A 72,089-nucleotide genomic window follows, 5' to 3' on the forward strand; every position below is an offset into this window, starting at 1 on the left:
CTTACATTTTCTATGTGGGCTTATTTATATGTTAGAATCAAATTGTAGATTTACAATTAACATTTTTTATTGAACTTTGTATGTAGGTATGAAACAATAATAAGTATATTTTTGAAGGAACATTGTTCAAAATAATTTACATAATCTAAATACATGTTAATTTAGTTCATTTCCTACACTTTCCTGTAACATCGGATTTTTTTTGTCATGTTACATTCAAAAGATGGGTTATTAGAACAGACACCTTAGGTGTTTGACGAAATGTGTCAAAGAATCTGAAACAAGTTCTCTACACCCACCTCACAACCTGGTATAAATTTTGGGTTTTTTTTGCTAGATTTTTAGCATCATGTGTTTTTGTTGTTTGCAACTTTGTAGTGTTACATGTTTTTTTTTGTCTTGTCCTCAGGTTTTTCTATCTCTAATAGGGCTTCATTTTTTATATTTATTGTAAACTATTGATTCAATCTATTGCACTTTGTTATGACTTTTATCAACCTCATAAGATTCTAATAAATTGTCTATTTCTTGATCTTTTAGAAAAAGATATTCTAAATGTATTACCATCTACGACTGTGGTATTCTATTTTGTTGATTAAGCGATCTATGATTTGGCTAGGATGGTTTTTACGGATTATGTTTGGTCTAATAATTGTTTCTATCATCAAAAAAATACATCCAACAAAAAGTGAAAGACGATTTTTTTTAAATTAATACCATCATCAAACTATAAATGATATTTTTTTCAACTTTGATGACGTGTAACAGAGTTTTGGTTGAAATTTTCAATTTTTCGGCATATAACAGGTTATGACTTAAATAATGATATTAGATATTTGGGCAATCAGGTTTTATTTGGTTCTTAAATTATTTTGCAGAAAGTAGTCCAATTTGGTATTATTGATCTCACAAAAGGCAAGTCTCATGTCTCTCTTAGCGTATCCGTTGAGTTTAGAAGTTTCTTGTCTATATTTGTTTTTAAAAAATGTTAAATCTTGATTTAATGAATGTAAGTCAGTAGATAGTAAAGGTGCAAGAAGAGCAAAGTATTAAATATGGGATGATCATGGCTATGTCAAGCCAAAATAAAATTCTAAAGTAAGAAATGCTAAATTCAAAAGGTAAGCACTTGTAACGCAGAATACATATTATGCTTCCCAAATAAATAACCAAAAACTAACCTCTTTGTATCATAATAACAAGTAAGTTGTGTGCCAATTATGTATTTTGACATTTTCAGTGAGTCACAGACAATATCTAAATCGAGCAAACATAACTGTTTTTGTATTTATTGGTTAGAGTTTCTTTATATTTAATATTGTTGGGGTTTTATGTGGCTCATTTCAAATGAACATAAATAAGTTGCTATTTTTTGAAATAAACAATTATATTTTGCAATATAACCATAAAATAACAATGTATTTTGAAAGTACATTGTCAAATGTTGGATTATACTTGTGTAGACGCGTTTTTGCGCACGGTCAGCTATATGTAGTTGTTTCCCGTGTCACAAGTAAAAAAGGTTTGAAGTTACTTTGTGACGAGGAAGGTCATTCAACTAATAAAAAAAATATTGTCTACAAAGAGGTCCTTCAACGACTATATATATTTGCCGATTTCAGTGTATTTTCTATACATTTCAATAATACCAATAACCCTGATTTTTTTTAATTATTTTGCAATATCTATATACATTTATATTTTATTTATGCATTTCCCCGCGTTTAACGCGGGTCATAATCTAGTTAATTCACAAAACCTTAAAAATAATATAGTTTTCGTGGATCTTATTTTGGCCACAGAAATTTTAAAATTTGGCAGTTTACCTCACATTGGCTTTGGGTAATATGATTTTGGCCCCAAAACTTTGGGAAAATGACTTATCAAGGTAATTAACTTTTCGGTATGTTCACATCTGGGTAACTATCTTTTTTTGTACATATCTAGGTAACAAACTTGTTGGAAATGTTCACATATGACCATTATGACCTGTTGTAGCAGGTTACATCCTAGATGTGAACACTTTTGACAAGTTCGTTACCTAGATGTATACAAAAAAAATAGTTACTCAAATATGAACCAAACGAAAAGTAAGAATAAATTACACGAATGGTCCCTGTGGTTTTGAGATACAGATATGTGGGGTCTATTAATTTTTTTAAATATATAAAAAATAAATACATAAATAAGAAAATTAATTAAAAAAATAAATTAATAAGGGCACAATAGTCTTTTTAGGTAAGACAGTGACCAAACGTGCAACAAAAATAAACAGTAGGGACCATCCGAGTTAAAAAAAATAAGTTAGGGACCAAAAACACACATTCACCCAAACCACAGGGACCATTCGTGTAATTTACTCTTACTTTTCGTTTTGTTCATATTTGGGTAACTACTTTTTTTGTACAAATCTAGGTAACGAACTTGTTGAAAGTGTTTACATCTAGGATTTAACCTGCTACAGCAGGTCATAATGGTCATATGTGAACACTTCCAACAAATTTGTTACCTAGATGTGTATAAAAAAAAGATAGTTACCCAGATGTGAACATACCGAAAAGTTAATTACTTTGATAAGTCATTTTCCCCCAAAACTTTTTACGTCCCTTCATTTTACTGTTTCTATTTCCTTTTTTATTTGTATTTAATGTTAAACGTTAATGAATTGGTAATATATATTAATATACTAGTTTATAACCCGTGGGAACCACGGTTATAAAATTAATTAAACTTTTATAATAAAAATTTATAATTATTAATCAATTATTTTAAATAAGTCATTTTAAATAAATTATTAATTAAGAGATATATAAAATTTTTAAAGTTATTATAACTTCAAATTTAACATATAATTATCAAATGTAAATTTGAATTTTGAAATGAGTTGCCTAATATATCTATATGACATATGGCATAATATTAATGAGGAGTTGTATTAGAGTGACACTTGTCAAAAGGAGATTAAAACTATTCATTTATTAGAATAGGGATGTCGTTAGATGTGCTTAGTAATCACCTTTTGGTCTCCTCGTTGGTCAATGCTTGCCTACGTGTTCTCTTCCTCTGCAATGGATCTTGCTCTTTTGGACACGATGTGCTCCTCCCATCGGTTCACCACCTCATCTTCCAATCAAACGCACTCACCTCCTCTAAACCGACCTCTAGACTCCACAAAGCAAGATTGATCCAGACACCACAAATGCTAATTACTTTCAACTATCATCTCTTTCCCCCTTTAATCTCCTTCTTCGGTGTGTTCTTCCTAATCTCACTCACTGCTGATTGCGACAAAACACCACAAATGGTTCGATTCCTTATACCCCTTTTCTTAATTTCACACCCTGACTCTTCTTTTGTAATGGTCTGTAGTCAATCGAGTGAGAAACAGTAATTGGCTTCCCTCTCCTTCTACCACTTTTTTGTTTCACTGTCATCGACCACGGTGTTTTCGAATCCACTATCCAACTGTCTCTCCAGGAAAATAACACAGATGAAGCTTTGAAGTGTTTCAAATCTCTTTCATCGTCATCTTCATTACTACCAAGTAAGCCTCTCATTAACTCATTGATTACTCATTTGTGTTCGGTCAGGAACGACACTTACAATCTCAAAAGGGCGTTTACTACTTTGATGTTCATGTTAGAGACAAAACCATATGTATTAGAGCATAAATCGGTCGAGTCATTCTTAATTTCAATCAAGGGTACAAATGGTGGATTTTCGGACCACTCACCACCACCATTGAATCGAGAGAGTTGACGTTCAACTTTGACGGTAATTTCTCTCCTATTTTCTATCGTATCAAATTCCTTGCAAAACTCGAAATTAATAAGGTTCTTGCTTTCAAGGTTTGTTAATAGCCCTAATTTACAATATATAAATTATTTTTCACGTGATTCTTTATGTGTGACAAAAGAAATCAATTCTTTGGAGGTTTGGCAATAACGCTATTTTCAAGGTATCAGTTCTCTTATTGTTAAAATTTTCGTATAAAAAAAACATTTGTTGATTTCTAGATGAATTTTATGTTGCAAAAAGGGAACTTTTCTGGTGGAATAATGAACATGCCACAGACGGATAAATGAGTAATATCAAAAGTTGGACTTCCTGTTATATAGTTTACAACGCTTACATTTGAGACAAATTGAACAAGATTTTTCTGTTTCATGAAGGTTCCATTGGAATTCACAAAATCCATTCACACATAGATTTCAAAATCAACCAAAAAATTGTACGTCTGCTTTCTCTCTTCCACTCATGAGCGCTTACAAATTCTAGTTTATTTCCACAACCAAATGTGTGATAAAATTCTATTTCTTTAGATAACGTACCAACTTCAATTTGTTTATTTATTTTTTATTTTTTTTCAAATCATGTAAATTTTGAGTATACATGATCTAATATGTGTTGTTTCTGTAAGAAAAGTATCACACATTAAGTGGATGTTTTTGGAACTATTTTAGTATGGATTAGCATTTTAAAATTTTCTGTTTTCACCCTAATAGCTCTTTCTTTTAAAAAATTCTGATAAACTTTTATATACATTAGATGTTTGGTCCATGAGTGGCATGTTTGTATTTATTTATCACTACATTACAGCTTTGCAGTTATGTTGGAGACACTAGGCTACTGCTACGAGTTATACCATCCATGTAAACTTGGTCTCTGAACATGACTCTCCATATGATATGTTACTCTAACATCCTTTCTTGAAAATTCGTTATACTTTTTGGGAGACTACAGGTAATCATGCTCGGAGTGTTGGGTTTTCTATCTGATGGATTTGCCACCACAAGCTTTGGATTGAAGGTGATGGAAGAATGAGGAGTAGACGTGAATGGATTCTGGCAGACGTTAGACGGGCTACAAGGTGTGTGTCTTAAACCATTTTTCTTCTCCACCTCCTTTTTTTGTTCTTTTAGCTAAATGACTAATTATGTAGCAAATGGGTTTTAGATCTCATAAACCTTTACTGTGTTTAGTAGTTATTTTTGTTTTTCAATTATTCTTGATGCTTTAATCTTCAATTTTATACAGGATACCGAGGATAATGATGTATACCTCAATGTTTACAAGGGAAAGGTTTTACTTATTATTAATGTTGCCTCCAAATGGTAAGAATTCTTCAATATTCTTTCTTCAAATGTTCTTTGAAACCTTTTATCATATGATCATAAGATACTTTGTCATGCTATATCAAAAACTCCCAATTTAAGTTGAATCTACAATTGTTTTCTGCTTTTATGAGTTTTGGGTAATAATTTCAGTTTATATATGTTTTTATCAACTTTATATACTAAAAAATGACAAAGAATTGGACGGTTTATACAGATGGAAAAACGACATTACTTCACTTTGTACTCCAAGAAATCATAAGATTTGAAGGCAACGAACCGAAGGGCATTTTAAGAAACTTATGGGTTTTACATGTAATAATACAGAAAAATCCTTATACTCTTAAGGGTACATGCAACCTAATAGATTTGTGTCATAACACTATTGAATAATTATACTATTGAACAACAGAACTTATAAACCCCATATGAAATCGAAATTCACATTAAATAGAGGGTTACATACCTTTTGTAGACCCCAATAAAGCTGATCAAACTCTTCATGTCTCTTGGAAAACCTAGCTCCAGTAGTATGCGAGCCTCTAATGGTTCACACTCAAAACGCAAGAAACCCTAGGATTGAAGGAGAGAGGGAAGAGATGAGGAGAATTTCTTTCTCCCCCTTAAGGTATGAGAGAGCCACGAATTTTGGATGCCTAAGGGCTCTATGTATAATCCAAGGTAACTTAGGAACAAAGAAAGATCTAAATGATTAAATAATATATTAATCCCAATCTAAATCATTTCCTTATTTACCATTAAGAGGCTTTTGAAACCCTAAGAATGGATCCAAAACCATCCATGCTATGGACCATTCTAGAATTGTCTCTTTTGTTCAACTATTGAATAATTACAATTCACCCCTTGCACCTTTAATTAATTCCAATTAATCCCGAATTAATTCCAGATTAATTCTGATTAATAATTAATCAATTATTACCTATTTCTAATTAATTTATTATTCATATAATAAATTAACAAATCATCAACTAACAATTTCTAATTAATATATTAATCACAAACTTATTAACAAAACATTTTATCTTTCTCTCTCATTTGATTAATCCGAGCCATTTCTTAGTTATGAGAGCGACCCAAAAAGGACTTTACTTTTATTCATCAAAATTATACCAATTTAGTTAGGACCTTAGACACTTCATCCAACACTCTCCCAATTGCATAAGTTGCTAACTATAATTACAAGTACAACTCCGAATAACCAGTAAAGAGTGTTTTCCAAAGATACTTCCAAACTCTGATTAGACATTCGTCCTAAGATAAATGATCATCTATTCATTCATTCTACAAGATATCGTATAGACACGAGACATGGATTATAATCAATCTCATTGTCCAAGATTCTGTTTCCCGATTTCCTGATTTATGACAACTGATTTCAAACTACTAATTGAACACATCAATTTAGTTCGGGCTCGGCCAAGAACTTCAGATGTCAGCAAAAAATCATCGAGGGCCCCGAAGATATCGCTTTTCCTGTTATGGAAAAAGGAACGGATAAAATTCAACTATATAATCATCAATTTCACTCACCAAATCATGCATGGAATTACACTTTATAACACCCAATTACGAGATGTTTTAGTGTAAACCAATCCACCTCGAGGGCAGCCATGTCGGGTGTGTTTCTGTGATTCTACTTGTGTTAGTGAGTTGCTGCTACAAGTCTCATGCATTTGTGGGTGTGCTCATCGGCCGGAAACCATGGAAAACCACCATGGCTGCCAACCATGGTGGCTGCCACCGCTTCGCCACCACCAGCCGTCGTATGGTGGTGGTTGTGCGTGTATGTTATGGTGTGTGAGTGTTTTTAGTAGAAAAATGGGACTTGTTTAAGCATTTTGGCGGAGGGATTGAGGGAAAAACCACCACCACCACCGTCGTGAGGTGGTGGCTGCCGCCGTCGACCACCACCGCCCGAGGTGGCAGTGGGTGGTGCTCGACACAGTGAAACCCTAACGGCCCAATAGCTTAATCTTGGACTTATTTGGTTTGTGATTGGGTTGAAAATCCTAATTAGGGTTTAGAAAACCCTAATTTTGGAAATGTTGGTTTGGGATTTGTCGGGGCCCGTGTTTGGACTGTTAGACTGGAATTTTTGAATTATGTCCGACTACATTGTATGAATGGCCTAGTGGAGTGATGGACTTAATGGATTAAGTCCTTAATGGGTTAAGTCTTTGATGGGTTAAGTAAGAACACTTAACCCTAATCATCATTTTATGTGAAAACCCTAATTATGATTGGGCTTCAAGTTGGGCCTTTCTTTTGGGCTTAGGTATTTGGATTCATGTTGGGCCATTTGAGAACAAGTATATGGACCATTATATTTGGATGGGCCTTGGGGTAAGGCCCATGTAAGGGGTTTGGGCCCAATTTGGAAAATTTGGGTCATAATTGGACCTTAGTTGATTATTTGATTTTTGGGCCTTCAGAGTATGAGTTTGTGCCTTGGTCTTGGACCAAGCTAGGTTTGGGGTAAAATGGTCTTTTTACCCCAAGTACGGACTTATGGTTATGCATTGGAACCTGATTGTTAATTGGGTTTATTTTGATGTTGACAGTTCAGGAATCTGTCAGCCAGCAGCCAGGGATCGTTTGCAGTGCAAGGTGAGTTTCCTTCAGTAGGAACGGGTCGAAGGCACCAATGTCAGCCTGTGTAGAGTAGTTAAGTGTGGGATGGGCCTGTATCTTAGAATTGATTATGATTAGTGGCTAAGTGTGGGTTGGGCCCGTATCTTAGAATTGTATATGATTAGTAGCTAAGTGTGGGTTAGGCCCGTATCTTATACTCGTTTATGATTAGTAGCTAAGTGTGGGCAGGGCCCGTATCTTAGTAATTATCTGAGTATGTTTATGAATTGGTAGATTTGATTATACTTATTGTCTGTGTGATACTAGTATGTGTTTCTTAGTAGCTGAGTGTGGGCGAGGCCCGTATCTCATAATTAGTTGAGTGTGGGCGGGGCCCATATCTCATTATTACCTAAGTATAAATATCAATCATATTGTTGGATTGCTATACTTGTTGTCTGTGTGATACTTGTATGTGTTGTTTGGAAGGTGAGTGTGGGCGAGGCCCGTATCTCATCATTAGCTGAGTGTGGGCGATGCACGTATCTCTGAGTTAGCAGAGTGTGGGCGAGGACCGTATCTCTGAGTTAGCAGAGTATGGGCGAGGCCTGTATCTCTGAGTTAGCAGAGTGTGGGCGAGGCCCGTATCTCTGAGTTAGCAGAGTGTGGGCGAGGCTCGTATCTCTGAGTTAGCAGAGTGTGGACGAGGCCCGTATCTCTGAGACAGCTGAGTGTGGGCGAGGCCCGTATCTCATAGCTAGCCGAGTGCGGGCGGGGCCCCGTATCTCCTTGAGTATGGGTGAGGCCCGTATCTCCTAGCTGTATGTTATATGATATGTGTATGGTATGTGGTAGTTTGGGGAGACTCACTAAGCTTCATGCTTACAGTTTTCAGTTTTGGTTTCAGGTACTTCGGTTTTCAAAAGAGGAGCTTCGGATGATTGCAGTGCACACACCATTTGTTCAGCCTGGGATGTTTATACTCTGATATATTTGACAGATGTTTTGATATTTTTGAGATACATGACTTATGATTTTTATATGATGAATGATATTTATGGTTTTATTAATGACTTAAAAATGAAAATTTTAGATTGTATTTTTGGGATGTTTCAAGTTGGTATCAGAGCCTTGGTTTGAGGGATTCGGGCACACTCTCGGGTGTGGCTGAACTCAAATTGAGGACTTGGTATGAAAATTTTCAAAAGAAAATCATTTTTATCAAAAAAAACTTTAAAAAGAGAAAAGGGTGTGGTGCATGCAATCAGTCGAGCTCATGTAAGTACTCCTAAATTACCTATACAAGTTTATGTTATGATATGTTTATGAGAACTGCATCCTAGATTAGGACTAAGGATCTAGGAATGATGCCTTATGTGCATGTTATATGTGTATCAGCTTTATGAGAACTGCATGCTAGATTAGGACTAAGGATCTAGGAAGGATGCCTTATGTGCCTGTTATATGTGTATCAGCTTTATGAGAACTGCATGCTATATTAGGGCTAAGGATCTTGGAAGGATGTCTTGTGTCACACCCCCAAACCGGAACGGCGAAAACGTTCGGGGGCGGAGGACGTCATGCTCAGTATCATAACCATAGTGAAGAAAGCAAGCACCACCATCATAAATATAATTTAAAAAAAAGTTACATCGTTTTCAAAAATACATGTTTCCAAATAAATTACATATGATGCCAAAATAGTTCAAAAGAAATCTGCGCCTTAGCGTCTTGCCTTCAAAATCTTGTGGTTACCTGTATTACTGAATACCTGAGAATACAAGTTGTTTTTGAAAGAGTATCAGCATTAAAGCTGGTGAGTTCATAAGCAATTTATGAATGAAGAATGGATGTTATTCCTTAAAGTTTGTTACAAGTTTGTTTCCAGAAAATCCAATATTTTCTAAAAGGTTTGTTGTAGTCTTAATTGAACTGAGACTTAGTATATGTAAGTAAATCGTCATACTTATGTGTGGTTTTATATTTAAATAAAACTCATTTTTGTGAAACCTTAAATTCCCGTGAACGGTGTGTTTTGTTAATTCCCCATGTGAGTTGTTATAACCATGCTAAGACTCGAAGACCTCGTACTCGACGTTCTTCAAGCGTCGGAATGTTATGACACTTGTCACCCCAGACCTGTCGGTCTAGCTGTTGCAAGCAGCTTAGGTGCGGGTTTGTCAGACCCAATATAGATCTATACACAACTATCATGCTCTCCCTACAAGAGATTCTGGCTATAACAGGACTTTTCTGTTGTACTTAAGAGTACCCTGAAGGTGAATGTCTCACAAATTTATTCATTAACATGTTCACGTAGTTTATAATGAAGTACCCATTTTGTAAATCGATTATATTACCGTTTCTTTGTTAAACGAGGTGTTTAACTATACCTATTATAGTTTATCAAGAGTGTTTTATGATTTAATGAAACCTTGATATGCATGACTTTGTGTTTTAATAAAAATAAAATTGGAAATACTAAGTGTAAATCTTATACATCTTGTTCAACATGTTACAAGATGTGAATAACTCTTAAACTTGTTTTGGCAGTTTTACCCTTAACTATCACTGTTTTAGAATATTTATAGAAAAATCATCGTAAGTCGAAAACTGAATTCGTAAACTCTGAGATTTTGGAAGAAGAGTCTACTGTGTTCATAAATTTTTCTATAATTTTTGGTGGTCTCAAACCAGTGTGAAAATGTTCATCTTCACAACCTGGTCCGATTTTGTTGCTGCAGTGATAGGCAGTTTTATAAAAATCACCATAAATTGTAGAAAAATCTTATGGAGATGTGCAAGTAGTCAATTTAAAGGTATAAACCTGAACTATTTTCATATTAAACAGTTTTGAAAAAATATTAAGTTTAAGTTGGGTGAAACAGTTCGTAAACAGGTCACAACTTTTCCGTTGTAAGCTGTCAAGTTAAGTTTTAAATATGTTTTGGTGTTTTAACTTGTATTCCCCCCTCCCCCATGAAAACTAAAGAAAACTGGAAAATATAGGGGTATGAACTCACATTGAGTGATTTCTTGAAGAGTGGAAGGTCGAAGACGAGGAGTATCAAGTCAAGAACACTTGATGAACACGTGAAAGCTTGGATGATCCTAAGAACGATTTTTGGTGTTAAGATGTGGGTAGATGATCCAAGAGTGTTAGGAAAATATGGAATAACACTTGAGTTTAGATGAAATACTTACCAAAAAGTGAAGTAGTAGCTCAAGAACACTTCCAAAAAGTGGCTGGAAGTAGAGAGAAAAGAAGCTTTCTTGGGGGGTAAGAGAAGTGTGTAAGTGAAGGAAATGATCAAGGAATTCAAGAAGTTACTCCAGGGGTTTCTTTATATAGATGTTGCTGGAGCAAGTTGCAAAGTTGAAATGATGTTTACCTTGTTTTGTGTGATGTGGATAAAATTGGGCAAATGAGGAGGTGACACATGGAGGCAAGTGGGCACACTTGACCCACTTGTGGTGTAAACATCCTTAGATATTTCTTTTAATGTAAAATAATGATTTATAATTGATAAATCCTTGAGAAATGAATAAAATATGAGTTTAGGGAGTTTAAAATGATAAAAATATGAATTTGGTGAAAAATCCCCGTCAAAAACGGGCTTAAGAAGCGAAAGTGGTCGAAAACCGGACAATAGAAGCGAACCTGCGAGGTTCGGTCCTTAGGAGGTGAGAACCGAGAGAAGGGAGAAGGAGGAACCGAAGGGGAAGGATCGGGCCCTAAGGTGGCAGGGAACCGAAATGTACCGAGGGCTCGGTTCATTTCAGGTGCAAGAGGGTTCGGTCCGAGATGACGACTTCGGTCCAGAAGGCATAATTCGGTTCTGTTAGTTCGGTCATGAGGGACCTTCGGTCCTAATAGGAGGGTTCGGCTCTAAGAGGTTCGATTCCTAAGAGGTTCGGTTCTTAAGAAGGGTTTCGGCCCTAATTAGCTGTTTTTCACGTAAACTCCCCGTTTCAAGCGGTTTTTGGCCAAGTTAAGGGTCGGGATGACCCGGATGACTATAAAAAGTTGAGAGAGATTTGGGAGAGATTAAATTTTAGCCATTATTATCGTATAACCTCGTAATGCAAGGTTCGTGAACCCCGTTATGCTTCGCTTATGATTGTTTTAAGTCCCCAAAAGGGTCCATAGTCGTGTTTTGATGCGTTTAACTCCCTTTTTAGGGTTTTACATTGATGAACACATAGATTCTCCGAGACACTTGAATTCTTGACATACGAATGCACATTTTTATACATAGAATAAGTTTTAATCATACAAATACTAGTTAAGTTCGACCGGTTTGACATTGTTGACTTTGACTTTGCCTTGTTGACTTTGACTTTGACTTGTTGACTTTGACTTTTAATTTGACGGTTGTCACACCTTGTATGCCTGTTATATGTATCTCAGCTTTATGAACTGCATGTTAGTACAGATTAGTCAGGGATGGCCTGAATGAGATATGATTGATTATGTTTACTCAAAGCTCGAATGTTGCTTGCTTTTTTATTTTAGGAGCTCTAGTTATCTTTTACTAACTATTAAATGAATATGTTAAGTTACATATTGCGAGGACTAAATAATTTCAGAAGGTTAGGTCTAGCTCTATTTCGCAGCTCTTGTTTGAGTCCAACAGTTGTAGGGTAGGACCTCTCATTCGAAGAATTATCTAGTCTTAGTGATATGTAATGGTATTCACGAGCTAGTTATGGGGAGATAGCAGGGAATTCTTATGCAGCTAATGACGGAGAGTGGGCTAGTGATTACCCTAGGGCAAGCCTAGGATGAGATTAGCATGAAATCAGCAGTAGTAGTAGAAGGGACTTGGTGGAGTTGAGGCAGTTCTTGAGGAAAGTACGGATAGATGTGGAAGGTAGTATGGGCCCGTACTACTGAAAGCAGAGGATCCGTACTCGAATCAAGGAAGGTTGAGATAAAACCAGGGAACTTGTAGTGTATGTGATCCCTCAATTTATGATGAGTATTCTGATATTGTTATAGTATACTTGAGTATGGTGATGCTACGTGGTAGACCAAATGTCAGATCTGGTGTCGGCAAGGGATCAGGCTCGGACTCTGGAGTCGGGCAGCTCGAAGATCAGATGAGGGAGTTCATTCCATCTGAGATTACACGCAGTATCATTGACCAGACTCCTGAGATCTTCAGTACTGTCAAGGAGGGGCATTGTGTAGATTTGTGATGAGAGGCTGGGTGCATTCCGCACTGAGATAGCAGCCATGATAGGGACCCCATTGCTAGCAGCCATTGTCTCGAAAGGGGACAAGGTCTTACTTGCTTCCTGCCTCCTGAAGGACATGACACGTGATTGGTAGGAAGAGGTTGGTAGTGAGTTGGGTGATGAAGCGGTTGATGCTATGTCATGGGATGACTTTTCGACCAGATTTCGGGTATAGTTTGCCCAGACGATTGAGGCATAGCAATTGGCGCGAGAGTTTCTGGATCTCCGCCAGACTATTGAGACTGTGGCAGAGATTACTGGAAAGTTTCGGGAGAGGGCTTATTTGGTACCGCGGTATGCAGCAGAAGAGGAAATGAAGACGTTAAGGTATCATGACATACTACGGAATGATATCAGGGAGATCGTGAGTATCTCGGGGTGCGAGACCCGGAATGATATGAATTCTAGAGCCCGAGAACGGGATATTGACTTGGAGCACATTTGGAAGGGGGAACCTGATCAGTTGAATATATTGGAGGCTCTCGGGAAGAGACCCAAGATCTCGTATCAGCTTTTGAGAGGCCAGCGGGGCCGGATTCAGTGCAGCACGTGCGGGAAACTGCACGATGGAGTCTTTCGTTCCAAGGGTTTGAGTAAGTGTAACTATGGGTTTATCCTCTGTCTGTGTTTGATTTATATTTTCAAGAGATGTCATATGCCAATTGCATACCGAGAATTATTAGTGGGTAGTGAAAGGTCATTTCCCTAACTGCAGGTTGGGAGGGTACAATGTCGTCTTGGTTTATGGTCAAGATCGGATCAAGGGTGTTATGTGGAAGGTCTGCGGTCAGGGTTCCGCAGGATGGTTATTCAACATTGTCAGGACTCGATGGTGTTAGTAACCGTTATTGACGGACTGATGGAAGCGCCAAGGGAAGTGGCTCGTTGCTGAGGTATGGGTGGGAGCAGCTGTCTTTTGGTCTTCAAGATTCAAGTGTGGTATCATTTCAAGCATCTAGAGTTATCGGTTTCGCTGGGATTTGGGAAGTGTTCGTATGGTTCTTATAAGTTGTGTGATCTTTTGGGATTGGCTAGTAATAGAGCACTGGTTGGTAAGAGTTGGTTGTCATCGGATCGATCGTTGGAAAGTGAGAAGGATTGGGAATTCTTCAATTTTCATGTATTGTGAAGACTTAGTCGAATCTAAGTGGGGGAGAATCATCCAGGGATTCAGTAGCAGGAATAGTTTTGAAACTGGGATAAATTCCGCATCCTTGTCAGGAAGGAAGACAGCCCAAGCTGTTGTATGGATTGAGGATAGTGTGAGTTGGAAGTTTGGAAAACTTGCCAATAATGAGATCGTGTTCTCGGAATGTTTGATAGCAGGCCTTAGGGAATCAGGTTGGGGATTTCAGTCAGGACATGAGTTCAGCTTGGGATGCTAGGTTGTGTGTATGCTCAACGTTGGATGTGTTCGGATTGGTAATCAGCAATTGAGACAGTGTGGAAAGTGTTGTAAGACTGCGGGATAGCCGTAGCATTCACTAGCAGGCAGATAGTGTGATAGAGTGTTGTAAGTCTGCGGGTGTAGCCGTAGCATTCACAAGGTTGGCAGATAGGGATAGAGTGTTGTAAGTCTGTGGGTGTAGCGGTAGCATTCACAAGGTTGGAAGATAGTGATAGAGTGTTGTAAGTCTGCGGGTGTAGCCGTAGCATTCACAAGGTTGGCAGACAGTGTTAGAGTGTTGTAAGTCTGCGAGTGTAGCTGTAGCATTCACTAGGTTGGTAGATAGCATGAGCGTGTTGCTAGATCGCGGAAGGAACAATAGTACCCATCAGATCGGGTGCAACAGTGAGGGCGTGGAAAATCCACACATTGGTTTACGGATTTCCCCATATGAATTAGACCTGTTTGAGCCAGTGATAAGACCGTAGGAACATCACTACAGTCATGGGATCAAGGAAGTGATGGACCGTTTAAGGTCGTTTGTGATATAAGGCTACCATTGGTCATGTAGCAATCACTTTTACCGTTGGATTTGGATGATGTCAGGATTCGACGTATGGACCCGATTGGTTGGATCAGGAGGTCGTTAGAGCCATAGTGGCAAGATAACTAATGCCAACTATTGAAAGAAAAGGATTTCGTTCGGAAATCATGTGGGGAGACTACGTGGGAGTCCTTTGGCTCTGCAACCGGGCTGGAACCCGGTATTTCAGATGACTAGTGAACGAATTGAGACCAGGGAGGTCTCGGTAGATTTTGGAAGGTAGCCAAGGTGCAGCATCCTGTTTCAGGCAGTTCAGTGCTTCAGACAGTTTCAGTGTCTCAAGCAGTAATGGTATTTTAGGATTTCATGTACGGACGGAGTAACTGATTGATTGGGAAGTGATAAGTCACTCACAGCGGGATTAAATAATCCCAGGATAGTTGATATGACTATGATACGCAGCTCTCGTCCGATTCTAACCGTTGCAGGGATGGACCTCCTACTCGAAGGATTATCTGAGCCTACTGTCAAGTATAAGGGTTCCACAGGGATTCAACAATAATGATTCTATATGGATACACACGAGTGTTTCCTCCAATTCACTCAAACCTTGGCTCTGATACCAACTTGTAACATCCATAAAAATCATGCCAAATTTAAACTTTTTAAAACATTTCCAAACCAATGATTAATACAAAACTTGTTTTCAAAATAGTTCAATGTCAGAGTTTCCCAGAATCACATCATAAAAACATAAGGAGGTATACGATCACGCCTTCGCCTTCCCGCGATCATCAGAAGTACCTAAAACAATAATCGATAAATGTAAGCTCGAAGGCTTAGTGAGTTACCCCAAAAATACCAACGCCATACGATCATAATCATAATCATATAAACAAATACAACATGAATAATAAGCCATCAGTCTGACTGGACCGCCCGCACTGGGCCGTCAGTCTATCTGGACCGCTCTCCGAGCCTTCGGCACGTCTGGACCGCCTCTCAGGGCCTTCAGCCTATTCGGACCACTCGTCGGGCCTAAGACCTAACTATATGCCCTTCCGGGTCTGCAGTCTATCCGATCCGCCCTGGGTATCTTGTCCTATAGCACAAAGCAGGACCTGCCTCAACCCAATCCCCCAAACCAACCAACATGTGCACATAAATATCATACGCTAGCATGCAAGTACAGATAGTTATACAGATATAACAGATCACTAACATGGCAACCATCCTATAACCAGGATACCGATCTAACCGATCAATAACATAGCAACCATCCTATAACCAGGATACTGATCTAACAGATCTCTAACATAGCAACATCCTATAATCAGGATACTGATCTAACAGATCTCTAACATAGCAACATCCTATAAATCAGGATGCTGACCTACCAGATCACTAAGCATATCACCATCCTAACTACCAGGATGTAATCAATAAGCATATCATGCAATAAACCAGGATACAAATCCGATAAGGGCCGACATTGGTGCCTTAGACCCTGTTAATATAGTGATGAGAACTCACCTGGCACTGCTGAAGTCCCACGGATAAAACTCCAGCTGCTGGTTGACAGATTCCCGAACTATCAACATCAAAATGACACCCAATTAGTAATTGGGTTCCAATACATAACCACGAGTCCATACTTGGGGTAAAAGACTACTTTACTCCCAACCTAGCTTGATTCAAGTCCAAGGCCCAACTCACACTCCAATGCCTAAAAGTCAAGTAATGGGCCAAAGCCCAACATATGGTCCAATTTTCCAAATTAGGCCCAGACCTCTACATGGTTTTACCTTAAGGCCCATTCATTTATTCTAGTCCAAACTCTTGGTATTCCAATGGCCCAATATCTCATAATCATCAAGGCCCAATTATGGCCTACCTATGGCCTAATTTTCCAAATTGGGCCCAAGCCTTTCCAATGGGCCTTATCCTAAAGCCCATCTAAATATTCTAATTCATATGCTTGTTCTTGGATGGCCCATCATTAACCCATTCACCAAACCCAAAAGAAAGGTCCAACTCAAGGCCCAAGTAAAATTAGGGTTTTCACATGAAATGACGATTAGGGTTAAATGTTTCTTACTTAACCCATTAAGGACTTAATCCATTAAGTCCAATATTGCCTTAGGTTAATTTGCAAATGATTATTAATTAATATTTTAAGTTAATTAAATAATTCCAGTGCGGGTGCCGATCAATCCCCAAAATTAGGGTTTCATGACATTAGGGTTTTCTAAACCCTAATTAGGGTTTCCAACCCAAATACTAGCCAATTAGTCACATGGTTGGGCTTTTAGGTCAATTAGGGCTTTATTGGGCCCATTAGGGTTAAACAAGTCGGGCACCACCCACTACCACCTCGGGTAGTGGTGGTCAACGGCGGTTCACGGCGGCGGCCACCACCTCGCGGTGGTGGTTATGATTTTTCTAGCTAAAAATATTCAAGCATCCAAAAATAAAAATCACACACATAAAAGCCCACAGCCACCCAAGGTGGCGGCTGGTGGCAGCAGAATGGCGGCGTGAGGTGGCAATCACCACCTCAGGGTGGTGACGGGTTGTTTCCTTTGATTATTCCGGTCGTACAATACAATTTTACAACAACATTCAAATACACACACACAACATAACACACACACACAACCACCCTTGTGGGGGCCGACGACGGTACATGGTGGCAGCCACCACCTCATTGTGGTGGTGGCCTCTCCTTGATTCACAAACACGCAACATACACACGCATCGCTCAATATCCGAAGCAGCCACCCACCTGGTGGTGTACGGCGGCGGCGACGTCTTGGAGTGGCGGGCAGCAGCGGCTATCGGTGGCAGCAACACTCCACGGCCCCATGGAGTGGCGGCGACGATGGCGCATCAACAAAAGGGATGGAGAATAGGAAGGTTCTCGGTCTCCAACCGGGATAACGACAATGACGTCCGCGACCACCCTTCTTGACGGAAACCACGACCGGAGATGATATGCAAAAGAAACGATCACGATGGGCGACGGTGACAGTGGGCATATATGAGTTAACGACTGCGAGACGGAGCGGAGGTAGGAGGAGAAGGCTGCTGCAGCGGGGAATGGAGGTTGCGCCTCCACCGGAACACGACAACAGTGATAGCGACATCCAAGTGGCGGTGATTCTTTGACGGTATTTTCTATCACTGGAAATAGGGACGTGTGAGGCTAATTTCGTCGGCAGCAACGGTCCGCCGGTGGCCTTTGGTTGATTGGAACAGGAAGGGAGTCGGGAGGTGGCGGCTGGACGATGAAAGAAGGAGGTGGCGGCTGGTGTTTAGAAGTAGGGTTAGGGTTAAGAGGGTGGCAAGTTTTTGGTTATATACCCGTCTCATATAAAGATCGCCCCATAATGACGCAAATGGTCCCTCATTCTCTTCTTTTCTTTTAACTTAAGTCAAAATGTTACCAAATGGCCCCTCCTCTAAAAAACCTTCTTCAACTTAGGTCCAAAATTTACTCCTTAACCCCTGCTTCCATAAATCCTTACATATTACGTCCAAATAATACCAAATACCCCCTGACTTTTGAAAATCTTTACAAAATAAATCCCGAAATTACACTTTAACCCCCAAAAACCCGATTTATATCATTTGGCTCCCCGAAATCAACACCCTGCTAATTATTATTTGATTTTAGGATATAATAATATAATATAATAATAAAAATTACCTCTCGGGGTTCCAGGTTTATTATTTAATTATTCTATTTTAAACGGGATGTTACAGTGAAATTTATGAAGAAGTTCACATGAAACAACCAGAAGGTTTTGTTATGCCCGGTAAAGAGCATATGATATGTAAACTGGTAAAATATTTGTATGGGTTGAAACAAGCACCCAAACAATGAAATAAAAAGTTTGATGGGGTTATTTTGTCTTATGGTTTTAAGTTAAACCAATGTGACAAATGTGTTTACAGTAGATTCAATGATGATACTGGTGCAAGAGTGATCATTTGCTTGTGTGAAGATGATAAGCTGATTTTTGGTACTAACCAAGAGCAAGTAGATGAAACAAAGCAATTGTTATCATCTAAGTTTTCCACGAAAGATTTGGGAGAGGCGGATGTAATTCTTGGCACAAGAATTAAAATGGTGAATAAAGGTTTAGTGATGACTCAAAGTCACCATGTTGAGAAAATTCTCAAACAGTTTAGTTTCAGTGATTGTTCTCATGTGAGTCCTCCCATGGATTCAAGAGTGAAGTTAATGCCTAACAATGGCATTCCTATTTCACAATTGGAATATTTAAGGCTATTGGTAGCTTGATGTATGCAATGACAAGTACCAGGCCTAATATTGCTTATGCAGTGGGAAAGTTGAGCAAGTACACTGGTAATCCTAATGCTCAACATCGGCAAGCGGTCAATAGAGTGTTTAAGTATCTCAAGGGAACCATGGATTATGGATTGAGTTACTTAGAAAGTCCTTCAGTCTTAGAATGTCATTCGGATGCAAGTTGGATAACCAACATGGAAGACCATTCCTCAACAACTGGTTGGGTGTTCTTGCTTGGGGGAGGTGCCATTTCATGGGCTTCCAAAAAGCAATCTTGTATTATAAACTCGATAATGGAATCTGAGTTTGTTGCGTTAGCTGCTGCTGGTAAAGAAGCAAAATGGATAAGGAATTTAGTCTATGAGATTCCTTTGTGGTGAAAGCCAATAACACCTATATATATCCTTTGTGATCATGCAACCGCTCTAGCTAAGGCTTACGACCAGGTTTATAATGGAAAGTCTAGACACTTAGGTGTTAGACATAGTATGATTAGAGAATTAATCATAAAATGGTGTGATTTCGGTAGAGTTTGTGAAATTGCAACAAAATTTGGCAGATCACTTGACTAAAGGTCTGACAAGAGCCTTAGTGCACAAGTCTGTTATAGGGATGAGATTCAAGTCCATTTAATTCTATAATGGTGAGACACCCAATTCCCTTCTAATATGACATTAGGAGTTGAATTCAATGTGGAAAGCTCACACTTATAGATTGGAACACATGAAGTATACATCCCTGGTGTGTGTTCGGTTCTGCAAGTTGGCCAGGCTGAAGTATAACTTCTTAATAATTCCTTTGATATAATGTATATGCATATACATGAAATACAGGAATTACCTATGTGATTGTGAAGTGTAGCCGCATTTCAAAAAGTTGGGAACTTGGCCTTGATACAATCATGAGAGGATTAGGACACACGACTTTATAATAGTGTCCAATTGTATTTCACTAGAATGTTCAATAAACTAGTATGTATTTTACTTTCATGTATTCAGTTGGGTTGAAGGGTTCAATTCTTAGAACACCTGATTCTCAAGTATTTAAATTGTTTGATACTAAAATGGGAATTTAATCGTTTCAATATTTTCATTTATGTATTGGTTTGGTTTGTTTAGATAATTTTATGTTAGTTAATGGGTTACACTAAAATAAGAGAGGATTGTTGGTAATTTTAGTGTCACCTGACATTTTGTGTAATTGGAACTACATGTGAGCAAAGAGGCTTATCGTTTGTACTCTATATTATATGTTTGGTGAATGCGAAGTGCATGCATATATAAGATCGAGTTATAAGCCGGTACGACATAATTAGTTACACTATGGAAAATCCGAATTCTAGTAGGTAATTATGGTAAAACTGACAAATCTTGTCAATTTTGATAACCGTTGATTATATCATTAATTTCGAGATTTGTAGTAATTATGGTAAAACTGACAAATCTCATCAATTTTGGTAACCATTGATTATTTCATTAATCCCAAGATATGTAATAATTATGGTAAAATTGACAAATCTCGTTAATTTTGGTAACCATTGATTATGTCATTAATTTCGAGATTTGTATAACTAATTTAGAGGATTTACCCTAATCAGTCAAGGATAAATACAGCTCATTTATTGAGCCGCAGATAGACCCTTCTCAACTCTTCTTCTTCTATACGAACTCAAAACTCTCTGACGATTTAGATTGTGTTTATGTGCCTAGATACACAAGTGTCCTCTTGAATTATCTTAGACTGGATATCCTATAAGCCAGACATAGGGTGAAAATAACGATCCAAGAGAAATTCGGTTCTCCACCATCATCCTATTCAAATATCCTCCAACAATCCTTCCTCTGGTTGCTCAAGTCCAACTAGGTTTATTCAAGAAGCCTTCTGATCGATTTCATTTGGTCTCTCTCCAGAGGTGTTATTGTTTTGTGTTCTTGATGTAAGAAGTCAATGGGTAAGACACTATTAGAGGGTTATGGTTTGAATGCATCTTCACTAGTTTTCATTACAAGGTAATTCTAAACTTTTCCTGTGGGTTAATAAAATTTGTTTTTAATACGTGAATAAAATCATCAGGCTTGATTATGGTGCTTGATCTATTTTTGTTTCCCCTATTTGTATTAATTATGTTATTGTAAATTAACATAACAACCCAACAAAAAAAATACGAAAAAAAAAAAACATTTATACCTTAAATAGGGGTCCACAACATGCCCAATTGCCCATTATATCATTTTCTCAACCCATGAACATATTTTCAATCAACGATATGATACGACATTTTTTATGTGGAAAAATAATATTTTGTTTGTCAAAAAACATAATTTTTTTACAGATAAATGAACATTTTTATAGGCATTTATTTATAAAATTTGGGGCTATTTTGGTTCATCACCTATTTTTTTTATTAAATATTGGATAATGATTAATGAAATTGGTGTGATTTGTTTTTTATAAAAGATAATTACAAATTATATTTATTTAACGAAAAATTAGTCTGTGTTGGATTTTTTATGGAGTGTGAAAATTTGTGGGATTGGATCCTGTAGTTAGTTGGGATAGAGAGAAATTAATTTTGTTTAATTGAAAAGTTGGGTTGGATCGGTTTCATATCCAATTAAGTACAGTGGCAAAATTGTAAATTGAAAATCCTCTGCTACTTTCCTGCAGAAGCTGAAGACGTTTTCTGATTTCCGGCCTCTTCCTCCGCTTCCCTCGTTTTCTATCGTCGGAGAACCTTTTCCACGCCGTAGAATCTTCACTCCAGATGAAGAAATAATCGATGCATGTACGATCGTCTAAACCCCTAATTTGACAATTCCAGGTTTGCATCTCATCGTCGAAGTTTGATATATATGCCCTAGCTTTCTGGATGTTATCAACCATCTTTCTATAATTTTAATGGAGCTTAAATTAGTTCTTCATTACATGTATTTACTGGATTTCGTGCCTCTTCGAAGGACTTATACTTCACATGTGTAAGTCACTTGGTTTTTTCGCTCATTTCAGTGGTACCTAGTTGGAGCAAGTTGTATCATGTATGTTAGGTTTTCGGTATTTATGTACTGCATTTTTGGGTTGTGCATTGTCTCTAACTCTGCATACAATATTGGGGATTTTAATCAATGAGTATCACACCATTCTGTTTACACATTCACCGGATTCTTAATAAACTAATAGTTAGAAGCGTAGAGAAAGGTTACCGATGATGCTTCTACTATGCTGTAACTTCCTGTTTGCTCGTGCAACTCATGTACTAGATTTTGCGCGTATTTGTTGTTTATAATCGTATTGATGGATCTTTGCATCTGCAGTTGCCACAATGGCAAAGGAAGATGGAAATACAAAGTCAAAGAGGAAAGATGCATCTTCTGCTTCACTCTCAGGATCAGCTGATGCCTCTGGTTTAAGAAAATCAGGCAGAGAAACACCATCAAAGAAACAAGCAACAGCAAGTCCTTTGTCTAATGCTCGTAGGTCTGAACGAATTGAGAACCACGCAACACCAAGCTCTTCTCCAATCAAGAAGAAACAAGATAAAATTGAAGAACAGATGGGGCCAAGTCCTTTGAGGAGGTCTGATAGAAGTAAGAAACAAGTTTCACCAGATTCTTCAGGATCAAAGAAGTTAACTGAGGTGACTGCTTCACAAAACATCAAGAAGAAAGAGATAATTGCAAGGAGTTCAAAAGAAGATCAAGATGCAGAGGATGTTAGTGTAGATAACAAAAATGAAAGACAGGATCCAGATGTGGGTGGTAGGAAAAGGAAGAGGATGACTGTTCGTGGTTATAAAGCTTTGTTCAAACCTCAGCGTTTAAGAATTGAAGCAGGTGCATAAGTTTATTCATCTTTTTTTTTTTGTTTTATCATGCTAACCTTGTTGTCATTAGTAGCTATCCACAGTTTCTTTCTTTAGATGACAATTTGATTACTTATATATCTCTTTATACAATCTCCCAAATTTCCAAAGACCCAAAACTTGTTTTGATCTATCTATTAATAGTAATTACACTCTAATGCCAAATGGACCACACCCTTAATTTACTATAGGGCTTATGAGATTCTGAATGAATTGGTCTGACACCTTTTTCTTCATTGGCATACAGAAGATGGCCAGGATTCAGATGTGCAACACACGCCAGCTGAAAGTGGTAGGACTACTGAAAGTGGGAATGGGGGAAAACAAGTTGGTGGCAAATGCTCACAAGATAATAATGGAAAAATGTCAACACAATATATTGATGTTGATGCTTGTGAAGATAGTGATAACCAAATCTCCCCCAAATCACCATCATCTGGGTGCAAGAAGCATGGTGATGATGAAACTTCCCTTGCATGCTCAAAAGAGCAAAGGTATGAGTACTTATCACATTCGCCCCTTTCCTTTTTGGGTTAGAATATGTGCTGAATTCATGTATTCTATTAGATTCTTTTTCACGTATAAAACCGAGTGTTTAACATCTGTGCATTAGTTATCTGGTCATTCCATTGAGGTCTTGGAAATTCATAGAGCTATCCTGTATACTGCTGATTAGCGCTATTATTTTTATTCCCTTTTTCAATATAGAGATAACGGAATACGAGTCTATTATGCCTACATTAGCTAGTGAAGGGTAATTTTGGTATTTTGATCTAACCAAGTCTATGTATAGAGGGAATGGGGATTGAGTTGGGCATGCTTATTATCATTGTGAAAGTGAAGGAGGGCAAAATAGGGTATTGGAGTGGTTTAGGACTTTAGGTCCTACTTTTCTTATTACTTTCAGCTTCTATTGCTTTATTTTGCAAGTATTTTCTCTGCTTTCTGCTTTATTTTGCAAGTATTTGCTTTCGCATGGGAAACCAAAAGCCATGTTCAATGCTTTTAGTAAAAGTTTAAGCTTTAGGGAATAACATTTATAGCTTTTAGGTTGTTTTAATTTTTTAGGAAGGTGAAGAGTCTAGTATTTATTGTACTTTAAGTGGCTTTACTATTTAGGAAGTTGAAAAGTCTAGTCTTTATGACTTTTAAAATGTTTTTACTTCAGGGAAGTTGAAGAGTCTAATCTTAATGGATTTCTTAATTGTTAAGTCATTTATCTTTTACTAACCTATTAAAGGAGAGAGAGACCATGTAATGACAAAAAACATGAATCTAGTCAGTTTCCTTATCACTCTTTAATCCTGATTCTAGACCAAAAGATTTTTACATCATTCATGGTGACTTTGTATTTATATAATCGGTTGGTGATCTTCAATTCTTTTCCTTCTCCAATCCTTTCTTTCCTTCAAATTCATTCCATAAATGATAAAACCAAATGCATTCAAGAAAGTGATGTTAGTTACTCTTATGATGCAGGATCAACAATGATTCAAAGAATCAACAGGAACTTGAGTCTCATGACAAGACATGTGACAAAGATTTACAAGGGACCTCTACTTCCAAGGTCAGTGAATAATACTACAATGTTGATTTCATGTATTGGCTGTAAACTTCTTATCTTAATGGTTGTACTAGGTTAGAAAGACATGCCAAGAAGCTGGTGTTATGGAGGATACAGAAAACAATAATGCAAAGTTTGTAGAATTTTGGGTTCCTGTTCAGATATCAAACTTGCAGCTTGAACAGTATTGTTCTACTCTACTTTCTGATGCAATGGCTCTTCGTTCAGGCTCAAAAAGTGATAGTGTTGAGGCTCTTCATAACATTCTTAAATCCAACCGCAAGGTATTCTTTCATTAATTCAATATTTTTATTTCTGTCACTTACATTATGCCTTTTATCTGATATGATATAATGTAAGACTTATGAACTTTATAGAAAACAATGTGGAATAATGATTTCACCATCTTCCTGCACATTTAAGATTGTGACACTTGTCGTATTTAATAGAATTAATAATTTTTTTATTACACTTATCATCATCTAAAAGTGGTAGGAGGATGAAGAAAAAGTAGGAGGATATTTTATTTCTCTATCTTTATAAGTATATAATTGATGTCATTTTACTTGAACCATATTCATTTAAAACTTATCTTTTAACTACTACATTAAACTCCTTTATTATTCTAAATTTATATGCCAACTCTTGAATTTTCACCCTAATATACATAGTTTATTTATTTAAATTGTGTGTACAACAGTATATTTTTAATGTTACCACTTTATAATATTTTAATTTGTTAGTTTAAATATGGTGTTAAATTCAAAACATAAGTCAAAATATTAAATAAAGTTGAAAATAATTGTCCAAAGACTATTTTTTTTTTTTTAAAATAGTTATTTTTTTTAATATAACATTTTAAATGTAAAACCTAAATCGAAATGCCAAATTCACAAAATGCTGACCAAAAACTATATATATATTTTTTAAAATAGTTATTTTTTTTAATATAACATTTTAAATGTAAAACCTAAATCGAAATGCCAAATTCACAAAATGCTGACCAAAAACTATATATTTTTTTTATAATGAAAATATACAGTGAATTAGTTTTTTTAATTAATTAAAAATTATAGTAACTATTTATACATGACATAAATTAAAAATTATATTAAGTTACCTACTAACCTTGAAAACAATAAGTGATACCAATTTTTTACTTTATTTTATTTATAATAACGAAAATTTACAAAGAATTAGTTTTTAATTAATCAAAAATCATAATAGTTGTAACTTGTAAGTAAAAAGAATTAAAAAACATAAGTTACCTTGAAAAAAATAAATGATATTTAAAATAATAATCATGATCAAGACAAAAAAAAAGACCAAATAAATTGTTTTTAAATTATATAACCATTACAATAGTTTAGCATCTATCTTTTAGTTAACCCGTATGAGAATTTTTCTATCTAGATATTGTGTGTGCCAATGAATAAAGTTTTAAAATTCTTTTGATTATCATATGAATGTATTTAATGAATCTTATTTTTCATGTTGAAGTGTTGTAATCACCCATACACAGCAGATAAAGATCTTCAAAAATCAATTACAAAGGATCAACCAACTATGATTTATGACATTGGTCTTAAAGCAAGTGGCAAACTTCACTTTCTTGACCTAATTCTCCCCGAGGTCAAAAAACGCCAACTAAGAGTTGTCATCCTTTTTCAGGTACAAATTAAATAATTTCACTTATTATTAATATAAAAAAAAATATTGACATTTATATTTTCTTCCAACAAACAGCCTATAGTTCCTGAAAGAGTTACCACTGAAAGCAATACTCCTCCCGTTACACTTGGCGACATTTTGGACGATTTTGTCCATCAAAGATTTGGTGAAGACTCTTACGAACGTGTGGACGGGGCCCGCATGGCTCAAAAATCAAAACAAGCAGCTTTTAACAGCTTCAACAATAATCCAAATAAATTCATCTTTTTACTAGAACGCTCCAATCAACCAAGCATCAAATTATCATCAGTTGACATTGTAATCATATTCGATAGTGATCTCAATCCAGCAAACGATATTCGAAAATTATCAATCGATTCAGATTCACAACAAAAACAGATAATGATTTTTCGTTTGTATTCCAAGAACACACTCGAAGAAAAGATTTTAAAACTCGCTCAACAGAATGTTGCTGTTGATAGTAAGCGGAGTAGGTTGACTTGTGATGCTTTGTTAATGTGGGGAGCCAAAGATTTGTTTAAAAACTTGGAGAAGTTTCATGGTGAATCTGGAAAGGATATTTCATCTCAAGGAAACTTGTTGAAGGATGTAATGGAGGAGTTTTTGTATATAATTTCCAACAAAGGTAAAAATAAGGATGGAGAAAAGTCAATGATCACCAAAGTTCAAACCTGTGGGTATTATGGGAATAGAAATATGCCCTATGGTGATATTAAAAATCAGCTGCCTGATGGAGAACAGCCACATATTTTTTGGAGAAATTTATTAGAGGGAAAATACCCTCAATGGAAATTTGTACATGTGTCAACTTCAAGACAAAGGAAAAGAACACAATATTATGGTGAAACATCGGACACAATTGCCCCTGTTGCTGATGCTGTAAAGAAGCGGAAGAAGTCTCCTGCTTCAAGGCCTGTAGAATGGGGGACTGGAGGGGCATATGAAGGTAAAATTAACAATTTTTTTTTTTTTAAATTTATGTGCATTGAGTTTTATAATAAATAATTCAGATCTTGTTTCAGGTGGCAATAACGAGTCTCAATCATCTCCTGAGCTTCTACATCCCACTGTGCATGAGCTTTGTAAAATCCTAAAGTTTCCGGTATGTTACTTTTTGACAATAATACAAATGTAACATTTTTAATTATTTTTTCTTGGCTTAAAAAATAAAAATACAGGAGGATGTCAAGAACAAAGTGGATGGATTTCTCGATTTTGTTCTCAAGAATTATAATGTCAGTAGGGAGGATACAACTACTCTACAGGCATTCATGATATCATTGGTATGAAATTTTTTTAAAGCCCTAATTTTTGACATTATTAATGTATTTAATTTTAATGATGTCATTCATCATTTCAGTGTTGGATTGGGGCTTCTCTTGCAAAACATAAAATTGATAGAAAAGAGTCTTTTGACCTTGCAAAAAAGCAATTGAATTTTGATTGTAAGGAAGAACAGGTGAATTCTGTTCACTTGAAGCTTGAAGAAGCTAAAGAGGATTTCTTAAACCAAACAGAAACACAAGAGAAACATGTTGAAATAAAAGATTTAAAATCGCCACCTCAAGCTATCTGCACAGAGTCAAAGTCAACCGACCAGAAAACGTCAACTGAAAGTCAACAGAATCAAAATGTTGAAGTATCAGTTGCAGAAAATTTAGAATCTACCGAAAAGCTAAGTGAAGAGATGGAGGAGTTTAATAGGGAATGGAATGACAGAAGGGCATGTTTGGAAAATGAGTACAAAGTGGAGAAAGCTATTATTCGTACTGTGCATAAGAACCCTTCCAAAAGAACAGAGAAGTTAAGATTATTAGACAAAGAATTTGCGAAAAAAATTGAAGAACATGAAAGAGATAAAGATATTCACCTCAAAGAGCTCAAGTCAACACTCCTTGCTGCTGACGTGGATGCTGATGTGGCAGCTAAACCTGAAACATCAGTTTCTGTTGGGAATCCGGGTGATAAAATGACTGAAGCGCCCTTGGAATTGGATGGCGGTAGGGTTCAGGATCAATCCAAAGAAAGGGGTAGTTTGGGCATAGGTGATGACATCGAGTCAACAGGTTCGCATACCTCGGAAAAACAAATGGTTGATGCAACGGTGTTGTCGTCAAGTGTAGTAGAAGCAGAAGTAGAAGTAGAAGTAGAAGTAGAAGTTCCGCCATGTCAGCATGAGACTGTTGATGATGTGGCGGGGGTAGTAAATGAAGAAATTCCAGCTCAGGAAGGTGATGGAATTGGCAATGATGTTGAATTAGTGGAAGCTGATTTGAACCAAGAGAAGAATAGTAACGGAGATGGTAATGGTGCTGAGGTGGCGGATCGTGTTGATGACACTGGTGAAACGGGAGTGCCAGGTGGCGATGAAATCCGAGAACATGAAGAAGATAGGACCCAAAAACATGATGAATCACATGCTGTTGAGGACCAAGAACAGAATGATTCGTGTGGTTCCAGTAGCAGCAATCAACTGTCTGCAGGTGTACCACATGACGATACACCCTCAGTTCAGTTGGTTGCTTCTCAACCTCCGGATCCTCCAATGCCAACAATTTTGGTAAGTTAATCACATCATCAAGTCTTTCAAATTCAACTTTAGACAGAAGGGTAAAATGGTCAATTTTTTTTTTTTTCTAAAAAACAAAAACTTTGTTTGGTTTTGTCAGGAAACTGAAAACGAGTCTCTTCTAGAACAACTGTTAGACCTTGGAATTCAAGAGAAAGAAGCGCAAGGTGATCCTAATTCATCTGCCCAGATCAATTCAGAAGAGCAGCCTCATGATGATCCAATGGCTGAGAATCAAACCGATACGCAGCCAGCCAATGAAACCACTTGTGAGAATGACGTAAACGCCCCTGATACAGTAAATGACCAACAAACTGGGCAACAAGAACAAGTACAAGTTTCTACACAGAATTCAAACCCACCAGAAATCACAAATCAGAACACATCACAGCCTATAATAAACCTGTTTGATCTTCCTAACCAAGTGGCTCCACGGATACCAAATCAGGGTGATCCACTTCAAGCTGAACTGGAGCGGTTATTTGCCCATAGAGATAATGTTACAAAGTTTTATGAAGAAACGGTTAGTCTATAATTTTAATTTATAATTTTTTTTTTTTTTTGTGTTTCATGTTTGTGGGTGTGTATACATGCAGAAACAAAGGATGAAATCTGAATGTGATAAGGAAATAGCTGATATGATTGCTCAAATAACTCTAAAATATGAAGCAAAGTTTAAAGGAGCAGAAGAAGCCTTTCAGTTAAGAAAGAAGGAACTTAATATAACGGTTAACAGAGTTGTTATGAATAGAATTTTAGCCGAGGCTTTCAGGGCCAAGTGTCAAGATATCAATCATTCTGGGCTAGGAATGCCGAAAGGTATGCCTATGCCCTCATAATCATATAAGTTTTTTTTTTCCATATTTACCCTTTTGTTTTTTTTGCAGTGTCTCAAGCTGGATTAATGCAACAACTCCATAGATTCTCAGTAAGACCTTCCGTTGGTGTTGTTTCATCTTCACCTGGTCAATCATCTGGACGACAGCAGACACCACCACCACCACCGCCACCGCCGCCACCATCATCACTGCCGCCTCCTCCACCACCGCCACCGCCACTTCAAATAGTTCACCAACCGGCAGCTCTTTTCTCCAACACAGTAATCAGACCACCACCACCTACCATCAACCCAGTGACCCCGGTTAGCAGACCACCACCTAACATCAACCCAAACACTAGACCGCCGCCTACAATCACCCCAGTCACCCCCACCACCGCCACCAGACCACCACCCAACATCACCCCCATCACCCCATCAGCAGGAAGTCTACGTGGCTCGGCCCCACATCTTCGTCCTTTAGTAAACAGTGATATTCGTTCCCCGGCCCCACATATTCGACCTTTGGTAAACAGTGATATCCGAGCCCCGGCCCCACATCTTCGACCTTATAAACCTTCCACGTCAGCATCTCCTGAATTGACACCCTATCGGAGGATGGTGCCGGTGCCAGTGCCAGATCAGCATGTAACAACCCCCCCAAATACCCGACCGCCACTCCCACCGCTACCTCCGGAAGCTTCTTATGTTCCACCGCCACCACCACCAAGTGGAGGAGGGGCTCAGTATAACTTAGTGGACCTAACTGATATCTTTCCGGAGGATAATGAGAAACCACCACCACCACCACCACCACCAAGTGGAGGAGTGGGTCATGACCTGGTTTGCTTGTCGGATGATGACTAGACTAACTATATTTATATATATCTTTTGTAAAGAATGTGCGTATAGTTGTAATGGGCAATGGCCAATTCTATTCCAGAGGAGTTCAAATCAAATGTTGTAATTTTTTTTTTTTGAAATTTTGTTTTGGCCCCTTGCTTGAGCTTGTTAACCACGGGTTCTTTGTTGACTTTAATGGTTTTCTAGTTATTGGACGTTGATATTTGAGAGGAAAACTATGATGACCTTTGAGAATTGTTCAAATGTTAAGAGTGCTACATGGAACTTATGGTAGGATTACGAAACGAATGCTGGTTTTATGGTGTGATTACAAGGTTATGTTATGTCATTTAACTTTATTTTGATATCGTTTAACTCCTTTTTCAGTTAAATATTCATCAACAATATACCAAAAAAAAAAACCCTTTTTATAATTGAATTTGTAAATGGTAAAAATCGATGTTAAAATAAAAAATTTCATCATATACAATTTCGATAATAATTATTTTTTTGGTTAAAATGAGTTAATGGAGGTCAAGATGATAGGTGAATAGATCGAAGTTTTATCTGAATGATATAAGTAACAAAATTTGAGATATAACGTTTGTAATAAACAAATAAATTACTTTATATTATTTTGGAACATGTTTTCTAAATAAAATGATGCATGATAAGGTTTGTTGGGCATTCACCAGTCTAAAAATAAGGATAAAAAACAAAAAGTAAATAAATAAATCAGATCGGAAAAATAAGAATGAAGAATAATAAAAAAAAAAAAAACAAATCGAAAGAAAGACACATTAATTTAAAAACTAAGACATGTAAGCTATTTTTAACGAACATATGTTTTTATGTCTTTTGTCTTTAGAAAGAAATTGTAAAAAACAATTTTTTTCACATACATCTGTCCATCTCCAAACATAAATACTGATTTTTTTAACAACCTTAGTACTCAAACTAAATGTAACTTCAACCACTCTTGTAAACACGATAAAGCTGCAGGGCTCTATTACTCGTGGAGAGTGAGTAGTGCATCTCTACAAAGTTACATGGCCACCGTCGTCTTGGCTTATTAGGCTGGAGGGAGTGGTGTCACTGAAACCGCACTCCCTTCTATGCCACGTAGATGCCAACTCATATTTTTTCTTATTTCATCAATTTGAAACCGTAATGTGGGAGTGAGAAAATAGTTAGGAGAGAGAAAAGAAAAGAAAAAAAGAAAGAAAGATGATTGGTTGAGAGAGGAGAGAAAGAGCAAGTAAAAGAGGAGAGAGAAAAAGAAGAGTGCACCCTTGGAAGGCCGCAGTGCGGCCTAGACCGCACCTGGACCGCACCCAGGGGGCGGTGTGCGTGATGATGTGGCGGGTGGAGTGCGGCCTAGACCGCACCCACTCCCTCTGGTCTTATGAATACCTTGATTGGTTGTCACCATACTTACTTCTTTTAAAAAACGTCCGTAAAAAATTAATTTGAAGTTGTATGTTAAAAAAGATTGGCAATGGTAATTTTACTTATTTTTGGAAAGACATTTGGTTAGGGGAGTCTTCCTTTCATAGTAGATTTCCTAGACTTTTTGACCAAAGATTACATGGTGAATTCGAATGCACGAGGTGTGGATATTAATTCAATTTTATATATGATTCTTGAAAGTAGTACGAAGACATTGGATAATCTTTTTGCAACTTGAACTTTGTCATAAGATCTTAACATAATGTACCTTACTATCTTGTATAAGTTTCTCTTTGGCTAATGATTGATTTTGTTGGACAGATCAGTTTTTTAGAAGGTCCACGCATTTACTCATCTTCTTATTCTTATATATCAGTAAATCTATTGCTTTTGAGACTATGACTTTTGAGTTCTTTGCCATATTAGTTATATCATATATGCCAATGGTAAAATATTTGACTAAAAATGTAAACTTTTGAGGGGCAAAACTGAAAAATAGAAAGTACAGGGTTGAAAGTTGTAACTCCGAAGTCAACGACAAAAACGTCGCTTTGACTTTTCTCTCCATCTTCGTAGTATAAATCAGCAAATCGGGGAGATATTATCGGAGCACACAATTCCGGTAACCTCAAATTGTACATCCGTCAGTTTTATTCCTCCGGCGATCGCTTCTCTTCCTTGTATCTCATTTTGTTGGAGTGTTGGCTTCGTTTTCTCAGCGTGAGCTCTTTTACCACTGCAACAATTGGAAGATCAACGACCTCTGACAGATATGTTCAAGTTCTGGTAATCATTATTCCCCCCTATCTTCTAATTCAATCTGATGATGCTTTTAGTTTTCGGTGTTTGGATAGAATGATCGGTATTAGGTAGTGCATTCTGTAGCTTGGATTCAAGGTCTGGTGTTGATTCCTATTTAGTTGAGAGGTTTTAACTGATTTTGCTCCAATCGGAATTTCAAACCATGTAGTTGCACCGATTGTGCTTAATTTTTTGATTTACCAGTAGTTTTGGATTAGACGGATGGCATCGAATTAGAGCTTTAGAGATTTTAGCTGCACATCCATAGTTGTAACGTTTCTAATCAAATTATGTTCTTTCTTATGCTTCGATTTGGTGATGAAAAACGAAATAATCACAATTAACCTAGTTTTTCAACTGTTTGTAACTTTAATGTTACTATGATCCATACACCATCAAAGTAATGATTGCTTCTAACTTTCAGGGGTTCTCCTCAAGAGCAACAAGTTTCTTCTCCAAGGCCACAGGAAAGCACTACCAATTCATGGTATCCTCCATCTGTTAGTCCACCAAGTTCATCCGGCTCTCCTATTCCTAATAACATCAATTCCAACACTTACACTGAAAGGCTTGAAGATCGATCTCACTTATCATCTCATGAAACTCAATCTCCAGTTGTATATCTGCAAGACAAAAGGTACCCTTCCTTTCAAACATGTTAACATTCTTCAACCATCATTTTTCTATTTCTTTTTTGAATTTTTGTGTATTTAATCTTTGCATTATATGATTGGTATAGTATTGATGAGTTACGGAGGCTTTTATCTGACCAAGGAGCCTATCAACAGTTCTTGCTTTCAATTGATCCTGTAAGAACTCAGAATAATGTAAGCAACAAACTTTTATCTTTTTAATCACAAGTTCTTAAATTCTTGATGTTTTGATTTAGTCTTCCAGTTATTTTTATCTTTTATATATTGGACAAATAGTGAGAAATAACAATGCCTATATTAGTAAAAAGATCAAGTACATTGCTAATTCCTGTAACTTTCTCTTATATATATTTGTTTTTTTTTAAACCAGGTACGAGATGAGCTTAAGAAAGAAACCCTGCAACTTGCTAGTAAGTTTCTTACTTGATGTGTTAGCCTTTTTATCAAATTAGTAACTTATTTACCAAATGTCTAAAATACCCTTGAATAATATACGAGTGATTTTATGATATGTTTGTTATGCAGGAGAAAACTTGGAAAAAGAACCCCAGATAACTGAATTAAGGAACCAGGTGAGTTTTTCAGGGCACTTAAAACTCATATAACTGGAATTCCAGATTCCATTCCATCATGGCATGTTTGTTTGCTAAATCAATGGAAATCAGTTCCATTCTTTCTTTTTTATTAAAAGACCAAAATACCCTCATTATAACCAACCAAACACATTTCCTTTATTCCCTGAAATTCCAATTCCTTTGACAGATTCCATTCCGATTCCTTTTTGATAACTTCATGTGGTGTTACAGTGTATGATCATACGGACAATGGAATTAGCATCTGCTCAAGAAAAGCTACATGACCTCAAGAAAAAAACCCAACTCCTTCAATGTTACTCCCCGGGTTCCTTGCTAAACAAGCTAAAAGGTATAATAAATATATATTTTCTTTAAAATTGATTATTTGTCATTTTTGGGAATTAATCTGATGATATATTATTGCTGATTTTACTTCAGAGTGTATGAATAAAACAGATGAGGAATCAGAAATGCTACATGAACAGCTTCTTGGAAAGGAGATTGATGTTGTGACTTTTACTAAAAAGTATAAACAACTTCGGATTAATTACCATAAACAGTCTCTCACCTATCTTGCAGCCAAGACTAGTGTCCTTGGTTGATTGTATTTTTAACAGGTTTAAATGTCATAAACTGGTAACCAACTATTTATTTTTGTATGAGATTAAAAAGCAAAATTCCAAGATTCTTGTGTGTTGAAATTGTTGTTATGGACTTTTAGGGGATGTTTTTTTTTTTCTCCCCAAGTAATGTATGGGTAAAGTAATTAATAAAAGGACTTTTCTTTTTTTTGGTTTAAATGGAAATATGAAGAAAAAAACTTATTGTTTTACGCTTTTGTCCAAAAATGATTCTGAATAATAGTTGACTGTTTATTTGACAATAAACTGAAATGGTGAAGGAAATAAGAGCACGTAAAAGAAGTGTCTTTTAAAAAATCAAGGTGAGAAGGCATGGTGTAAGGTTATCAAATCTTAAATCTATGGTCGATTAGTTAATGCCATTTAAATGTACACATAGTTTGCTTTCATGGTTTTTATGGAAGTTACAATATTTTTTTATGGAAACTTTATATAAAAAATTACTTATCTATTCGTTGTTATTGTTGTTAGGAATCGGACCGGGTACACGCAGCGGAAACACACTATCACACACTCACAAACGAAACGAGAAAATAAAGCAAGAAGAACACAAGAATATTACGTGGTTCGGATTCGGTACAAATCCTACATCCACGGGCCGCAACTAGAGATTTTATTATTGCTAGAAGATTACAGTACAAGTTGGTACATGTACAAATGAATGATGAATGTTCTATTTATAGGCAAAGAGCCGATGCTTAAGGAAATAAAGAATGGATGCATTCCTTTGCTTTTCCTCCAAATGAGGTGTTCCACATTCCTTTGTCTGCCACTTGCTTTTCCCTTTTTATTGTTTTGTGAGTTGGAAAAGACACCAACTACCCAACAATCTCCCACTTGGGGCTTTGAACAACTCAGGCTTTTTCTACCATCCAACTCTAGCAACATTCCTCAGTCACTTCAGTAATCTCTAAACCAGACAAGTCTTCCAAGCTTCCTGTTCCCAAGAACAAGCTAAACTTAGTCTCATTTCTCTAGTTGCAGCCGCCCCTCATCATCAAGTACAAGAAGGGCCAGTTGAAGCTCCCACTAGCTCCAACTCAGCCGTGGCTAATCCCGCCACCGACTCATCCTCTGTCTCAACCGGTTTGGACACTCCACCGGATCCAGAGATACACCGAGGACCACTAACACTCTCCAAACTTAGCAAACTTCCAACAGGAGAGAATTTTTCAGTCTTAGTCTTCAAAACCCAACGGCTCTTTGTAACTGTACCCGAAACACGCCCCGTGCTCCCACTGTCACAGAATCTCCTGACTGGTTTAGACTTTCCGACTCGTTCAGCTAACATCCCATTGGCTCCAGAATTCATGTTTGCAAAATGAACTCTCTTAGCCGTAGATTTAGCGAACCAAATTTTGTCTTGCTTAACAGGGACGGTCATACTTCCCTCAGCAGGTACCTCAACCATATACAATGACCCACACTTTATACCATGAGCAATCACCGAATTACCATTGACCACCCTCCATTTACCACCACCAAACCTTACTTCCAGTCCTTGTTTATCCAGCTGACCAACATAAATCAATTTCTTTTTCAGCTCCAGAATCACCCTGACATTCTTCAGGTTCCATGTAGTTCCCAATGAAGTAACCAGATCAATATCTCCTATGCCCGTTACTTGAAGCATCTCGTCATTTGCCAACCGTACCTTCCCAAAATCTCCTTCTTTTAGATTCACCATCGTTTCCCCGTTGTCCATGGCGTGAAACGAAGCCCCTGAATCCATGACCCAAGAGTCTACAGAACTTTCCATACTGAGTAACAATGCATCATCCCCAGAAAAATTCTCAGCATCAGCAATGTTCAATTCTTTCTTTGGACATTGACTCTTAACATGTCCCACTTCTTGACAGTTCCAGCATTTCACATTCTTCAAAGTTCTAGAAGAACGTTTTCCCCGACTCCCACTGCTCCCACTATTCATGCTATTCCCTCTACCTCTTCCGACATTTAATAAATCAGAAGAGGAAGATCCACCTTGATTCTTGCGTCTGATATCCTCGCCTAGAACCAAATCTCTAACCCCTTCAAAAGTCATACCACTGGTCCCCACGGAACTCGTAACAGCAGTAACTGTTCCGGACCAGCTATCAGGTAGAGAAGCTAGTAGCAGCGAAGCTTGAGTCTCATTATCAAATTTAATTCCCACAGATGATAATCTGGACAGAATTGAATTTAGATTGTTAATGTGAACCGTAACTGAGCCTTCCTCATTCATCCTTGTAGTGAACAGCTCCTTCATCAAGAACACCTTGTTAGCCGCCGATGGTTTCTCATACATATTTGACAGAGCCTCCATCATACCACGCGCCGTGGTTTCATTCATGATGTTGAAAGCAACGCTCTTCGTCAACGACAATGTAATAACCGCCTTGGCTTTCTTGTCCTTTGAGTTCCACGCATCTTCAGCAGCTTTTTCCATTTTCTTCGGTTTGTCTCCGAGTACCACGTCCAAGTCTTTCTGACATAGCATTGCTTCTAATTGCATTTTCCACCAGCTAAAATCAGAACCATTGAACCTTTCGATTATAACCTTGTCTTCAGCCATTACGGCAAACAAAAAAAATAAGGTACACTCGTGTGTGATAGAAAAACGATCGTACCCTCCAAAACCTCGCTAACCAGGCTCTGATACCAGTTGTTAGGAATCGGACCGGGTACACGCAGCGGAAACACACTATCACACACTCACAAACGAAACGAGAAAATAAAGCAAGAAGAACACAAGAATATTACGTGGTTCGGATTCGGTACAAATCCTACATCCACGGGCCGCAACTAGAGATTTTATTATTGCTAGAAGATTACAGTACAAGTTGGTACATGTACAAATGAATGATGAATGTTTTATTTATAGGCAAAGAGCCGATGCTTAAGGAAATAAAGAATGGATGCATTCCTTTGCTTTTCCTCCAAATGAGGTGTTCCACATTCCTTTGTCTGCCACTTGCTTTTCCCTTTTTATTGCTTTGTGAGTTGGAAAAGACACCAACTACCCAACAATTGTCACAAAAAGATTTGTATTATGGTATAAAATAAGCAAATAAATAAATAAATAACACTAAGGCTTGCTATTGTGAGAAGAAAGAAGGCAGGTGCAATTTTTGGTACCTGAGAATCTAAGGGTGCGTTTAGTTGCGGAAAAATGGGCCGTTTTCCGGAAATATTTTCCAAGAAAAATGAGAATTTTGAAAACGCGTTTAGTTTGTCTATTTTTCTAAAAATTTCACGGAAAATGAAAATTTTCCGTTTTCTAAAATTACAAAGAAGTTGGAAATTTTTGGAAAACTGATAATCATTGTTTTCCACATTTTTCTAATTCCAAAATTTTTCTAAAATATAAACACACCCACTCCCACCCCATCCACCTCTACCTACCCCCCACCTTAACACCCCCAACCCACACACACACACATACATACCCACCCCCACACACACCCACCCGCACACACACACACACACACACACCAACCCACAAACACACACACACATACATACCCACCCACACACACACACACACACACCCACCCGCACACACACACACACATATATACCCACCCACACACACCCACCCACCCACAAACACACACATACATACCCACCCACACACACACCCACCCACAAACACACACACACCTACCCCCCCCCCCCCCCACACACACACACACCAACCCACAAACACACACACACATACATACCCACCCCCCCACACACACACACACACCCACCCGCACACACACACACATATATACCCACCCACACACACCCACCCACCCACAAACACACACACACACACACATACATACCCACCCACACACACACCCACCCACAAACACACACACACCCACCTACCTACCCACACACACACACACACCAACCCACAAACACACACACACATACATACCCACCCACACACACACACCCACCCACAAACACACACACACATACATACCCACCTACACACCCACCCACCCACAAACACACACACACATACATACCCACCAACACACCCACACACACACAAACACACTCACACACATACCCACCCACACCCCACAAACACACACCCACACACACACAAACCCACACCTACCCCCACCCCCACCCTCACAGACACACACACCCACACACACACAAACCCACACCTACCCCCACAAGCACACACATACACACACACAAACACACACTCGCACCCCCACCCACCCAACACCACCACCACAATCACCGACCTACCATCACCATCACCACCACTACTACCACTAACACGTCACTAGCACCACCACCACTGCTGCCGCCGCCGCCATCACCACCACCGACACAATTGCCGCCGCCACCACCATCGCCTGTCATCACCACCACCGCCGCCGACCCGCTACCGTCACCGCCCCCACCCACACCCTACCATCGCTACCGTTTTCTAAAAATGAAAACCGATAGAAAAATACACATCTAAACACGTTTTCTAATTTTCTAAAACTGAAAATGAAAAATGAATAAGTTTAACTAAACGCGTTTTCTAAATTTTTCAATGAAAAATGAAAACGGAAAACGAAAATCGAAAAGGGAAAACAAAAAAGGGAAAATGAAAATTGTTTTTCCGTAACTAAACGCAACCTAAGGGTGCGTTTAGTTGCGGAAAAATGGACCGTTTTCCGGAAAAATTTTCCAAGAAAAATAAGAATTTTGAAAACGCGTTTAGTTCGTCTATTTTTCTAAATTTTTCATGGAAAATGAAAATTTTCCGTTTCTAAAATTACAAAGAAGTTGGAAATTTTTGGAAAACTGATAATCATTGTTTTTCATATTTTTCTAATTCCAAATTTTTTCTAAAATATAAACATACACCCACATCCACCCTATCTACCTCTACCTACCCCCACCTTAACACCCCCCACCCCCCACACACACACATACATACCCAGCCCCCACACACACACACCAACCCACAAACACACACACATACATACCCACCCACCCACCCACACACACACCAACCCACAAACACACACACACACATACATACCCACCCACCCACACACACACACACCTAGGGATGTCAACGGGGGTAAACGGGACGGGGAGTGCATCTCCCGCCCCCGCCCCCAAAATTTCCCCGTTCCCCCGCCCCCGATTGATTTTGGGCTACTTTTTTTTGGGCTAAAAGAAGTTGTTATTTAGGCTAAAAGAAGCTATTTTTTAGGTAACAAATAATTATTTATAGCAGAATTTATATGTTAAAAATAAAAAAGTTATGACATTTTAAAAAATTATACTAATAACTTAAAAACATGTTTTTTGATGAATTTTGGAAGCTCAAAATCAAGTTATTGTTTATTATATTTATATAATTAATATATGTAAATATATGTGTAATTTATTAACGGGGTCCCCATGGGGATTTCGGGACGGGATTGCCTACCCCACCCCCGCCCCCGGTTTTTTTTAAAAAAATCCCCCAAACGGGACGGGGCCCCCACAGGAACGGGGTCCCACAAGACTTTTTGACATCCCTACACCCACCCACAAACACACACACACACATACATACCCACCCACACACCCACCCACAAACACACATACATACCCACCAACGCACCCACACACACACAAACACACTCACACACATACCCACCCACACCCCCACAAACACACACCCACACACACACAAACGCACACCTACCCCCACCCCCACCCTCATGGGCGGAGCTTTATTAGGGCTAGGGGGGCTGTGGCCCCCCCTGATTTTTTTGTTACAAATAGCCCCCTGTACTTTCATTTAATACATATTAGACCAAAAAATATAAATTTTTGACGGTGCCCCCCCCCCCCTCCATGTTCTCCGATTTTTATACATATTATATTTTCGGCCCCCCCAAATAATATGTTGAAGCTTCGCCCCTGCCCACCCTCACAGACACACACACCCACACACACACAAACCCCCACCTACCCCCACCCCCATCCTCACAGACACACACACCCACACACACACAAACCCACACCTACCCCCACAAACACACACATACACACACAAACACACACTCGCACCCCCACCCACCCAACACCACCACCACAATCACCGGCCTACCATCACCATCACCACCACCACCACTAACCCGTCACTAGCACCACCACCACCGCTGCCGCCGCCATCACCACCACTGACACAATTGTCGCCGCCACCACCATCGCCTGTCATCACCACCACCGCCGCCGACCCGCTACCGTCACCGCCCCCACCCACACCTTACCACCGCTACCGTTTTCTAAAAATGAAAACCGATAGAAAAATACACATCTAAACACGTTTTCTAATTTTCTAAAACTGAAAATGAAAAATGAATAAGTTTAACTAAACGCGTTTTCTAAATTCTTCAATGAAAAATGAAAACGGAAAACGAAAATTGAAAAGGGAAAACAAAAAAACGGAAAATGAAAATTGTTTTTCCGTAACTAAACGCAACCTAAACTTTCTCATAGACCGAGTCTTGGTGTGGACTGAGTCCCAAATAGTTTAGAAGTAATATCAAACATGCCAAATTGAGTTTTTTTGGACCCGACCCCTCTTTGAACTCAATTAGAACCCATACCAAAAGCACCCTAACTCCACCCAATATTTTACCACATGTCGACCACCATATCTTCATTTTTGCTACTTTTATCTTCCTCTCATGTTTTTTCTTGCTCGACCATAATTAAGATCCTTATATCATAGCCAATACAAAGAGATCATATAAAATTTACTATTCAGTTTCAATGGACTTTATTGTCATACAAGTCTTTCATGGTCAGTCTCTAAAGTAAGTCGTGGAGCCAATAAGTTTGATATGAGGATACAAACATTGTCAATATTGAAAATAGTATTTGCAAAGAGTTGCTTTATATTTATTTAAAGCCGAAAATTGCAAAAACATAATTTAAATAAATGTTACAGTTGAATCCCCCAGAATCCTCATTAGGCTACCAACATTCAATTGGATTTAATTTTTGATAAATAGGAAAAGAAAATTTCTTTATGAGTTATGTAGTTATCTTATCTCAACGCTAAACATCGTAGAATCCCTTTAGTTGGAGAGCTAAAGAGATACAATAACATAAAACATGTTTAAAAATAAATTTTGTATATATTAAAAATAAAAATGTTATAGTACTCCAGCGTCTCTTATAATTTCCCAACTGATCTTCAGTTTAACCAACCGAATAAACTTTATACAATGAGTTACATCAGACACTAGGGGTGTGCGCAGTACAGTTTATATCCAAAACCACAAACCACACCGCATATACAGTTTGAGTTTATCGGAAACCGCAAACCGCACCGCGAAAGCTGTAAACCGCATTGTGCGGTGCGGTTTGATGTGGACGGTTTTGTGCGGTTTTGCGGTTTGACAAACTCCCCTACAGCCTAATTTATTTACAAATCAAATTAAAGACAACAATATATAACTTGTGCAGAACACGTGTAGCATATTAATAATCTTAAATTCGTAATTGCAATGACATTCTCTCATTTCATTATGATTTACATATGGAAAATTAAGTTTCATGCAACATTTTGTATAAAGTGTATATCTCTGTTTATTGATCTGACGATGCAATATCCATTTGTAGAACTTATATGTCTGACTAATAGTGTCACTTTTAACAAGATCTATAATTATAGGTGGATTTCAAAAACAATATTATTAAGAATTAAATAATACCATAATAACATTAATTAAAATACATAGATAGTACTTAACTGTGGCATTGAAGCAAAAATCATATACATAAGATGCATGTGAAGTTATTTATATTCAATCATGCAAATCATAACAAATGTTGGTTACACCTTACAAATGCAATCTTGAAAATTTAAAGATATATAAGAATAAACTATAATAACCATTTGGTTATTTAATTATGCATTCCGAATATATATATATATATATATATATATATATATATATATATATATATATATATATATATATATATATATATATATACGGTTTGGACCGCAATCTTGTAATTATAAACCGTAAACCGCACCACAAAGTGCGGTTTAATAAAATTTCAAACCGCAAACCGTACCATCAAAGTTCTAAATCGCGTTATGCGGTGCGGTTTGGTGCGGTGCGGGCGGTTTGTACGGTTTTATGCACACCCCTATCAGACACCACATATTTATAGTAAATTGTTATTTAATAACATACTCTTTTATTTGATTATATATTCATAAATGTTTGAAAGTATTTAAAATATAGATCGACAAAAAAAAAAGTACATGTGTAAGGAATGTAGTTAGTTTCACTATGAATTTTAAAATTCATGATATCTTTTTATAACCAAATAAAAAACTCGATTAAAAAAATAAAAATTAATTATTATAAATTTCTATCATTAGTTTTAAAACTTAATTTTCAAATGAAGAAATTGACTTAAATCATGTTTCTTTTTCAAATAAAATTTATAGCATATTTGAACAGAATTATAAAAATCCAAATAGGCAAATACCTCTTCGCGCCTGCACATTGGCCGTTACCCATTGCCTGTTCCAAAAAAAAAAAAAATGGCGATCAAACTTCACGAAGAACGTTAATGGAGACACCACCTACCCAATATCACAATGTAAGCAAATTATGATACATTCTCAAGTTAAAACCAAAACATTTACAAAATCCCTGGAAATTTTCCTTCCAAAATCATACCAATATCTCACAGGAAGACGACGCATCTCTCCCTCCCTATCATCGTGGAAACCTCAGACCTGTAAGCATCTTCTAACTCTAAATTTCTTTGAATTCTCATGTGTAATATCATTGATTGTTTGAATGTTGCATCCGCGTTTCAAATGAAGGGTGCAAGTTTCATATGATCGGTTTTGTTATACCAACAGGATGTGTTTAGGGTTTGTACGTGATATGCAAAAATGCTTGGTTGTTTTCCATGATGTTATTGTGTTTCTTCAACTTTAAATTACAATAATTGGAAGTTGAAGCTTAAATTTTCGATTAAACATATCAAAAGGGGAAAAGCAAATACGATTCATGCTAGTTTTAAAATTGGGAAGTTCCAGACATGAATTTTGAACTCAAAAGAGGACACTTGATTTGAGTTCGATGAAATGGTGCTAATCTATATGCAGAAACAAGACAATCGTTTTCTGTTTATAAACCTTGTTGTTTGCTTATTTGAGAAAAAAGTTCTTTCTTCTTCCATCTTTTGTTGGTTTAACAAAGGATAAAAACTTCCCATAAACTTTGAATCATATGCAAATTGCAAACCAATACTGACTTTTTCCTAATCATGTTTTTTCAGGTATTTCCATTCCTAGTAACACTGTTTCACACTCTTATATCTTTGGGAACTTGCTGTATGTTCTTTAGAAACTCTTCATGCTATTGGATTTCCCTTGTGCTTTCTTTAACCCTAAATCTGGCCTTTCTTTACCACAATGAAAAACATTCATCGAGGGTAAGCCTAAATACTTTTTCCAAACTTTGGTTCAAAATTTCAAATCTTGTTGGTTTGTTTATAATTAAATTTTTTATACAGAAGCATATTAAAGAAGCCAAATGATAGTGCAAGATTAATTATAACTTCAATTATGGGAGTAATCTTTGGATACTTGATTGGGGTTCATTTTCCATATGTTGCTCTTACCAAGGTTAGCTTACTTTAATTTTAAATTAAAATCTTGGATATACATATACTTATATTGCATTTGATTTTCCTTTGATATTTTACAGATTAACTTACCTTCAAGCAGTCGTTTGTCAATGATGAATGAACATCAATCAATGGCTTTTGACCATATTGCCCTTGAAAATCTCGACTCGTTTAATAAACCTGTAAAACCTCAGATTTATGCTCCTAAAAATCCACGTGGTGCAGAGTCATTACCTCCAGGAATTGTGGTCCCACAAACAGATTTATATTTAAGAAGATTATGGGGTTATCCTGGTGAGGTATATGAAAAAAGCATAATGACAATTTTACCCTTAGTTTGACATTCATTAATTCTTGCTTACTTATAATGTGTTGGATTTATAAGGATATAAAGAAGAAGCCAAAATACTTGGTAACTTTCACTGTTGGTTGGGATCAAAGAGACAACATTGATGCTTCAGTAAAAAAGGTTTTACTAATCACTTTTTATTTTTATTGGGTTTAATGTGTCAAGGCTAATTTGGGAATAATGTTTTTTTTTTTTTTTTTTAGTTTTCAGATGATTTCCAAATCTTGCTTTTTCACTATGATGGTCGAACAACAGAATGGGATCAATTTGAGTGGTCAAAGGATGCAATTCATGTCAGTGTAAAAGGACAAACCAAATGGTATGTAATTTTCATCAAAAAAAAAAGTGACATTTTCTCTCTTTTTTTTAAAAAAAAAAAAAAAAAAAAAAAAAAAAAAAAAAAAAATAATAATAATAATAATAATAATAACTTTTTGTATAGGTGGTATGCAAAGAGGTTTATGCATCCAGATATTGTGGCAGCTTATGAATATATTTTTATATGGGATGAAGATCTTGGTGTAGAACATTTTAATGGGGACAAGTATATTTCTTTTTTTCAATTTTGGCTCATAAATCATTTTTATTATATTTATAGTAATATGAAATTGTGATGTTGAAGGTATATGGAGTTAGTTAAAAAACATGGTTTGGAGATTTCTCAACCTGGGCTTGAACCCAATGATGGATTAACATGGCAAATGACAAAAAGAAGAGGTGATAAAGAAGTTCACAAGTATGTTCACCATTTTTTTTTTAATTTTTTAATTTCCTAATTTTTAATATAAGTATTTTAATATTAGTTTTCTTTTTGGATGTCAACAGGGATACACAAGAGAGACCTGGATGGTGCATTGATCCTCATTTACCTCCATGTGCAGCGTAATCTCTCTCTCTCTCTCTCTCTCTCTCTCTCTCTCTCTCTCTCTCTCTCTCTCCATGGAATTATAACTAGTTTTTCTATTCTTTTTTTTTTTAAAAAAAATCAGATTTGTGGAGATTATGGCTCCGGTTTTCTCTAAGGAAGCTTGGTGGTGCGTGTGGCATATGATTCAGGTAAAAATATTTCTTTACTGATAATAGCAATATGTAACAAATAAAGTAGGAAAATCTATGTACATTACTATTTTTGGTGAAATTGCTATTATTAGTAAAGAAATGTAAGTATGTTGCTATTTCAAGATATTTTTTAAATGTTGTTGTAATATATACTAATATTGGGTTTTTTTTATGGACATGGAGAATGATTTGGTGCATGGATGGGGTTTGGATTTTGCTCTTAGAAGATGTGTAGAGGTTTGTTAATTCCTTTTTTGCCCTTTCCATGCATTTTTCCTTTTCATGTAAAGTGTTGTCTGGATAAATAATATTTGGAAAAATGACAATACACGAGTGAAAATGAAAGGAAAAAAAATAAATATATATATTTATTAATACATAATTGGTTGTTGTGATAGCCTGCACATGAGAAAATTGGTGTGGTAGATTCACAATGGATCGTTCATCAAGTCATTCCTACACTTGGAATTCAGGTGAAATTCATTTTTTTGGGATGTAAGAGTAAAATTGTCATTTAATCTCATTTTAATGTGGTCGGTTGTGTGTTTTTAGGGTCAAATTGTGAATGGGAAATACGGATGGCAAAGGGTAAGTAAATATATAAATTTTTTTTTCTACATGTTTAAGGTAATGATATTATAGTGAAGAATATTTTTCTTGGTTTTTATTGAAAAATAATAATGATAGGTAAGAAATAGGTGCAAAAGAGAGTGGATCCAATTCCATAATCGGCTTGTGAAGGCAGATAGAGCTCATCTTAAGATGACAAGAGAAAGATAGATAAACATTTACAAAAAAAAAAAAAGATAATTAAATCTATTTTGTAATTAATATAGATATAGGCGGCATTATGCGATGTAGTATTAGGTGAGGATAGATGTGCATATATATAGTTAGGGAGCTGATTTGTACATAACAATTTTTCACCATACACAACAATTGATGCTTTAAAATGTTGTATTGTACAACTCTATTATGCATAAATTGTTGTGTATGGCAAAAAATTGTTGTGTACGACTCACTTCCCATATAGTTATGAAATGTATTATTCCATCCTGCGGGTCCGTCAAAAAGCGTGCTTCCCTCCTTAGATTGTTGGTGATTATAGTGTCATTAGGACATTTTATGTAATTGAAACTTACATGTGAGCTAAGGGACTTCATAATTTGTACTCTAATATATGTTTGGGTATGTGTGGAGTGCATACATGTATAAGATTGAATTAGAAGCCGATTTGATAACAAGTCGAGGGTTCGGGGGCAGCGCCCCTAGCTGCGTCCAAGGGGCAGAGCCCCTGGCTGGGGTCACGCTGTCACGTTAGCAGGCGGGGTCGAGGGGCAACGCCCCAAAAACTCTTCAAATTTTACAAGTAGGTACATAGTGGAAATTGAATTTTTGAGGGTGATTATGTAAAACTGACTAAGATCGTCAGTTTTGGAAATCATTGTTTTCCTCATTAATTCCGGATTCCCTTGACTTGTTTCCAAAACAACTCATGACGGCCAATCCTAAAACAAAACCCTACTTATCATTTTCTATATAAACGACTCTCATCTCGAGGAGAAAATACGACTTTTTTAGCTCTCGTTTTCTTCAGACGAACTCAGAATCTTCTAACAATTTGGCTTACGTTTTCTGTGCCTAGATTCGTAAGTGTCACATTGGGATTATCTTAGACTGAGTTTCTTATAACTCAGACATAAGGTAGAAATATCAGTTCGGAAAATGTTTACACGATTCAAATGATATCCAGATCTCCACTATTAGCTTATCCAATTTTCTAACGTAGATTGTTTTCATTTCTCCAACAAGGCAACCACCCATATATATTTGTGGGTGAGGGTTTTCAATGGTTATGTTGGAAACTAATTATATTTTTTTTTAATCGATTTTACTAAAAAAATATATTTCGATCTGTTTGAATGATTACAATATAATTCCTAAAACAGAAAATGGAATTTTATTAATTTAAAAATTAAAGCGAATAATCGAAAGAATCGGAACAAAAAATTATGTCATCCGCAAAATTCGATCAAACATCACATGGAATATGATTTATTTAAAAAAACGGGGTAGTTTTATGTCTCTATCAATTGATAATCCGAAATTTCAGGATCCATTTTTACTTTTCGCACATGACATTCAAAATCAACGGACCAACCTTGCCTTTAATGAAATTTTTTAGCAAATAAATTAAATTTTGTCATAAATAAATAACTATAATTAATTAAAATGTTTATTTAAAAGTTGATTATCAATCTATCACAAATAAAAAGATTTTACATTCTCAAATCCATCATATCTGAGTAGAGAAAGCAAAATAGATAGCCTTGTACAAGTTAAAGAGACATCTTGAGGTTTTAAATTGTTGTGTTTCCTTTATCATGAATTTTTTAGTTTTTTTCTTTGAATGAAACTCGAGGTTACCGTTTTAGGTTGATTTTGTCTTTTGTTCTATTTTACAAGTTAATTATAAAAACAAAAAGTTACGACCTCAATTGATCATATTTATTTTAAAACAAAGGTAACGCATAACGTGAAGAAACCAATGATAGCTTTTTTTTAAATGCTCTCACAAAATATACATACATAACAATTCCAGCAAATCGCATATTTTAAAATCAACATGTATATAACATATGATTTGTTCTTGAGTATATAATTATCAAACGGAACAACCACAAAAATCAAACTAAACCAAACAATTAAGTTACACATGTGGTAGCTAAAAGATTTCAAACCATTAAACCTAAAATGATACTCAAAATAAAAGTAACCAAATTTATAATTAAACCTACCTTTTTGTTTTATAGCAATATATTTTATTTCTTTAACAAATTTAAGATTCACATGTCAATATCTACTATCGTAAATATCCAAAATTTCTGACACCCGGTTTTGAACATCACCACCTCCAAACATATATATTTCTTAACATTTCAAATAAACAACAAATAACATACAAAATTAACATATTTTTATTCAATTTATATTTTAGAATATGTTGACATGCACTCTCTTAATCATCTGTCTCCCCCATAAAGTTTATCTTTTTGTTTTATAAATCAATTTTTATTTTATTTCACTAATTGAATATATTCTTATTACTATAATCTAGAACGGAATTCAATATATTATATTATTTAATGAATCAATATTTTATACAAGGTAGAATTACAATATTTTATACAAGGTAGAATTATGAATTTATGATGAAGCGTTAAAGGGCAGGCAATGAATGAATGAATGAGCATGCTTATCTGCCGTTGCTACGTGTTACTTGTGACTTGTGACCATCTGAATCTGAAGTTGGTGTCGGCGACAAATCAGCCCATACACAGCCGCTGTGTTTGGGCGGATGGCCAGCTGTAACATGGCTAACACAGCATATGAATTATGATATCAGATTCTTGTGAAATTAAATTCAAAGTTGCATGGGGCAGATTTATGAAACTTTAAACTTCTGTGCTGCACATTTAATTTAATGGATATGATGGTATGGGAGGTTTGTTGATTGTTGACTGTTGATGCACACCCATACTTAATGCAATCCGTTTCAACTTTCAATTACATCTCCGTTTTTGTTTATATCTAAATAAAAATAAATTAGAAAATCGAACCAAACATTCAACGAACCATTTGTCATACAAAATGTTTGTTTATATCTGTTTCGTTCGTATGTATCTTTGTTCAAACGATAAGGGAAAAAAAAAGTTGAGAACAAGATATAAATTCCATCCGAGAAATTAAATAGCCTCCTACTTTTTGTTCCTAATATCCTCCTACCTATTTTAGATGGTGACAAGTGTCATTAAATTTAATTTAAATTTAATTGAGATTTTGAATTTGTACACTTGTCATCATCTTAAATAGACAGGAAGAAAAATCATTGTTTTTTTGTTTTGTTATTTTTTGGGCAAATTGCAAAATAGTCATTATATTACTATAAAATTTTGATTTTTATACCGAGTTTTTTTTTTCTTTTCTTTCTCAGTTATGTCATTATATTTACACTTTTGTTGCAATATCAGCCAAATGACCGATTCTTTCTGTTCTCGTGGTAACCACTTTTCCCAAATTGCAATACAGTCACTAAGTTTAATTACCAAAATTTCGATTTTAACACCGAGTTTCAAATTGCAAGCTAATCACTATATTCCCACAAAATTTTGATTTTGACACCAAGTTTGTTTCCCTAAATTATTGATGGGTTTGAGCCATAAGAACTTTCCTATGTGCACATGCAAACCCTAATGCTTGGATCTAGGTTTCTCTAATTGAACATGCAATGTATCCAAGGCTTACAATCCTAGATCTAGAGAATACAATTGAAACATAACACATGAAATCAGATCTAGATGAATACCTTAAGTTGCTTGCTTGAATCTTCTTGTTCTTGGAGCTTAGAGTCACAATTGTCACTCCTCTAATGGCTTACAAACACCAACTAGCAAGAGGTTGATTTGGAGAGAGAGGAGAGGTGTAGAAATCGGCTCTAGGGTTCCCAAGGAAGCAAGGTGGTCGATTTCTCCAACCCATAGGGTCTATTTATATTATGAGCTACTAGGGTTACCTCCTTAACCCTAATTGAATAACTTAAGCCTTAAGCAATCCAAAGATCCTTCTAGAGTAAGGCTTGGACGAATTCAAGGAGCCCATACTCCTTAATTTCGGCCACCCTATATCCCATAAGCATCCATAGCCCAAAAACTCAACTATCACACATTTGACAGTTTAAGCCCCTTTATTCAATTAACCTCTTTTAGTCACCAAATTAATTCCTAATTAATTTATGACTAATATTAATTAAATAATATTTTTATTCCTTTAATATATTATTCTCATAATATATTAATATAATAATATCTCTTCTCTCTTCATAAATCACCCTGTCAAGTTGCTATGGTGAAGGCAACCCAAAAGGACCATGCACAACCGGGTCAAGTACTTACCAAATATAGTTACGGGCTTAGACACTAATCCAACAGTCTCCCACTTGGATAAACCTAGTAACTATAAATGCAAGCCTAATCCGATTAGCAATTGTAGCTCTCAAAGACGCTGTCAAACTCTAATCTTATCAGTAACCTGTCATTCAGATAAGGGATCGTATAATCCTCTGTTCTAGATATCGTGCGGACAATTACATGGAACATTGTCATACTTATTGTTCAGCAATTGGTTTCTCGATCTCAGATTCATTTGACATAGAACTTAATTGAACACATCAATTCAGTCCTGACCGGGCCCGACACATAAGTCAAATCAAATCATCGAGGGGCCCTGATATCGCTTTTACCCTCTTAGGATAAAAGGAACAGATAAACTTCGACTTATATGCATTTATTATCCATTAATCAAATCATACACAACAATGCCTTTTATAACATCAAGTTACTGATGCGTTTACGCATTATCAATGCACAACTAATTAATAAATAATAAACCATATATCTAGGTTTTAAGACCATATGATATTACCATCTTGCGATCACTCGTGATAAATTCCATGAAGTGATTCCAGCAAGTGTGGGTTTATTCCAATGCTCAAATCAAGTTCATAAGCACTCATGAACGTTGTAGCAAACTTTTGCTATGTATAATACACTTTATACAATCTACACACCAATTCATGACAGTCTTCATTCATATCTACTTCCAACATATGAACGACTGTGGACCGTTCGAATAATTCGATTATTATCAAATAACTCAATTATTCAGGAAGTCAAAACATGCAAAATTTAAACAATAGGTAAAAGATTAACATAAGACAGTAACATTACTAATAAATAATACTCCTTTATTTAATCATCAAATGTTAATAACAATTTATCTATTACACGTTTCCAAACTATCTAATCTAAACTAATATCGTCCTTCAGCCCAATGCTCCTAGCGTGCTGCAAGTGCTTAACCCTGCTCACTCCCTTCGTAAGCGGATCTGCTGGGTTATCCTCTGACGATTCCCTCTTTACTACGAGGAGTCCTTCTTCCACCCGATGTCGAATAAAGTGATATTTTTTGTCGATATGTCGAGATCTACCGTGATCTCTTGGTTCCTTGGTCAAGGCAACTGCTCCTTCATTATCACAGAAAATCTCCATGGGCTCCTTTATGGCTGGCACAACTCTAAGGTCTCCAATGAAGTTTTTCAACCATATTGCCTCCTTTGATGCTTCGCTTGCTGCAATGTACTCTGATTCGCACGTTGAATCAGCTACGGTTTCCTGCTTGGAACTTTTTCAAGTCACTGGTCCTCCATTGAGGGTAAAGACCCAACCCGACTGCGAACGGTAGTTGTCCCTGTCAGTCTGAAAACTGGCGTCACTGTACCCTCGCACCTTTAAGTCATCACTCCCACCGAGGACTAGAAACCATTCCTTGGTCCTCCGAAGGTACTTAAGAATATTCTTGACCGCGATCCAATGCGCTCTGCCAGGGTTCCCTTGATATCTGCTGACCATGCTCAAAGCAAAGGCCACATCAGGGCGAGTACAAGTCATAACATACATGATTGAGCCAACTGCGGAAGCGCAAGGTACTCGGCTCATCTCTGCTATATCGACTTCAGTAGTCGGACTCTGAGTCTTACTCAACTTGGCATTACTCTGGATTGGTAACTCCCCTTTCTTAGAATTCTCCATACTAAAACGTTTTAGTACCTTGTCCTAGTAAGTATTCTGACTAAGTCCTATTAGTCTCTTACTTCTGTCTCTCACTATCCTTATTCCCAGAATATAGGAAGCCTCTCCGAGGTCCTTCATAGCAAAGCACTTCCCGAGCCAGGACTTAACCTCCTGCAGTGTCGGGATGTCATTTCCTATGAGTAGTATGTCGTCGACATACAATACGAGAAAGCTTACTACACTCCCACTGGCCTTGACATATACACACGATTCATCTTCGCTTCGCTGAAAGCCAAACTCTTTGACCTTCTCGTCAAAACAAAGATTCCATCTGCGAGACGCTTGCTTAAGTCCATAAATGGACTTCTCAAGCTTACACACTCTGTTGGGATGCTTCACATTGACAAAACCCTCTGGTTGAGCCATGTAAACATCCTCAGCCAACTTCCCATTAAGGAAAGCGGTTTTGACATCCATTTGCCATATTTCATAGTCATGAAATGCAGCAATGGCCAGCATCACCCTGATACACTTTATCTTCGCAACTGATGAGAAGGTTTCGGCGTAGTCAACTCCAGGAGTTTGAGTTAAACCCTTCGCAACCAATCGCGCTTTATAAGTGTGCACGTTTCCATCCATGTCGGTCTTCTTCTTGAAGATCCACTTGCACCCGACCGTCTTACGACCTGGTACATTGTCAACCAAATTCCAAACTTGGTTGTCATACATGGATTGAATCTCGCTGTCCATAGCCTCTTTCCATTTCGCAGACTCTGGGCCTGCCATGGCTTCCTTATAGCTGTTAGGTTCGTCCATATTCACTAGTGTACTATCACTAATGAATGTATCCCCTTCCACAGTAATATGAAAACCATAGAACTGGGGTGGAACACTAACCCTTTCGGAACGTCTAAGAGGTAATGACTCGTCAATCGGTTCAACCGGAGTTTCCTCCTCGGGTTGAGCGCCAGTGTTAGAGGTTCCTTCATCGCTCGACTCTTGAAGCTCTTCAAGATCGATTTGCCTCCCACTGTCTCCTTGGCTTATGAGTTCTCGCTCTCGGAAAACCCCTCTCCTCGCAACGAAGACAACATTGTCACTCGGTCTGTAGAAGAGATATTCAAAGGATTTCTGTAGGTAGCCAATGAAAATACATCGCTCACTACGAGGTTTGAGTTTGTCGTGAGTTTCTCATCTTACGAAAACTTCGCAACCCCAAACCTTGATATGTGCCAACGAGGGATCCTTCCCTGTCCACATCTCGTGAGGTGTTTTGGCAACCTTCTTCATAGGTACTAAGTTAAGGATATGGGCGGCAGTCTCAAAGGCATACCCCCAGAATGATATAGGTAGTGAAGCACGACTCATCATGGAACGAACCATGTCTAGCAAGGTTCGATTACGCCTCTCAACTACACCATTTAATTGTGGTGTCCTAGGTGGCGTCAATTGTGAAACCATTCCACATTCCTTGAGGTAGTCATGAAACTCAAGACTTAGGTACTCTCCACCTCGATCAGATCGAAGCATCTTGATTTTCCTGCCCAACTGATTCTCCACTTCTTGTTTAAACTCTTTGAACTTTTCAAAGGTTTCTGACTTGTGCTTGATTAAGTAGATATATCCATATCTGCTATAATCATCTGTGAAAGTCACATAGAAGCGATTCGCATCCCTCGTGGTGGATCTAAAGGGTCCACATACATCTGTATGTATGAGATCCAATAAACCCTCACCCCTTGCACAAGTACCAGTGAAGGGTGACTTGGTCATCTTTCCAAGTAAACAAGACTCGCACATGTCATCGTCCCTAAGGTCGAATGACTCCAACACTCCATCATTTTGGAGTTGGGCTATGTGTTTCTTGTTGACATGTCCTAGACGACAATGCCACAAGCATGTTTTATCCATACTATTGGAAGAATCCACACACAACACATCATTTCCTAAATTGTCTACAACCATCACAGTTTCATATATTCCATTACAAGGCAATGCTTCAAAATATAAAACATTATTGAAATAAGCGTAAATAGAACCCTTTTCATTATCAAATGAATATCTAAAACCTTGTTTATATAAACCATGAAATGAAATGATGTTTCTAGCCATATCTGGCGAATAGCAACAATTATTCAAATTTAAATCTAAACCATTATTAAGCACTAAGGAATAAACTCCAATATTGGTCACAGGCGACGATCTTCTGTTTCCCATGATCAGATTCATCCTTCCACGCTCCACATCCCTATTTCCTTTTAGTCCCTGCAAATCAGAACATATGTGAAAACCATATCATGTATCAAGAACCCAAGAAGTAGCATGTGATAAACTATTAGATTTAATTGTGTAAATACCTGCGAAAGATGGCTTGATCTTTCCATCCTTGATGGCTTGCAGATATTCTGGGCAGCTTCTCTTCCAATGCCCTATCTTGTGGCAGTGGTGGCACTCTGCCTCCTTAGGGTTAGAGTTGGGTTTAGCAGAACCAACTTTGGTTCCACTAGAAGAGGTGCCATCTTGGGACTTTCCCTTGTGGTGGCCCCTTGAAGAGGCCTTCCTCTTCCTACCCTCTCTTGCCCTGTTGCCAAGACAGGGGCAGCAGCTGGAGTAGGAGGTGATGCAACAGATTTATCCTTGAGGTTGCTCTCAGCAGTCCTCAACAAGCCCTGAAGCTTGCTCAAGGAGACCTCTTCCTTATTCATGTGGTAGGTCATGTGGAACTGGCTATAACAGGAAGGCAATGAGTGAAGGATAATGTCAATTGCCAGCTCTTCATCGAATTTCACATTCAACTTCAGCAGGCGATCAACATATCGCTGCATCTTTTGCAGATGGGCAGTAAAGGACTCTCCATTGCCCATTTTGGTAGTGATCATCGAAGTGATGATCTCATACCTCTCTTGCCTAGCGCTCTGGTGGTAGTGTTCCAGCAGATCCTGATGCATCTCATAGGGGTACTTGTCCTCATAGGACTTTTGAAGTTCAGCAGTCATAGTCGCGAGCATGATGCAATGGACTTTCGTGGCATCACGCTCGTGGGCCTCGTAGGCCGCGATCTCATCGGCAGTAGCAGTTTTGATATCAATCTCCTTTAGCTTCTCGTCGAGGACATATTCTTTGTCCTCGTTGCGAGTGACCATGCGAATGTTGCGGATCCAATTACTGAAATTGGTCCCATCGAAGATCACTTTCCCACACAAGTTCATGAGTAAGAATGAACCAGAGGAGTTTGACCCAGAAGCGATGTTGTTTGCGTTCGACATCTGAAAAGGAAAAAGAACAAAGTTGATTAGAAATGAATTTCCCTAATTAATCACCCAAATGAGAAATTAGGGCTAGGAACCAACAACATTATTTACAAATTAGAAAAAGGATGCCGTAATCTAACAAGTAAATAATTTGAAGGCAAGTAAATGTCGATTCACTAATTCTCCACCATGAAAAACGAAAAAGAAATTAGGTTTTAAATGTATTGAAAACTCCTAGATCTTTTGAGATACATTGAACCTTTCAATGGCATGTTTAAATCTCGATATGCCCCTCTCGTTTGTGACTGGGATGCCGTGGATCACAAAGTGGGTGTGAATAACCATGCAAATGTACATGGTGCCCTTATTGTTACAGTCACCTATTCGATGTGCTGGTTAACCACACACGCTCCATCGAACTATGACAAACAATGAGTCACCCTTTACTACCATTGCTTAGAACCCAATTAATGTGCCGGTTAACCACACGCGCTCCATTAACGTCTTAGCAAGGGCACAAAGTGTAATTTCATGGAATTGCATCAATTCACTTTTGCCTAAAGTAACTAAGATTGAGAATTTTATGAAAACGTTCTAGTTACTTTATATAGATTCATTATACTTTTAATGAGGAAAGGTTTGCCCGATCCTACCCGTTCGGCTAACGACCCTCCACCAATCAAGGAAGCGGTGGGTGAGAATGGACACCCATTAAACGACCATTTTATAGGCCATAACCTTATACCCCCTTATAGATCGACTTCGTGAATGATGCCTACTAACGGTAAGACTAACATTTAAGTTATACGATATATATATATATATATATATATATATATATATATATATATATATATATATATATATATATATATTAATCTTATAATACTATAAGCATAAGGTTGAATTTTAAAACTTGTAAAATTCTAAGGTTTGAAATTTAAATGGTTCAAATTAAAACTTTTAATCACAAAACTTAAATTTCAAAACTTGAGGACAAGTTTTGAACTTTTCAAAACATAAAGGATCAAATAGCAAATAATATAAATTAACTAATTAATTTAGTGGTTATCTAAATTTGACCTAGTCAATATTACTTGCAAGACAATCTACCAATTAATTCAAATAATCAATTATTATCACATAAGGAAATTATTATTTAACTAAATGGTAATTATCTTTTGTTTTGTCAAGGATATAGTCAAATATATGATAAAATTCGGATTTTATTGACCCAAAACGATTAAGGCAAGTATCCTCAAGCAAAACAGTAAGAAATCCCGAAAATCACTCTGACAGACGCTTAGACTCGCCGAGTACCATCATGGACTCGCCGAGTAGCATGAACTCGCCGAGTCCACAATGGGACTGGCCGAGTCTGTCAGTCAGGGGCACAAAAAAACGATTTTTCATGGCAAGAACAATCAAACAATGCATCAATTCAATAGAAATCAATCTAAGCTCTGATACCACTGATGGGTTTGAGCCATAAGAACTTTCCTATGTGCACATGCAAACCCTAATGCTTGGATCTAGGTTTCTCTAATTGAACATGCAATGTATCCAAGGCTTACAATCCTAGATCTAGAGAATACAATTGAAACATAACACATGAAATCAGATCTAGATGAATACCTTAAGTTGCTTGCTTGAATCTTCTTGTTCTTGGAGCTTAGAGTCACAATTGTCACTCCTCTAATGGCTTACAAACACCAACTAGCAAGAGGTTGATTTGGAGAGAGAGGAGAGGTGTAGAAATCGGCTCTAGGGTTCCTAAGGAAGCAAGGTGGTGGATTTCTCCAACCCATAGGGTCTATTTATATTATGAGCTACTAGGGTTACCTCCTTAACCCTAATTGAATAACTTAAGCCTTAAGCAATCCAAAGATCCTTCTAGAGTAAGGCTTGGACGAATTCAAGGAGCCCATACTCCTTAATTTCGGCCACCCTATATCCCATAAGGATCCATAGCCCAAAAACTCAACTATCACACATTTGACAGTTTAAGCCCCTTTATTCAATTAACCTCTTTTAGTCACCAAATTAATTCCTAATTAATTTATGACTAATATTAATTAAATAATATTTTTATTCCTTTAATATATTATTCTCATAATATATTAATATAATAATATCTCTTCTCTCTTCATAAATCACCCTGTCAAGTTGCTATGGTGAAGGCAACCCAAAAGGACCATGCACAACCGGGTCAAGTACTTATCAAATATAGTTACAGGCTTAGACACTAATCCAACAATTATGTCATTACATTTACAATTTTATTGCAATGTCAACCAACTGACCGATTCAAGAGATGTCAACAAAATTGTAAATGTAATGACATAATTGAGAAAAAAATCGGTGTTAGAATCAAAATTTTGTAGTAATATAGGGATTTTCTTGTAATTTGAAACTCGGTGTCAAAATCAATTTTTTTTTTTTGTAAACTTAGTTACTTTGTTTCAATTCAAGAAAAGTGGTTACCGGAAGAACATGGAGGACCGGTCAAAATTGTAAATATAGTGACATAATTAAGAAAAAAAACTTGGTGTCAAAATCAAAATTATATGGTAATATAATGACTTTCTTGCAAATTGCCTTTTTTCTACACTTTGTATTATTGAAAAAACCAAAATATCAAAATTAATGAGTATTTTTATATATAAATAGTCATTTATATTGATATAGTTTCTTCACGTATAATACAATTGTGTATTATTTTACTTCATATATTTTCATGTGTATTATTCAATTTGAAAAAACAATATATATGATTTCAGTTGACATGAGGTCAATGGAAGGTTTTGATGCGGTGATGCTAATTTCTTTTTGGAGCTTGCGGAATTACCGAAACTTTGTACTTTTTGGGTCTACTACTCCTACAATTTTTGATTTGTATGATAATGTTGTTGATATGTCGTATTTATGGATTGGTAATAAGAGTAGAAAGACTAAAAATAATTGGAGTGCTTGACTTCATAACTTAGTTTTAGCTTGCACCGGTTTGCAATATTTTCTTTCTAGCATTTCGCTAGAGCTCGTCTTTAATATAGTTTACCACCCTTCAAAAAAAATATTCATATTTAACAACTATTTAGGTAGTGTTTGTTTTTTGTCTGCAGATCTGCGTGACCTCTTCTGTCTGCGCCGCACAGACCACGCGCAGACATGAGCCTTCGCAGACTGTTTGTTTTTTTGAAGACTGCAGACCTAAAAATGTTTGCTCCCTCTTCTTGGCGCAGATGTGGACCAGAGTCTTCTAATATCTTCAGACATATTCTAGCCTAAAAAAACATATATATCTTTATTTTTTTAAGTTTTTTTTTTAATTTATATTTTTTCCAACTTTATTAATGTTAAACAATTTGAAAAAAAAATTACAAAACTTAAAAAAAAACGTTCGACGATACAAACATGATATTTTTGACAAATTTATAAATAAAGATTTATTACAATAATAGTCGTTGAAGTTGTTTATATAAATATGAAAAAAAAAATCATAATATATTCTTATATTTTTTTGCCAAATTTTGTAAAACATTATTTAATACAGTATCGTCAATTTCTCGAGAAAATATTTATAGTACGTTTTTAATGGATTTAATTGAAAAAATCGAAGTTTATTTCCATCCATTTATGTATCATATTCTTTGATCACTAATTATAATGTTTAGTTATAACTTTGCAACCAAAGTTGTTGATTTTTATCAAATATATACGTTAATTCATACCATTTTTATTTTTATTTTTTATACACTAATACATAAAAGTTGATCTAGATTCATTAATTATTTATAACAAAGTCATAAAAATATTAAAAAATCACTTTGAAGTTTAAAAAAATCAGTTTATTTAGATTTCACAGTCCGCAGATGTTAAAAAAACAAACAGTCTTCTTTTTTCAGACTGCAGATGTTTGGTCCACCTCTTCTACTGCAGAGGTCTACAGATGTGGTTCGCAGACTGCAGACATTTTGCCTCAGGAAAAAACAAACAACACCTTAGTGTCTGTTGAGATCCTAATTAAGTCTATACACATGAGTGTATGTAGGGAAAACCTAAACATAAACATCCTCTAGCAATCTAGATTTATAAATGTGCTAATGTACTCACCCTTTGTCATTGTGTGTGTATGATATATTAAGTCCCTACAAAGCTGAATGAAATAATAAATCATAAATGAAAGTTAGCAACTTCGTTTAGCGTTTTGATGTTGTTATGTCCGTTTGGATAACAAGGATGCACTTACACTTCCAGCATTGTGGTGCACGGATTTGGTTTCGGATTTCCATCGCTTTTGAAGGTTGGTACACCCTCTTGGCCTCTTTTATTGTCTTTGATTTTGCTTGTATCCCTTTTGTTTGTTATGTTTTTGTTGCATGTATATATGTCATGTGAAAACAGAATAGTAACATTTGCTGGTTTATTTAAAAATGGTTAATGATTTCTTTATTTATTTAATGAAGTAATATGTTTTTCAATCAAAATATGCACCCACAAATGTATCCCATACATTAATAAAAAATAGACTTTGTTGCCTATGTAACACAAGGACGTAACTTCATTGGCAAACCATTGACTCATCAAAGATATGTGTTAACAAACAACATAATTTAATGATGATGTATAACTAAAAATCAAAAAACTAAAACAAAATAATTTTAGGATATGCTTTTTTGAAGTCTCCACGGATAGTAATTAGGGTAGTTATGCGTTGGGATGTCTTGTTTGATTTGATATTATAAAACCAGGATGGAACGTTATTAGAATAAATTTACTTATTTTATAATGCTATGAGATGTACATTTTACACCATAATCAAAAAGTTATGTCATCTCAATATCACATCAACATTACTACCCTACCATATAGGTCGGGCGGTGTGGTAGAACTGCACCCATCAGTTCAGTGAACCGCACCCAGGAACATCACACCCTGGTTGCGGTTTAGGGTGAAATTTGGGGGTGAAAGCTCTCTTCACCGCTCATTCTCTCCTCTCTTGATTGGTCGGAACCATTTAGATATCATTTTTATTTTTATTTTTATTAAATTATATATATACTAAAAAATTACAAAAAATATATTAAAATTTGCAGTTTTTAACTCCACACAAAAGAGTATAATATTTATATAAACTATATTTTTTCAAAAAAATAAATAAATAAAAGGATATGAAAGGTAACTATTTTCTAGGTTTTAAAGAGTAAAAGAGAATGATGGTAATGCTGACGTGACATATAAAAAATGAAAGGTGAAAGATATATACATCCTTAAGTCTTATCCTACGAAATACCCACCACTTCATTACCACAAACTAGCTAATTTTCACTTCACTATTTATTTTTATAAAATTAATCTAAATATTTAAAATTTAACTAAATAGAAACCTTTTATTCATTTAAAAAGACGCACGTTACATAAATAAAAAATAAAAACATTACGTAAATAACGCTAAATGAAGTTACATAAATAAAAAAACATTACATAGATAAAAATAAAAGGTTTTACAAAAACAAAAACCTAAATAATTAGTGATTATTTTATATTTTTCCCCGATTTACTTTTTCACTGCAAACATCGTCTCTAGGTCTTCATCATCAAGCCCATTGGTTGACATTTGCAAGGCTTACATATCATTCATCAGCTGCTAAGCCTGAAGTAGTTTTTGTTGTTCACATTTCAAAATGACATTTTCTTTTTGTAGTGCAAGATGTGCGTTGAATTGTTTTCGTAAATACCCCAAGTTGTTTGATGCGGTTTCCTTTTCTCTTGTTCTTTGAAGAAGAAGCAGCTCGCTTTGATTTATCCCGACCTATAGGGCGTTCAATCGCTTCGTCGATATCTTCGTCAAGGTTGATCGCGTTTCGGGCAGCCGAAGTTGTGTATTCATTTAATTTCGTTGTTTTTGATCTATTAGATCCTGACGATGGCACAACTTTCTTTGCAACAAATAACCACTTTGGTGTTGCCTTAAAAACCAACCATGCTTTGTCGTGCGTGAAAGGTTTCTTGTTGCATTCAACTTTATATTGTTGAAGCATCGTATTGTAAATGTCAAAATCACTTTGGTCACTCTTGTATTGATCGTGAAGATTATTGTAGATGCCGCTAAATGTTTAAATGCTAGTTTTTGACGCCTGTCGTTTTTCGGTAAGAGCATTGTTGTTTTGATACATACTCGAACCAAGGGGATGGCTATACAAGGGCGTGCTAATGCCTCTTCTTCATCTTGGGTCCAATTTTTAGGACCTTGTTGGGTATTGACTGTTTTTTTACCCTTCTTTTTTTTCGCTTTTTCCATTCGACTTATTTATTTTTTGGTACACTTTCTTCTTGTAATGATTGAATTGGCGGTTGTTGGAATGGTTGTGAGGGTGTTGTTGAGATGAATTTTGCTGATAGAATTGTAGGTGTTGAAAAAGATGATTGATGGAATTGTGGTTGTTGGAAAGAAGGGTATAGATATGGGTGGTCTTCAAACTTTTTTTTTTTCTGAAATGGTGGTTTTGAAGAACCTTGGAGTAGGTTTGTAAAGGTACAATTGGGAGAATTCATAAAATGTTGAGTGTATTATGAAGACCCCATAGGTGAAGTGTTAATATGGAAATGGTTTTCGCGTATAGTTGTGATTGTGCTTTGGTTGGATGGTAGTGTGTTTGGGGTTGCTCTATTTTTTGAGAATGGATGTAAGAATGTTGAGAAATAGAAGTGTTTGTGTGAAGTTGTTGTGTACAAAATGTTAAATTAGGTTGTTATTTATATAGGTAAATTTGTAAAAAAAATAAAAATAAATTTCTAACTTTCAAAACGAACGGACAAAAGGTCGAATTTTCTCCCATTATGGGATGTTATTGATGGGTTATGAGCATAACATCATTCATATGGTGTTCATGCAACCCTAATTGCTTTGATCTAGGTTTTCTACTATGAACATACCAACACTGAATACCCTTAGCAATGATCCTAAGAACTAGCATACAACAATCAAATTGACATATAAACTAGGGTTTAGATCTTACCTTCCTTGTTATGTAGTAATAACAAGTTCTCCTTGAATATCCTTGACCTTTGAAAGCTTAGTACCTCAAATGTTGCACCTCTAATGGAGTCACAAACACCATTAGCAACAAGATGACTTAGGAGAGGGAGGAGGAGACACCAAAAAAACGTCTAGGGTTTTCTTAGGAGTGTTAGACACGTTTTTGTGAGCCTTATGGGGTCCTTATATAGTTAGGCTTCTAGGGTTATCAACCAGGAAACCCTAATCCAGTTGCTTAGTCCTTAAGCAGCCCAAAGATCCTTCCAGAAGGCCCTTTGGACGATTTCTATATGGACTCCCGTATAGAATTCGTCCATTGCTTCCTTATGGATCCTAAGCCCAACTTTGTAACTATCTTATAATTACAGTATCAGTCCCCTTTATTTAATTAATCTCTTTTGACTACAAAATTAATTATAAATTAATTCTTGACCAATATTAATTAAACAATATGATTTCTCTTTTAATATATTATTCACATAATATATTAATAAATCATAATTAATCCTCTTTCTCCTCAACTCATCCTATCAGTTGCTGTGGTGAAGGCAACCCAAAAGGACCATGCTCATAATCGGGTCAAGTACATACCAAAATAGTTATGGGCTTAGACACCTAATCCAACAGTCTCCCACTTGGATAAGTCTAATAACTATTTTGCAAGTACGACTTCAGAACCTGATTAGCAATCGTAACTTTCTAAAGCCGCTGGCAACTCTGATCTTATCAGTAACACGTCCTTTAGATAAGGGATCATATATTCCTCCATTCTAGATATCGTATAGACATGAGACATGGATTATAATCATTCTCTCTGTCTATGTGTTGTTTCCCGATTTTCCGATTTATGACGACTGACAACAGACTATAATTGAACATATCAACTTAGTCCAGGCTTGGCCAAGCGCTTTAGGGTGTCATCACTAAATCATCGAGAGGCTTACAAATATCACTTTTATCCCACTTTAGGTAAAAGGAACAGATAAACCTCGACTCAAATGCTCGCTTATACTTACTCATCAAATCACACACAACAATATGTTTTATAACACCAAGTTACTGGAGCGTTTACGTATTATCAATGTGCAACCGACTTGTAAATTACAACTCACACGTCTTGGTTTCAAGAATATAAGATATTATCGTCTCACTAATCACCCGTGATAAAATCCATGAAGTGATTCAAGTGAGCGTGGGTTTAATCCAATACTCAAAACTTATTTCAGGAGTACTCATGAACACTGCAGCAAACTTTTGCTATGTCTAAACGCTTTAGACAATCTACAGTTGGATTCATGACAGTCTAGCTTCAATACCTACTTCCAAATTATTTATCGACTGTGGATGGTTTGAATAATCATATTATTCAGGAAGTCAAAACATGCAAAGTGAAACACAAGAATAATACTAATCCTATATGGCCCCAAAATTTTGAGTATAAATAAAACACCTTTATTTAATCACCATATTGATTACTCATTATTCATTGTATAATGTTTCGGATAATCAACTTATTACTTGAATTATAACAACAGTTGTCCCATGCTCCAAGCATGCACACTATGTTTACCTATGGTCCTTTACTTTGTGAAATAGATCAATTGAACACATTTTCAATGATGCTCATTTCATAATTCCCAATCCTTATCACAATTGTAAGAATACCAAATTCTTGTCACTATTAGAATGTGTTAGATTCTAACATTTTATGCAACGATCATTTCGTAATGTCACAGCACCAAAGTCACCAAGACTTTTCCAATGATATTACAAAGTGCTCTATTGGAGATTGTTACAAGGCAATTCCATAGATATGAAGTCTCACATTCAAAGTACATTCCTTTGAACATCCTTCTTGCATAAAAGTTTCTAATCTAGACATAGATTCTTGATATTCAACTCCCATTTATGGAAACATTTCCATATTTGCCATATGCCAACTCATTCTAAATAGATTCCTATCTATTCATAATAATGTCAATATGGTCCATCTATTACCATACTTCCAACTGCCCACAAGGACCAACCCTTAGCGAACCTTAGATTGTCTTCGATAGTTGTTTAATTATTTTAGTCATTTCCGGTTCTAGTTCTTTTTCCCTCTTAATTCCCTAGGCATTTAGAAAGTTTAGAACGATCGAATATTACAACATATGCAATCGATCCTATACCAGAAGGGTATGGGACACGATTCATGAAAAACGTGATACTTTACCAGTTTCTTGCTATAATATTGTCATATATAGAATTCCATTATGTTGAATCTTTTCAACATAACATCCATATATATCTTTTGACTAAATTTGATTAAAATTTCTCGATCTAAGCTTTTAGATTTGAAATGAAGTATAATATTCTCTCCCTTAATTATAGCAAAACGACCTTTCAACCCCTGCAACTTTGCAAAGTGAAACCTTTTGTTTTCTATAATTAATATTGCTAACTTGCAACACTTAAAATAATAATCATGCTCCCACTAACATGATGATTATATCCTTACCAGCATAACACTTATGCTCCCACTAGCTTTGACATGTATCCAGAAATCAGCTGGACTTCTAGAAATCAATACTTATTGACTTCCAAAGTTCATATTTCTAATACGATATGCTTCGATAAGCCTTTATATAAGCTTCTCAAACTCATACACTTTTCCTTAGATAGCTCATATGTATGTCTAAACTAATTCAGAACTTATAGCAACAAGTCCTAAATGTTTAGACTAATTGCCAAATCTCACAATTCGAACCATGAAGAGGGATGTCGTAATCATGATCGGATTTGAGAATGCAATTCTCACAATTGCTATCTCCTTAAAATCTTCCGAGTGAAAGCGTTTCCTCACAATCATTTTCATGAAGGAGAGAGAAACCTTATGACAGTTAGATTTTATGGTGTATGTGCTCATATCCATGTGAATTTGTCTTTACCATAATCATAAGATAATGTTTATGACAAATCCAAACTCTTATGGAGAGAACTTGTTCATTCTTAATTTCTTGCCATCAAGGGTCCCACCATTGCTTCCAAGTTATTTAGCAGCTCGCCTATACTAGTCAATACACTTTCATTGAACAAGATGCTTGCCTTTATGCAGTCAATTGAGAGCTCGTAGAACTCATATGCATAAGTAACTTTACTGGAATGGCAAGGAAACAAAATTATGTCAACTAGTGATTAACAATAGGTTTACTCTTGATTAGTTCTTGAAACTTGTCAAGATCTTTAAGACTCCCACTGACCTCTTGACATATAAGATTCTTTTGTCAAGAAACATTTCTTGACAAACAAATACTCAAGAGTTAGTGCGGATTCTTATCAAGACAACACTTCATACAGTTGGTCTTAATCGGTATTTGTCTTATCCAAGACATCACAACTTACCAATTTCAAATGTGCATGAATAATAAAACCTTTCCTACTCCACACTTGATGAGTGTTTTAAACTTACTGAAGATGTGTCACTCAATATCACAATCTTGGAGTACGATTTTAAGACTTGATTTTGGAACGAAGTATGATACACCTTTTGATTTAACCACTTCAACAATTCCCGATTCCTCTTCTTAGTGATACTTATGCACTAAGGTCTCCTTAGAGGATCAATGGTGATACGGTTTCATAATCACTAAGATGATCATAAAACATGATACTTAAGTACTCTGCATTATTTTCAGATTGGAGAAACTTTTATCTTTCTGCCTAATTGATTCTTCTTATTTGTTCTGCTATTCATTGGAACTTTTCCAACGATTCAGAATCACACTTAATCTTGTAAGCATAACCATATTTAGTAAACTTTTAGTAAATCATGACGAATAGTCTTATCGTTTTTGTGGTGGACTTGACTAGTGCACAACATTGTGTTCTAGTCCTTTAGTCCTTCACTTGACTCACATACTTGTGTGAACAAGGAATAAGTCTTAATTTCCCAAATACGAAGGTTCGCATTCATCACACGATGCAAGTTGTATGATTCCAAGTTTCTGTCCAATTAAAACTTGGGCGATGAGAATCTTTCCTCATTTGGTAAATTTCTGACACTACCACAAATAACATAACTAAGAATCACATCCACTATAATTACTTATAATAGAAACATACAAACATCAATTTTCACAAATAATATTGCAAGGAGATATACATAAGACAAAATCAAAATTTATTTTATTTATAAAAGGTGCGGAAAAACTTGTCCTTACAATGCACATTCAAATGAAAGCTATGTTATTACATATTCCTAAGCAATTTATCCTAACTCTAAAGTAGTAGCTCAAAAATCCGATCTTCGAACCATGCGATCGAAATCCATTTCTTCGTGATCAGACTCAGCTCACTTCTTCCTTTAAGTTTCTTTTCCTTTCTTTAATCCTACAAAACATCAAAATGCAATCTTATCACATCATGTATTAAGAATCTACAAAAGAAACTTACTAGAGTTAGATAATGGATTTCACCTGAAGCAGAGTCATACATCTTGATTCTCCCATCCTCTTGATCCTTCAGGTAGGTACGGCAGCTTTGCAACCAATGCCCCTTCTCTTGGCAGTAGAAACAAACATACTCTTTCAGAATAGCACATGGGACAATCTCAGATTCAACCTTTCTCTTTACCATCCGGTCAAACGGTTTGACCTTGGCCGATCCCTTTCCATTGGGAAGAGAAGACCTTTCTGGATTTCCAATGTTGCCATTGTCAATATTCATGGAAGTTTGGGAGTTTGATCTACCGGACAAATTTGCTTGACTAGTGCGCCAAATCATTGCTGATTCAGCAGCAATAAGCAAATAAGTCAAATCAATGAGGGTCGTGGTCCATCATATAGTACTCTCTAATGAACTCACTATATGAGTCAGGAAGTGATTGAAGAAGCAAGACAACAACCAGGTTCCCAGAGACTTCGACACCAAACATTCCCAACTTATCAATATGCAACTTCATATCCAAGACATGAGCACATACAGACTTTCCATCTTCGTGTTTGTTTGCCAATAGGGCTTGAATGATCTTGAACTTTTCAAGCCTTCGAACACATGGGTCAGGGAGAATAATAGGAGGAGGTGGAGGAAGTGAAGAATGATTTCCCTTTCCACAATCCAATCGTGGAACATCATCTTCATGTGGAAAACTTTTTCCAAAGGATTTGGGAAGACCATAGTTGTTAGATTTTGACATCTACAAAACGGGAGAAAAAATCAAGTTAGTTGATAAGAATCCTTGATATAGCACCCAAATGAAATATCAAGGCTAGGATCCAACACAATATTCTACAACTCGGAAGAGGGATGTCGTAATCCAGCTGCAGAATATTTGAAGGTAGGTAAATGACGATTTACCAATTTCCACCATGAAAAAGGAAAATGAAAATTAGGTTTTAAATTAATTGAAACTCCCAGATCTTTTGAGATTCATTGAACTTTTCAATGGCATGTTTAATCTCGATTATGCCCTTTAAGTTTGTAACTGGGATGTCGAGGATTACAAACAAGGTGTGGATAACCATGCAAATTAGCTTGGTACTCTCGAAGATGTCCATCACCTAATCAATGTGCCAGTTAACCACACACGCTTCATTGATCTATGATAATCTATGAGCTACCCATTTCCATCCTTCATTGGTCCCATATTAGTGTGCCGGTTAACCACACACGCTCCACTAACGACCAACAAGGTGCAATGTGCAATTTCATGGATTAGCACCAACTCCACATTTTTCCTAAAGTAACTAAGATTTGGGAATTTGTAAAAGTGTTCAGTTAGTTCGTATTGGATTATACTTATAATGGAAGGTTGTATCCTATCTTACCCGTTCGGCAAACGACCCTCCACTAGTCAAGAGTGTGGTGGGTAAGAGTGAATACCCATTCAATCGCCATTTTATAGGCAATTTCCTTAAATACCCCTTATAGACCAACTTCGTGAATGAGGCCTACTAACGGTAAGACTGACATTTACTTATACATATATAATATTAATCTTTTAATTCTATATAGTATAAGGGTGTATTTTACACTTTTAAAATACTATGTAGTTCAATCTATTAATAAATTAGACTTTTAATTTGATTAACTTAAACCATATAATTATGGATTTATTAATTATCTCTTTTAATTAAACAATTAATTAACTTAATAAAACCATAAGGGTGTAATTTGAACTTTTCAAAATACTAGGGTTTTGGAATTTAATATTTCAAAATTAAAATTTTTTTTTAATTAAATTTTAAATTCCAAAACTTGAGGACAAATTTTGAAACCTTTCAAAACATTAGGGTTTAACTATTTACATTTCAAAAACTAAAACTTTTAAGTTCAAATTTAAACTATAAAACCTAGAGGGTGTAATTTGAAACTTTTCTAAATTACTAGGTCAAATATTTGACTTATAATAATCCTATATTATCCATATTTAATCAAATCCATCAATTTTGATAAGGATAACCATTCCAAACATAAAAAATCAATTTTAGGCAAGAAAAACGAGTTTTGGAAGTAATCCTCAACAAAATCTGCTCAAAAAATCGAAAATCCCGGCAACAGCACACTGGACTCGCCAAGTCCACTGATGGACTCGCCGAGTTCAAGCAACTCGCCGAGTCCACTGATGGACTCTTTGAGTCGGGTGCGCAAACAACAAAAAAATCGATTTTTTGATCTTTTGGCAGTTCACTTTTACATTTATTCACTAGAAAATGACCTAGGCTCTGATACCACTGATGGGTTATGAGCGTAACATCATTCGTATGGTGTTCATGCAACCCTAATTGCTTTGATCTAGGTTTTCTACTATGAACATAACAACATTGAATACCAAAGCAATGATCCTAAGAACTAGCATACAACAATCAAATTGACATATAAACCAGGGTTTATATCTTACCTTTCTTGTTATGTAGTAATAACAAGTTCTCCTTGAATATCCTTGACCTTTGAAAGCTTAGTGCCTCAAATGTTGCACCTCTAATGGAGTCACAAACACCATTAGCAACAAGATGACTTAGGAGAGGGATGAGGAGACACCAAAAAAACGTCTAGGGTTTTCTTAGGAGTGTTAGACACGTTTTTGGGAGCCTTATGGGGTCCTTATATAGTTAGGCTTCTAGGGTTATCAACTAGGAAACCCTAATCCAGTTGCTTAGTCCTTAAGCAGCCTAAAGATCCTTCCAGAAGGCCCTTTGGACGATTTCTATATGGACTCCCATATAGAATTCGTCCATTGCTTCCTTATGGATCCTAAGCAAAACTTTGTAACTATCTTATAATTACAGTATCAGTCCCCTTTATTTAATTAATCTCTTTTGACCACAAAATTAATTATAAATTAATTCTTGACCAATATTAATTAAACAATATGATTTCTTTTTTAATATATTATTCACATAATATATTAATAAATCATAATTAATCCTCTTTCTCCTCAACTCATCCTATCAGTTGCTATGGTGAAGGCAACCCAAAAGGACCATGCTCATAATCGGGTCAAGTACATACCAAAATAGTTATGGGCTTAGACACTTAATCCAACAGTTATGGGGGCAACAGCGTGTAACATAACACGTAGGGGAGGCGGTGTTCACATGTGGTAACGTGTGCCACGTGGGCATAACACGCCCCACATTACTGGTTATCACACAACCTGACTACTCATTTTTTATGATTATCAGTCAGTTCTTTCATTTTTTGTATTTTTTATTTTTGATCTAATATATTAACCTATAAATATCAGTCAATGTTGGATAATAGGAGAGTTACGAATTGAAAGCATGAATTTAGATATATACGACAATCTTGCTTTGGGGGCATTTATGAGTGGATTAAATGTGAATGAACATTTGAGAAATTTCTAAATGGAGTCGTTGTAACTGTAGATGGCAACGACTATCGGATGAATGCATGTTTACTATGTTGACCTATCGCTATAAATTTTTTGTGGCTTGAGCGGTTGTCTCAATAAGCGGGACCCTAATGAGTTTCTTTGTATGTTTTTAGAGTAGTTGATGTCAGACCGTCCTTTGATTACACTAACTGCAGCATAAACACTCGCTATGACTTTTCGTTATAAGATGGCTTGTATTTATTAGAAATCTTTTTCAAAGGGTAGTGATTTGTATACAATACTTTTTAGTCATACACAAAAATTTAAGCATTTGATGGTTATACTATATAATTATATAAAACATAATTTGTTGTATATGACAAAAAATTATGTATAAAATTTATGTGTATAAAACACATGTGCAATATATATTTTAAGGTTCTAAATAAAATTAGGTGTGACTTGGCGGCAATGTCAAGCCTCAAGTTTTTTGAGCCATGGCGAACTATGTCGTTTATAAGACGTGACTTAAGGCGACAATTTTGCACATATTTAATATATATATATATATATATATATATATATATATATATATATATATATATATTCTTCTATTATTCAATTTTATATAGATATATCACTTAAGGCGGCATTTTGTTAAAGCTTGACGACAAATACAAGCCTTGGAGTCATGACGCACCATGGCGAAGCCATAACGAGCTTTTTAGGACCTTGATATATTTGCATTGATTACTTTTTATAATTTGCACAAAGAAAACTGAAATTTTCATAAATGACACTAATCTTAATTTTCATCACTTAAACCATAATGATTCAAAACGATAGAATAACATTGCAAACATATTACACTATCATTACATTGATTACAAACTTATTTTTGACAAATATATCAGGAATCTGTAACGGATACAATGTTTTTTCATAGTCAATAAAATGTTTTCTAATTCTAACGTCTGCATGACAGTTCTGTTATGCCTCACGCCTGTTAATCTTCATATCCGAACCATCAATCCAACTTTCTACAACTTTTTGATTTTTTCTTAGTATCAACTACCCATTCTTTATTTTTCTTCCATATTGAGAGAACGTTACTACATTCATTAAGTATCATGCTCTTTTCTGAGTCCTTTCATTTGGCTCTTCAGCTCGTGTCATCACTTCAAATATGTAATCAACCATCTTAGTTGGTAATGATTCATTCGGGCCACCAGGAAATGTGTTTCTCTTTGCAATGCCAAACGCCAACTTTAGACAAAGTCGTTTTAAAATGAATTAGAAAATGTTATTGATTAAAACATTTTATATAGTATTAAATAAAATCATAGGTGATAAGTAAATATTGTTTGTTGCATTTACAAATAAAATGGTAGGTGATAAGTAAATATTATTTATTGCATTTACAAATAATATGGTAGGTTGAAAGTAATTATTGCCTGGTTAATGGTAGTTGTCTTAAAAATATCCATCTTTTCACAAATGGCACCTCTCAGATTTCAAATTACATTTGTGAAATTTATGGTTATTCTGATGATTTAACGAATTTTTTATTGTTTTATTGAAAAGTGGTTTATATATATATATATATATATATATATATATATATATATATATA

General features: G+C 36.2%; 3 protein-coding genes and 1 pseudogene across 7 annotated transcripts; all 4 read left to right on the forward strand.

Moving 5' to 3' along the window:
* Positions 1-19,192: 19,192 nt before the first annotated feature.
* On the forward strand, positions 19,193-19,573 carry LOC145119768 (secreted RxLR effector protein 161 pseudogene; annotated as a pseudogene).
* Positions 19,574-21,805: 2,232 nt separating this feature from the next.
* On the forward strand, positions 21,806-30,842 carry LOC145157276 (uncharacterized). 4 transcript variants are annotated; one of them, XM_079076339.1, is made up of 13 exons: positions 21,806-22,014; positions 22,505-23,023; positions 23,300-23,546; positions 24,532-24,619; positions 24,691-24,900; positions 26,117-26,287; positions 26,363-27,254; positions 27,319-27,410; positions 27,487-27,591; positions 27,669-28,868; positions 28,978-29,400; positions 29,474-29,696; positions 29,765-30,842. In XM_079076339.1, exons 2-13 carry the CDS (start codon positions 22,513-22,515, stop codon positions 30,559-30,561), a joined length of 4,959 nt encoding a protein of 1,652 aa, XP_078932465.1. In that variant the 5' UTR covers positions 21,806-22,014; positions 22,505-22,512; the 3' UTR covers positions 30,562-30,842. The 4 variants fall into 4 exon arrangements, with proteins under 4 accessions (XP_078932465.1, XP_078932477.1, XP_078932474.1 ...); XM_079076351.1 differs by having other exon boundaries at positions 27,331-27,410; XM_079076348.1 differs by having other exon boundaries at positions 23,303-23,546.
* A 1,737-nt stretch (positions 30,843-32,579) lies between these two features.
* Positions 32,580-34,815, forward strand: LOC145157291 (vacuolar protein-sorting-associated protein 37 homolog 1-like). The gene is made up of 7 exons (XM_079076356.1): positions 32,580-32,772; positions 33,212-33,424; positions 33,527-33,614; positions 33,811-33,850; positions 33,966-34,012; positions 34,247-34,364; positions 34,454-34,815. Exons 1-7 carry the CDS (start codon positions 32,759-32,761, stop codon positions 34,615-34,617), a joined length of 684 nt encoding a protein of 227 aa, XP_078932482.1. The 5' UTR covers positions 32,580-32,758; the 3' UTR covers positions 34,618-34,815.
* An 8,358-nt stretch (positions 34,816-43,173) lies between these two features.
* Positions 43,174-46,652, forward strand: LOC145106365 (uncharacterized). Of its 2 annotated transcripts, XM_079043371.1 has the most exons (15): positions 43,174-43,272; positions 43,366-43,413; positions 43,963-44,118; positions 44,200-44,311; positions 44,394-44,612; positions 44,699-44,782; positions 44,866-44,981; positions 45,105-45,206; positions 45,285-45,398; positions 45,488-45,544; positions 45,652-45,718; positions 45,905-45,958; positions 46,120-46,194; positions 46,274-46,309; positions 46,409-46,652. In XM_079043371.1, exons 3-15 carry the CDS (start codon positions 44,099-44,101, stop codon positions 46,499-46,501), a joined length of 1,149 nt encoding a protein of 382 aa, XP_078899497.1. In that variant the 5' UTR covers positions 43,174-43,272; positions 43,366-43,413; positions 43,963-44,098; the 3' UTR covers positions 46,502-46,652. The 2 variants fall into 2 exon arrangements, with proteins under 2 accessions (XP_078899497.1, XP_078899491.1); XM_079043365.1 differs by having other exon boundaries at positions 43,192-43,413.
* Positions 46,653-72,089: the final 25,437 nt, after the last annotated feature.

This window comes from Lactuca virosa, chromosome 1, assembly GCF_052849685.1.
Source record: "Lactuca virosa cultivar CGN04683 chromosome 1, Lactuca_virosa_CGN04683_v6, whole genome shotgun sequence".
NCBI classification, from domain to species: domain Eukaryota; kingdom Viridiplantae; phylum Streptophyta; class Magnoliopsida; order Asterales; family Asteraceae; genus Lactuca; species Lactuca virosa.

Coding starts and splice junctions, on each gene's coding strand:
- LOC145157276 (XM_079076339.1), top strand. CDS start 22,513: ATGGCAAAGGAAGATGGAAATACAAAGTCAAAGAGGAAAGATGCATCT. Junction 23,024..23,299: donor GCGTTTAAGAATTGAAGCAG/GTGCATAAGTTT, acceptor ATTGGCATACAG/AAGATGGCCAGGATTCAGAT. Junction 24,620..24,690: donor AAGGGACCTCTACTTCCAAG/GTCAGTGAATAA, acceptor TGGTTGTACTAG/GTTAGAAAGACATGCCAAGA.
- LOC145157291 (XM_079076356.1), top strand. Junction 33,425..33,526: donor GTATATCTGCAAGACAAAAG/GTACCCTTCCTT, acceptor TGATTGGTATAG/TATTGATGAGTTACGGAGGC. Junction 33,615..33,810: donor CTGTAAGAACTCAGAATAAT/GTAAGCAACAAA, acceptor TTTTTAAACCAG/GTACGAGATGAGCTTAAGAA.
- LOC145106365 (XM_079043371.1), top strand. CDS start 44,099: ATGAAAAACATTCATCGAGG. Junction 44,119..44,199: donor ATGAAAAACATTCATCGAGG/GTAAGCCTAAAT, acceptor TTTTTTATACAG/AAGCATATTAAAGAAGCCAA. Junction 45,959..46,119: donor CTCTTAGAAGATGTGTAGAG/GTTTGTTAATTC, acceptor TTGTTGTGATAG/CCTGCACATGAGAAAATTGG.